This window comes from Nymphaea colorata, chromosome 8, assembly GCF_008831285.2.
Source record: "Nymphaea colorata isolate Beijing-Zhang1983 chromosome 8, ASM883128v2, whole genome shotgun sequence".
Lineage (NCBI taxonomy): Eukaryota > Viridiplantae > Streptophyta > Magnoliopsida > Nymphaeales > Nymphaeaceae > Nymphaea > Nymphaea colorata.
Genome location: NC_045145.1, coordinates 15,554,196 through 15,616,570, shown reverse-complemented (window position 1 = coordinate 15,616,570; position 62,375 = coordinate 15,554,196). Strand labels below are relative to the sequence as shown.

At 39.7% G+C, this 62,375-nt stretch overlaps 4 protein-coding genes and 1 long non-coding RNA gene across 7 annotated transcripts in view; 3 read left to right on the top strand and 2 right to left on the bottom strand.

The window, feature by feature from the left end:
• LOC116259417 (uncharacterized) overlaps window positions 1–986 on the top strand; it is a 2,114-nt gene extending 1,128 nt beyond the window's left edge. The window contains exon 3 of the mRNA XM_031637229.2: window positions 444–986. Coding sequence (XP_031493089.1) covers window positions 444–586 — 143 coding nt within the window. The 3' untranslated portion in view covers window positions 587–986. The remainder of the gene's footprint in view (window positions 1–443) is intronic.
• Window positions 987–2,339: 1,353 nt separating this feature from the next.
• On the top strand, window positions 2,340–8,932 carry LOC126410287 (uncharacterized). The gene is made up of 2 exons (XR_007574039.1): window positions 2,340–2,672; window positions 8,396–8,932. It is a non-coding gene; the product is annotated as an uncharacterized LOC126410287 (long non-coding RNA).
• Window positions 8,933–31,333: 22,401 nt separating this feature from the next.
• LOC116259460 (transcription repressor KAN1-like) lies at window positions 31,334–37,113 on the top strand. Of its 2 annotated transcripts, XM_031637294.2 has the most exons (6): window positions 31,338–32,726; window positions 32,856–32,932; window positions 33,455–33,500; window positions 33,649–33,856; window positions 36,244–36,334; window positions 36,548–37,113. In XM_031637294.2, exons 1-6 carry the CDS (start codon window positions 31,823–31,825, stop codon window positions 36,656–36,658), a joined length of 1,437 nt encoding a protein of 478 aa, XP_031493154.1. In that variant the 5' UTR covers window positions 31,338–31,822; the 3' UTR covers window positions 36,659–37,113. The 2 variants fall into 2 exon arrangements, with proteins under 2 accessions (XP_049935260.1, XP_031493154.1); XM_050079303.1 differs by lacking the exons at window positions 36,244–36,334; window positions 36,548–37,113 and adding an exon at window positions 35,866–36,230 and having other exon boundaries at window positions 31,334–32,726.
• Window positions 37,114–40,715: 3,602 nt separating this feature from the next.
• Window positions 40,716–51,290, bottom strand: LOC116258611 (RNA demethylase ALKBH10B). 2 transcript variants are annotated; one of them, XM_031635840.2, is made up of 8 exons: window positions 51,083–51,290; window positions 49,554–50,972; window positions 45,274–45,395; window positions 44,996–45,113; window positions 42,656–42,775; window positions 42,472–42,584; window positions 42,247–42,401; window positions 40,716–41,758 (listed from the first exon to the last, which is right to left on the bottom strand). In XM_031635840.2, exons 2-8 carry the CDS (start codon window positions 50,263–50,265, stop codon window positions 41,014–41,016), a joined length of 2,085 nt encoding a protein of 694 aa, XP_031491700.1. In that variant the 5' UTR covers window positions 50,266–50,972; window positions 51,083–51,290; the 3' UTR covers window positions 40,716–41,013. The 2 variants fall into 2 exon arrangements, with proteins under 2 accessions (XP_031491700.1, XP_031491699.1); XM_031635839.2 differs by having other exon boundaries at window positions 49,554–51,290.
• Window positions 51,291–58,822: 7,532 nt separating this feature from the next.
• LOC116258500 (probable xyloglucan endotransglucosylase/hydrolase protein 28) lies at window positions 58,823–61,074 on the bottom strand. The gene is made up of 4 exons (XM_031635666.2): window positions 60,805–61,074; window positions 60,614–60,714; window positions 60,304–60,512; window positions 58,823–59,624 (listed from the first exon to the last, which is right to left on the bottom strand). The coding sequence occupies exons 1-4, from the start codon at window positions 61,007–61,009 to the stop codon at window positions 59,153–59,155; spliced, it is 987 nt and encodes a 328-aa protein (XP_031491526.1). The 5' UTR covers window positions 61,010–61,074; the 3' UTR covers window positions 58,823–59,152.
• Between the last annotated feature and the right edge of the window lie 1,301 nt (window positions 61,075–62,375).

Genomic DNA, 62,375 nt, shown 5'->3' with positions numbered 1-62,375 from the left:
GGCGAGAGGAACTACATGTTTTTATTCAATACAATCCGGCGGTGATTTTATTGATGGTCACAAAAAGGGAAATTATTTGATAAGAGACTACTTTGCCTTTTTATATTGATTTTTTTCATGTTTGTTTCTCTTCTTTTCCGCAGAAAATTTTAGTTATTGACATTAATTTCTGCAATTTGGAGGTGTTCTGCTTTTTTCATTTAATTTTAAGTTGCTGTTCTTCCATGTGCCAACGAAATGAAGGTGGCAACTTATGGATTGAGTCATATTAGGAAATTTTTCTTATTTAGAGGGAAAAGTAAGTAAATGATAGTTGTCCAGCACTTGCCGCAGACAGGAACTTTATTTGAAAGGAACGCACTTTGCTTTCTTTGTATCATCTGCTTTCTTTGTAGGCCTTTTCCTTATGTTATTTTCACTATCTTCTTCCGAACTCTTTGTAGGGTGGGTTTTCTTCTTCTGGATTGTGTGGCAAGCCGTGAAGAAAAGCTTGAACGTCACAAAACACTCCCTGAATGCAGTCGGTTCAGCAATTTCTGCTTACTCTGGCGCACGACATGCTCATCATCATGACCACACTAAGTGAATCCTTTAAGAGGCTAAGTAGCTGTTGCCTCTTGTGCGATAACAGGAGCGGTGGCTTTTCTTGTTTTAGTCTGTACATAATAGTGTCAAGGATCTTGTGTCAATGGTGGGACAGTTGTGGAGTCTTGTGTCACATGGTAGAACAGCTGCCGTGTATCTCTCCTCGGTGTTCTGTTGGAGTGCTGTCTCTTGCATGGCAGTTTATCGCCATGGTCACCGTGAAGATTGAGGTTGGTTTGGTTCTACTGGTTGGTGACCTTAATAAGATGAAAACTTCCTTCTTTTCTTCCCTTGTTTCCTCTGATTCGTGCAGCTTATGAGTATTGAAAGCGGATTTGGTTACTCAAGATTGGGAAGTAATTTTGCTTGATGAATCTAATAAATGGAAAGCAATTTGTGTCTTTCTGTAGCTTTACTTTTGCAATTTTTTTGTTCTGAGTCTTGATTGCAACATGGTTTTCCATCTTACATCAATTAGTTCTTGTTTGATATTGATGAGGGTTCGTAAATTTTGTTTTCAGTTTTGAGTGCTATAGTGAACTTAAAATTGAAGGCGTTAGAGGTGTGTTGTGAACGTAATGCTGTTATAATGTTCATTCTCCATATAAAATATCTTTGCTTTTCTTAGAAAGTATGTATAAGAGATATTTTCTGTGCTTTTCTAATTTTAGAAGATAAATTTCCACTGGCATTTCTATTTTTTAGCGAATTTACTCTCAAAACACGAGAAAAGTTAACTTGTACCCGTCTTTGTCTCTGTATGTTGATTGAATCAGAGTGACAGTCGAAGCATCACCAGATCGAATAGCTTTCTCTTTATGTTTTTACTTGAATTTCTCCGGATTTGAGCAAGGATTTATATGTTCACGCTCACCAGTCACCACTGTCGATGGAACGGGGATCAAATACTCCAACAGAATGGCCGGTGGTGGAAGAAGGCCTTTCCTTACCCAAGATGCATCTCCTGGCCTCTCTTTTTGTCAAATAACCTCTTTTTTTTTTTTCAAAATAAGAAAAAGAGAGAGAGTTGCCTGTTTCTGAGTTGTCCAAATCTAATGTGCGTTGAAAGGGGAGAGAGAGTTGCATGTTTAACCTTCACCTTATTAAGCGGCTTACCAATCAGAGCACGCTCTACCAGTTTTGAAACCCTGGACTTCTACACCATCATCAGGAAACACCACAAGGCCAAGTGAAAAACCAGTCAGAGCACTTATCACTTAGTTGCTAGCGATCCTATCAACATATAAGTAGTGAGCTAATTTCATTTCTTTAAAATAAAGGGTTTTGTTTAGTTCTAGGAGAGATGGTAATTCATTGAGCAATGTGTCGTGGTATTGTATGAATTTGATCCAATTTTTTGGGGCAAACTTATAAAACAACAGATATATTACTATTACCAAATGGCTCCTAATAGAACATGTTCACAATATAATATTCTATTGTTGTAACGAGTATTTTGTCTAGCAATCAAACTTCTTTTTAAGAGCAAGTGGGTTGAGCAGCTTGACCTCTCCTTAATTTGCTAAAAAAAGGAACAAATATCACGGCGAAAGCTCTAAAGCGCTTGATCATTTGATTAAAACAGTGCCTTATCTTATTTAGTCACCCTTGTTTTTCATTGGGAGACAAACTTTAGGACAAAATATCTATTCAGAATATCATTCATTTTGTTATGTCAATGGAAAAAAATCAACTTTGGCTAAAAAGCCAGGTACCATATAGAACAAAGAAATTTATGTACGAGTCTGGATCTGATGAGTTTTCAGATTAAGATTCGCGAATTTGACAGATTTAAAACTGAACCGATCGAGGATTTTGGCTCCGAATCATTCACTGATGTGGTCGGTGTTTCGTCTGAGAGACCTCCCGCCTTGTTTCCCTCCAAAAACACACACACATTCTCTCTGTCTCTCTCTCTATGACAGCGTTTCGCCCAAGAAGACTCCAGGAGCCATCGTTGGACGGATGAAACGCCGATCATCTCCCCTTCTGTTAGGGGTTTCCTCTTCCGTTTCTTTCACTGCAGGCGTTTGCGAAGCGCCTTCATCTTAGAGCGGGATCTTATGCATTAGGACTACGCAATATTGGTAAGAGATACTCTGGTCTTAACCTTTTTTCTCCTCCATTGGTCCCATTCCTCTCCCACTTACGTTATACTTTTTCACGTTAATCGTCAGTCTTGACATATTGCCCACTCGTTAGGTTCGCCGGATTTGTTGTCTTATTGTCGTTGTTTTCTATTTTTTTTTCCTTTTTTCCCCTGGTTTTTCGGCCTTGATCCTTTTTATTTGGGGATCAAGTCATCCATGTCGAAAGTTTGCTTGTCATGTCGGACACGAGAATGGGGCGTCGGCCGGTATCTCCTGTTGGAATCGTACCTCCAACTATCCAAGCTATCTTGTTGGATTCCTTCCCTCATATGAGAAGGAGAATTCTGTTGAATATTGAGGTTCAGGACTTCTGGACTGACGTACCAAATAAGTATGCCATATCTTGTCATTCTGAATGATCTTGTTATTTCATATATAGCTGATCTAATAATGGGTTTGATGCTTTTCCTTTCCTGTGGTCGGGACACCCTTTACATGATGGCCTGTGAGTAGCTTCCTTGGGAGTAGCTACTCAAGTGCCTTAAGCATGATAGAAAAACACAAAACCTGAAACCAATCAGAAAGGTTTCCTCCTTGAGGAGATAATGAAGTTCATGGAATAAGTTTTAGGGAATCATTGTTCTTTGGTTTCTTTTGTTGCATCAGCTTAATGATATCTAGGCACATCAGTGGGTAGCATACAGGACCATTGGAAGATATCTGAGATTCTGAAGTGCTTGGTTATAACTAGATTGTAGTTCCATTGATACCTGGTATACCCACATCACATGCTACTCCACCGAATAAAAAGCCACTGATTGTTCTCTATATTTAAAACATTTTGCTAATATATTAAAAGACTATCAAACTCATTTCTGTCAATGTTGCTCTACAGAGATCAAAATATTACTCCTTGTTTGTCTTTTGAAAATATCAATCTACAGAATGGTGGTAGCTTGTGGAGTACATATGCCAAATAAGATGTGACAGTCTATTTAAATTTGCTGAAGCACAAGTTCATAGGCCCAGAAATTTGATTCTGTGGACTGAACCTGTGGTCTAACAACAATAACACTTTTATACTGGTGTTCCATGTCGCATGGATACTGACATCAGTGTCAATGTCTGACCTGAGTGTGGAGTGTCCAATATGGATGGTCTTGGAAATTATTCACCTTGGCATGAATATATGTCAAGAAAGTGCCATCACTAGGCTGAACTCTTTTAACAGTTCCAGGTGTAAAATTTATTGAAGATGGGACTTGTGTGCTAGATTTGAAATATCTGGTGGATACTTAGTATATGAGACAACCAATAGTGTTGAACACACGGTATCAAAGTGCTCATTCTTTTGGATACTTCCATATTTGAGATTGAAGTCTCCATTGTCTATGGTGCATTACGCAGTCTCAGGTGCACGTTTTGGTGTCCAAAAGAGTCGGGCACTGAATTAGGCCTCTGGAAGTGCCAAAGTAACATTGCTTGTGATGAATGGGAATTTCATGAGTTTCCTCTTCTTTCTAATCCATATGCTTATTTCGCTTTTAATCTCTTAGACAATAGTTTTTTCAAGTAGAGAATAACACAAGTAGTGATGGTCCATTTTCTTAAACTGGCAAAGCTATTTCCTCATTGTCAACTAGGTATTTGGTCAATGATAATTGATAACACAAGCCAAGCTATCACTTTACTCTTTTCTTTTGAAGTATTACTTGCTTGATGCTGTTACAAATTCATGTTTACATTGGTTGGATTGCATTTTATATTTATTATTCCCAACCTTTTTATAATATAATGGGGAGATTCTACTCTGTGTCACATAATTTCAGAAACATGCAGTAATATATCAATGATTGCATAAACCGCATCATATTGCTATTGTAGCCTCCTCCTTGCATGTATGTCATATAGAATAAAACTGTCCGGTGTACCTTTGCAGCTTTTCCTTAAGCATTTCTGTAATATTTTTCCATATGTAGTGGATGTGGTTCTGGTTATTGATGGAGGGACACCATTTTATATAATTAGCAAGAGCATGCTTCTTGGCATAACACTGAACCTGGAACATGGGACCAAAACTTAATAGATAAGTGTTAGTCTAAAGAGGTTCTGTCTGCTTAACATATCAAAATGAAACTTTAGTAGTCAAACATGCAATTGATATAAATCTTTTAAATAAGTTAAAGTTAAAATTTACTAAAAGAAAAACATGACTAAATGCTCAGCCTTTTTGAAATGATATATTATAGAAACAGTATAACATATCCACAAATATCGTTCTTAGGTTTTTAGTAGCATGGTTTTTCTTGAGTGTTTTTCGGCAAAGTTGTTTATCTCAGGAAAATTTTGGGAAAAACTTGGAAAATCCAAAAAATTAGGCAAAACTAAAAAAAAAAAGAGAAACTAACAAAAAATGTTAAAAACTAGGCAGAATGATCAAAGGCTGAGGTTGTTTCGTATCCATATATATATATGTGTGTGTGTGTATGTATGTACGCATGTATATATATATATAGGAAAACTGAATGGTGACTCTGGCTTTTTAAAGTCACCCAACCATTTAACTAGGGCCGTCTAATCCAACATGACAGATGATTAAGTGAAAAATAAGGAGAAAAAGGTGACATCATCTAATATTAGTTACCACATTTTTCTCATTTTTGTTCTCTCAAGTCTCAAGCATCCATCTGCTTCAGATGGGCGTCCCTGGTTAGATAGTTGGGTGACTCTGAAAAGCTAGAGTCATCATACACCCACTCATATATATTTATATATATAAACAAAGCCTTTGCCCTCATACCCTAGTTTTTTGAAAATGTTTCCCATCAGCATTTGCACTTGCACCATGCCTACACTTGTACCTGCACCCAGGGGCAGAGCCAGGGGGATCCGGCAGGGGCCATGGTCCCCTCGAGATTTTGAAGAACAAGTAAGCACATGCATGTAAGAGATATTGGAAACATTTCTTGGTGGCATTTAAGTAAGTGCCTATGTCCAACTGTTTTTGTTAGTTTAATTTAAGATCATGTAGGAAGAGTACAAGCAGTAATTCATGTGTTCTCTTGATCTGAGGTGAAGAACGTATATGTAACTTCATTATTTTTTCATCTTAAGCATGAGATTTGGTGAGGAATGGAAAGATATCAAATTTGGTTTTCAAACTTGGGATGTTGAATCTTTAGCTTACGCAGCATTGGAGTTCATATGTGCACAAGACCACTTTCTTGCTTTGAGCCATCAAGGGCTTCAGGAGTCAGAATGAACTATTGGAATCATGTAGGAGTGTTTTGGAGAATGAAGAACTGAAAATCATGATAGAATCTTTTCGAAGAAACTTCTTTGCAAAGTTTGTCATAGTTACTATTGATCACACTTTCCTTGTGGACCTAAGTTGAAAAGATCAGAAGTTGGATACAGGTTGGCGAAGGTTCATAAAAGATAGTTTGGGACCATTTGTTCTGAATAAGTGTAACACCTCAGAAATTTAGTCTCATATTGAAGATTGTGAGAGATTTTCAAAGGCTTATAAAAGGGGTTATTGATTAAATGGTTGTGCTAGTTTCTAGCCTTTTTGAGGTTAGAGACAAAGCTGCTAGGGGCCGGGTTGGGATTTGCTAAACCAGGGACCCGAGCCCAGGAGTGGGTCGGGTTGTTACAGTGGTATCAGAGCCACTGTAAATTGTGAGAGATCTTCAAAGACTTATAAAGGGGAGTCGTTAATGAGATGATTGTCTTGGTTCCAAGCCTTTTTGGGGTTGGAGCCGAAACTGCTAGGGGGGTAGGTTGGGGTCCGCCGAACCAAGGGCCCGAGCCCATGAGTGGGTCGGGTTGTTACAATCAGTACAAGCCATTGGACTAAAATACAATTGATAAAAAGATCTACATCGACATATGTACATAAACATATATACAGAGAAAACACATGCAAATGCAAACATATGTGCATTCACATCTAACATTAAACAGAAATGCATACATACACACACACACACACACACACACATATACATACATGCACACGTACACACACACACACACACACACACACACACATATACATACATGCACACGTACACACACACACACACACACACACACGTATACATACATGCACACGTACACACACACACATACACACACAGACACACACACATGCATCTTTCTGCTTAATATTAGATGTGAATGTGTATATGTAGATATATATGGTTCTTAAAGTGGGTATTCACATTCTACACAAAAAAGAAAACTAACAAAACGTGGGATGACCTGAAAACCTACCAATCACTCACCGACTAGTGGGCATTAGTAGACAAACTAGTCCATGGCATTGCTGACTACATAGCTGTGGAGTAGTCAGCTGGCAACCAACAAGGGAGAACAGTAAGCTAGTCACATAGGTTGACAACGTAAGCCTGGGACTGCCTGAACAACCAGGTTTTTGTTCGGAAAAATTTGCTTCTGATGATTTTTAACACCAGCCTGTTATAGAACCTGGTTGACAAAACCAGATGTGTGTGCTGTACAGAGTTCCAGACGTATGTTGGACCTGGTTGATATGGTTTCTACTAGACATAGCTAGGTTTCGATTGTTGTCCAAATATGAGGCTTACCTGTCATATCTTTTTCTTACATATCTAAACTAGTAGGTACCTGGGAAGATTAGATAACGGAGTCTTAACCCCAGAAGAGTTCAAAAATATCTGAAAACATTTATAGGAACCGAAAGTAACTAGAAAACAAAGAGCAAAAACAGCCGAGATACTGCTATTCACCATGGATGCTAGATGGAAGTCTTCCACCTACTCACCACTTTGATTAATAATCGATTTCACATTGTACCCTTGGTTATATTTGACAACTGAAGTTTTCTTTTGAATATATTGAATTTTGAAAATGTTTGTTGGGGATAATGTCAAACGCCATTGGCATTATAAGACGCCCTGAAGCTGATAACTCACTTTTCTTTTAATAGGTTGTAGTGGAGAAAGCTCCATGTACTGGCATCTTCCTTGTTCTTCAGACCATGGTAACATGTACCATACATTTAATAAATTCTGTCTCTTCAATATTCTGATAAAGAAGGGTTTTTAGTTGTGGATACAAATTCCAGACGATTTTTCCACTCTTTAAAATCTGACTTCCCTCTAACCTAAAGAGGCTTTACGACCAGATTAGTTTTATAAAATGGGAAATGCAGATCTAAAGTGTGGCTGTGGACATGTCCTTGATCTATTGTATTATAGGTTTGCAAGTGTTATGAGTTAATGACAAATATGAAACTTTGCTACCTTGTCCTATATGTATTGTAATATAGACGATGCACCTAAGCAAACTTGTAAAGTACTGGTTGGTACCATCGGATAATGTTGGACAAGTCATGAGTGGTTTTACTTGGCAGACAATACTCAAGTATCGGTACTGTTTTTTTCTTTTTTTTTCTTGGATCTGTAGAGCAGGGAACCTGACCCCTCTTTGTCGGAAATTTCATCATGTCTTCCTGTTTCTGAAATTATTGAAGTCATGGACTTACAGAGTTTGTTTTTCATTTGTCACTTTACACATGCACTCAATTGAGATAGCTTGACGATCAGGTCCCTCTGTTACATAGGTGAGTTCAGGTTCCAGCCCTCCAAGAGCGTCTGACAGCTTAATTGTGAAAATATAAGCTATGTTTGTGGTCTACCTGACAGGTTATTTCTGGCTTGTACGTTCTGGTGCAGGCAAAAGATGAAAGAAAATGCAGACTAATTATGAACTGTAGATGTGCTCATCGGGCGTCCTTTTAGATCGGCAAGTTTGTGTCAGGAAAGCTCGTGCAAAAGGAGGAATTTTCTTTTCTTTTTCCCCCCTTTCCTCGTTATATTGAGAATAAAGAGAAATTTATTCATAAGTAGAATTTGGCTTTGCGATACTACTACTTATTGACCGAAGCTTCAAGGGGGGAAAGCAATTTTGTATGCTGGTGCCCTCAAGTGCTTCATACACCTAAGTTAGGTGGACTGGCCTGATCAAGTCTAGAATTCAATGCCCGACGTATGCCTCTGCTATAAGGCCAAAGAAATGGGAATGTTTTCTCTGTGTGGCAGAAGAAATGTACTGGGGGGTTAGACTTATAGGACAACAATGAATGTGGCACAGCAAATATGCACTTTTTTGGTTTGCACCCCTGATAAAAAAAATGCCAGTTTCCCTTGGCATGTAAACAACTGTAAAAAACCGGTAAACTTTTGGAAACAGTCCATGTTTCTTTATTTTTACGCCTTTTTAACTAGTGATGCTATCATGAAAGGTTTTACAGCCCAAGGCGAGTGACTAGTCTCTCGACCCAGGTGCGGTATCCTTGCAATAAATTGAAAAAAACCAGTGAGATGCTGCTTCAACATTACATAACTCTAGAAAGGGACATCAGTTGCTGTTCATATTCAAAAGGGAGGTAAGAAATGGTGTGCTTAGGACGCCACAAGGTACAAGTGATTCAATCAATGCTAGTTGTGGAGTTTGTTGTACAGGCTCACATCATGGCTTGCTCGAAGTGGATAGGTTGGACCATGTCTTTGTCACCTTTGTTCCAACTACAGTGCTGCAATTTCCTTTCTAAACCTTAGCTTCTTCTTGTTATTATATGATGATGGTGATGATTATTATTACTATTCCTATTACTACGGAGTTGGAAGTTGATTTTGTCGAATGATTGTGACTCAAGAGTTATGGTTATAAAGGAACTTGTTTGTCTATCCAGGGTTGCCCCAAACAATTTGACTTGAAGATGGCTGTTTGCTGTCACGTAAGCTTGAGCGGAGTCACCGTGAGTATGAGCTGGTTGATTTGTAAACGTAAAGGTGGGAAATTTCCCAATTCACGTTAGAATGTTAAGCTTATACAGTGAAGAGTACAATCAAGGACAGTTCGAGGTGATGAAGCCGTACGCAGTCTTGGTACTGCGGACAGGACGAGGCCGTCTTCGATGGTCATGCATGGTGGATTGGGGTTACCATATCCCTATCTTTTTCGCATTCAAAAACTCTTATTTCTTTAAGAAATTATTAGAAAACCTACTATCTTGCAAATAGAAACTTCTGACATTTTTTCTTTGAGAGGAGAATCCATTTTGAGAGAAGTTAACAGTTCAGGTTGGAAATCGATGCTACTGCTTATGAGCTTGAACGACCTTGTTTGGAGTTCAACCTCCAAGGAACATGCACACCTTGGTTGCTTGCTCTGTCCTCATTACCTTCCTTTCCTCATGCAGCTAGATGCCTTTCTTGTTTCTTCCTGAAGGCATGGTTGGTGAGGCCAATTACTCGCCATTCTTTTCTAAGAAAACTTGTCCCATCTTATGGGTAAACCATTCACCTCGGTGTGATCCATCTTGGACAGCCACATCTGAAGAGGATTTGGCCGGCCCTGCACCATATCCTACAGTTATTGCATGAAAATTATCCACTTGGTGATTTGAAAAAATAAAGCCGACTCCATTGTAGACGTTGTATGGCAGTGAGGGGACCAATCTAGATGCAAAGTTTCTTCTTATGCGCAGAAGGCTAGCACTTATTGGACGTATGAAATTTCAGGTCTCCTTGAAATTTTGTGCAAGGACAAATCTGCAGAGAGTCTCTGTAAAGGTTAGGAGGCATGAGCCATGAATTCTATAAATTGCAAAAATTTCTCTACCTGCAGACGGATCAATCAGCTCAAGTTGCTCTTGTGGGAAGTTTTGGAAATCTCTTGTTGAATTGCAGGTAATTTTTATGAGACGGTTAGATTGATGACAGAGAACTATTATTAACGCAAGATATGTAGGGAATTGCAACATCATGTACTATAAAGGTAGAACTTGGCAACATACTCACACGGACACGCACATATATCTACATAGAAAGAGATCACTCTGCATACTGAGTTACTAAATAAGGCGCCTGTATGAATTATTGTATATGTTTCACATGGTTAAAAGTATCGGTATGTATTGGCCAATACACATCATATTGGCAGGAAAAATGATGCAAGAAGAGGTTCGGAATGACCCCTTTTAAGGATTGATAAATGTCTAGCCATGTGATGGCCAGTACAGCGCAGTATGAGTGGATACACCGATCTACCAATAAACAATATTAATAGTTTAACCTTTAACAATTCTATGTTGAATGCGTACAGTCGATACATATCATTTTCAAAGGGTTTTGGTAACATTGGATCGAATATAGCTCATTAAACTGTAAAATAGGCACATTTTACATTTATCGTGTCGTGCAAGGGCTGCTGCCAGGAGGTAGGGGACACATCCGCATCACCAATTATAAGCAGCATCACTTGCCATAAAGTCAGAGCTGAAGGGATAGAGGGGACCTCAAGGATTTCACCAACCCTAGGCCTCTCGATGTATTGCTACTGATCGGTTAACATGTATGGTTTATACTTGCGTCCTCCTGTTTATAATTTCAGAACAATATAATTCTTTGGTAAATGAATCAATTCAATATGGGGCCCTGGTAGGCTGAAAGTCCACATTATATTAGCTGCTAGAACTCAATCATGCTTTAAGTCCACTTTTCTCCTTTTTGTTAACGTCTTTGAGCCGACTCTTGGCTCAGTCCAGCATAGAAAGGTACCGGCTTGGGCACCCTTAGTTCAGTTGGTCTACAATCTAGAGAGAGAGAGAGAGAGAGAGAGAGAGAGAGAGAGAGAGAGAGAGAGAGAGAGCAAGGTAAAGTTTACCTTGTTTATCGCGAATTTTGATGGCTGAAAAAGGTAAAGGAATTAAGGTGTCGGTTCATGTGGATTGAAGGCTGCCACATATAGAGAGAGACAGAAGCAAACAAACAAAGGTAAGGCACAAAGGAATCCAAGCATACAATTTAGAGAGATATCAACAGAGGATCTTGACTCGACGATGGTGCAGGCAATATTGTCAATTTTGGATGTGGTCCTTCAATAGCCCATTTTTCTTTCTTCTTGTTTGAAAGGAAAGAAAAGAAGAAGAAAATTTAACACCAAAAAGAAAATTTTGAGTTGTCAATAGTTCTGTTTCCATTTTAAAGGATTCGATGAAGAAGGTAGGTTTGCCTTTTGAACATAAAGCCACCTTTATTTTGCATATGGCCTTGCACGTTGCCATATTTAGCTTAAAGATGAGAGAGACAGGAGCTTGTAGAGGAGACAAAATCACTAGTCTTGTTCCCATCGACTCATCAAAATCCTACAACGTCTTTTTCTTGTGATGTTAAAAGCTCATAAAGAATGTGAATGGTCCATAAAATTATAAAGAAATACAAGCCAACCGCCCCCTCTCCCTTGTTGTGTCATTGTAAAAGAGAATAGTGGTGGGAAGGGTGATTATATGCATGGTTTATGTTCGGTCAAATCATTGCAAACAAAAAAAAAAAAGTATGGTGCACGTGAAGAGTCCGTGCGACTTGGCCTCAGAGAGAGAGAGAGAGAGAGAGAGAGAGAGTACAAGTAATTGATGCAGGATTCCAAGTCATGGAGACGAATCGAAAAGTCTCATTCTCTACGCAGTATTTGAATGCAGCAACGCTGTAGTGATCGCGGCAATGCTGGTAGAGAAATTACTGCTTTCCTTTTCGTACGACCATCTCTCAAGATGGATGGCTCTTATGTTTTAACAGCGGCGCTGCAAAAAGAGTGACCCCATAAAGATGTCAAACAAGGAAAAAAGAAAAGAAAAGATGAATGTAAGTATCCTTCTGTCATTCCCCATAACCACTTCGAATTGATGATTCTGGTCTGGTTTGGGGCTACAACCCAATCTGGTCATGACTGAAATGTGCTGATTCTTACCCAATCCAAAGGGATCAGGAGGAATTTGTTAATATGATGCGTAGCTCATGCTTTGATTTGTATGGAGCAACCTGCCTTATTGTTCCTTCCTGATGTCCTTCCGTTCAGTTTTAGGCTTAAAAGCCGGGTTCACCACAACAGCCCAGCTTCAGCTTTTTGACCTCAAGTGACAGTAAAAGCCTCTGGAGGCAACGATGGATCAGGAAACCCAAAAATCCCGATTTGGGTGTTTCAGTTTTTCAGTATCTGACTCATGGAATTGCAAGCAAGACGCTCCTGATCTCTTTTATTCTTTTTCTTTTTTCATTTGTGCTCTGATATTTTTGAAAGTTGAGCAAGGCTTCCTCTCTGCTTCCTCATTCGCATAGAATATTGTGCTGACTTTCCGCAAGCTCAGATCATCAGATGTCAGTGGCCTGCTATTGTTTAGACGTACAGCCGAGACGGATTTGATTAGGTGAGTTTCATAAAGCGGAATAAGATTTCACAGAGAGATCTGGAAATGAGTCCTTTTTTTTATCTTGAGGCAGATAAGGAAGCAGGTTCGAGCTTAGGCCATTGATCAAACACATAAATTTATGTAATCTAATGGAGGTAGGATCCTAACCTGCAGGTTCCGCACTACCCAATTCATATCCTGCAAGAAAAGACTCCCATCTTCAGGATTTAATCATACCCAACTCGTGCAAGTCCTCAAGCAAATCCGACGTGAGATGATGAACTTTTATCCTCTTTTTGGAAATTACTACGCACTGAAGTTGGAGTTCAGCATGCACATAATCCACAAATTCTTGCTTCCCAAACACAATTATCTGCTTCGAAAACTTCACGTTTGCCAGGATGTTTCAAACCGCATATCTACAATCAACGTATATAATATACGTGTCTCGCTCTATACATGTATAGTGAAGGATTGATAGTAACAGTTAGCAGTCGATTTATATTTAAGGTCTAAATAATGTAAGAAGAAAAGAAGAATGAAAGTGGGGGTTGGGGTGTGGACCCGCGGCATTCTCTCGCATTTAATCCCCGGTTTAAATGCCGGGCAGGCAGGTCCGGGCAGCGTCGTTCATGGAGGACATGTCAGGAGTCTTGTCTCGATCCAGTCGTTGGGTCAGGTCAAGTCACCTCACTCACCACGAAGGCCTCCTTTCTCCACGCCCCCTCCCTCTCTTCTCCGCTCACAAAACGCCAGAAAAAATACAACATCTACACAGATAAATCAAACAATGTTACAAACAAATGTTTTTTTTAAACTAAAAAGGAGAGGCCTTTCTCACAGATGAGCTAAAAAAGAAAGCTGGCCATGGATGTGATCGAACAGGCCACTAAAGCGAAGCCAATCCCTGCATCCTGTTTCTTTTACTCCGGCCCCCGTCGCCCTCTGCGTTTCCTTCGCTTCCGGGCACCTCGGGCAGCGAGGTGGCACAGGCAGTCTTGCTGTCAAGGGATTTTGGTACAAGCAAAAAACTTAAAAAAGGAAAAGAAGAATTCGAAGGGAACGGATTATACCTCCATTGCCCATCATAAGGTCATCATGGCATGGCGTCCTAGAGAGAGAATCTTACGTGGGGTGTAGAGAGAGAGTGACCAAAGTATGTCAATCATAAAGCAATGGATTACAAAATCATGCAAAGCTGCCCCACATATCCCCATCTGTCAAAGTCTGCCTGGTGCTCGCATTAAATGCTCTCTCTCTCTCTCTTTCTTTTGCCCTTTTATCGTAGCACGAAGATGCTGTAATCCTTCACACTTTACTCCTATGCCTATGCCTTTTTCTTTCTTTTAACATTGGGGAATTGGAGATGTACCTTTAGTTTTAACTTCCTCTGCTTTTCACCTTCTCTGTAAAATGCCATTCCGATCGTCTGTGATGGCCTTCATGGCCGCGACACACTCTAATACGTGCTTTCGTATTCCTCAACAAATGTGGTGAAAGAGACATGACTTTTGGTATAAAACGTTTTACATGCAAGCAAGTTGCGAGTTTAGTCCCAAGAAGTAGTAATGCTTAAATCTTAGATAAACAAACGAAGGGCGTCTGCGGATCAGGCAATTCTGAAAGAAAAAGGACGCACTGCTTTTGATAATTGCAAGAATAATTATGGCATGTTAATGTGCTTGTGGATGGGAACGATATAAATAAAGTAGACTTTCCTGATGCATGCAGCTTCCGCTCTGGAGGTTTATCAGTAACATCGGTGTTGTTTAAGCAGCATATTTAGCATCTGCACTGTTATTTATGGACAAGCACAGACGCTGGAGGAACCTAATTTCTTTGCCTGATTATTTACTTGCAACTACAGTGCGAATATCTGAAGAGCCCTGGTGTATGTGTTTCCTTTTCCTTCGATGTAAGGGCCCTGCTTATTGAGTATAGTCATTAGTCACCCCAGAAAGTAGGCAAGGTGATGGGATATCACGAGCGTCCCTTGTTGTCTCTATTGAAGCCTTGTTGCTGTTTTTTGTTCTGAGTGATCTTTGTGATTGAGCTGCATTCTGTTGATCATCTCATAAATAAGGTCGTTTGAAGTACTTACTGATCGAACCATCTTAATGGAAGACTTGTTTTGGAAGTCAGTTAGAAATTTAACCCACTCCCAATTCCTCAACAAGCAGCAGTGGAACCCTGGGGTCCAACTTGACCCCTGTGAGACATATTTCACAAGAACAACTCTATGGATAATCGTAAGTTGGGATCACAATAAAGCTCTTTGGCATAAAAATTTTATCTCCTTAAATCAATGTACTGTTCATGACTTGAGTCATGTCAAGTAATTTTACTAGAAAATTCTATAAGTGGGAACCTTATAAACATTGTAAATTGTACCAACCACGATCGTCAGGTTACATGTTTACTTGTTAACAAATTTCCCCCCATGAGAATGGGGTGATCAGCCCATGGCCGTGGATTCCCAACCCTTGAAATTTTAATGGCTTGATCTGAAATCAAAGGCAACCGAAAGGAATAATACGCTGTCCCTTTAATTTACATATCACATGACAAAGTAATTGCTTCGAAATGTAAAATGTCTTTTGCTTCATGATAGAAGGTAGTGTCATAATATCTCCTTTTTGGATCATATTCTGACATTGCTAGCTGTAAACAAATCAAAGCATACATCGTTCAGGGTCCGTTAGACACATGCCAATTTCAGCACTGCCCTTTCTAAATGTGAAATCAAGTTATTCCCATACAAGAACTAGTATTTCCATAATCTGACATGCATAATAACATCCCACTTGCAACAAGAGTTTGCTTTACAAGGGCTAGTTTTAATTAAAGAGTTTGTTTGCCTTTAGAAATTGAAAATATTGACAGCTGCAATGCAGGGTAAAAGAGATGTATCTTGGATTCCAATAACTGATATAGAAAAGTGTTGTAACGCCAAAGCAGACCACAATAAAACCATGCATATGGTATGATCGGCTTGACAATTAATGCTGCATATATAATAATACTTTGGGGAGTACAAAATATTCGATTCTAGCCGCCCAGTATATGATAACGTACATACACACACATGGTTCGGTTTTAACGAATCGAGCATGCTTAACTCATTCATCAACCTGGATTGAACGACAGAAAATGTCCAGAAAACTAATTGGAAGCACGAAAAACTTCGAAACACCCTGATCTCCCTCTCAATCTCGAGGTAAATAAACTACGGGTTATTCACTCTCAGTGTTGGGTCAAAGTAGAGATACCTTTCGAGTTTTAGTTCATCAAAACTTCAGAATCACCACCTATCTCTCTCTGTACCCGGCCTCCCATGTGTGTGTATGTGACATCTCATAATTTTGAGCCCTAGAAACACTCAACGACCAGAAGAGCACCTTTCCATCTCCATCTGCTCCTCGGAAAACTAGACTCACATGTCACTTTTGACACCTAAAAATCTCCCCCACCCTTCACTTAAATTGACATGCACTGCATGATTCAGAGAGAGAGAGCAGCTCTCTTCCAGTAGGCCAGCGTTTGCTCTTTTTAATGGTGGCAGCTAGGTATTAGTCATATCGGAGGACGGTATATAATTAATTCTGCAAAAGAGCAAGAAAAGGAACGCTCGAAAGGATTAAATACGGGTGGAATGCGGTACGGCCTCTCCATGGCGGAGTCGTCTAGTCAAAACCAGAAAGAAAAAACAGGAAAACGAATATATTACACGCCTCGAATAACTAGTGACAAAAAGAAAAAGAGAGCGGATCGAAAAGCAAAATGAATGATGGGGTAATCATCATTAAATAATTTATCTCTAGGAACATGTCTGTCCGATAGTAAATTATGCCTGTCACTCTGTCGCTTCCATTTAATTCTCCCATGTCATTTTCACTCTGTGGACAATTCCAAAGACCCATGTTGTCCTGAGGGCGAAAGCCACATTAACTAAATCCCTTCTATTGCACCACCCTCCTGATCTTCTCTGTTTGTTTGTTGCTTTGTTTTTCACCCTCCTTTTCTCTCTCTATCTCTCTTTCTTTTTTTACTGTGGTTTGGAATCTTCTAGCCTTTGCCTTGAGGAATTAAATTACTGAATTTCTCATTCTCCAATACGGGCGTCGCAAAAAGATGGCTCGCCTTCTTCATGCAATTTAATGGCTATCGGTACTCTGGTTAAAGGCATAACGAGGACCCAGGATACCTTTCTCAACAGTTGCACCTCCATGAAAGGTCCTTTATGTCCTTAGCTATAGACCTCCCCGATTTCTGATATTTTTTTATGATCCTGGAGAGACAAGGCCGCGGTCATCGAACCTACTGAAAACTCTGAAATGGAAGGTTCTTCAGGTGACGAGTAATATATTAGAAACTTTCAGGCGTGCAGGTTCCGCGGAGCTTTGCTCCCAATGAAGCTTGAACCCATGATCATCAAGCTGTCTACTGGACCTGCCCGGCTCTACAACATTGAGAATATCTTTTGAGAGCAATAAAAACAACTTAAAAAGGTTCTGTGAGAGAAGCAGGTGAAGGATCAGGTGAGGAATTAAATGTCCCAAGAACTTTCAGACAGAAGGGAATTTCGAATAGCACAAATTCGTTTCTTTGATATGTTTTCCACCTAGGGGACGTACAAATTTCAATGGCTAAACGCTTGAGCAAAAATTTGTATTTGGCCCTCCCCAAAAGAAAAAGCCTCTACTTTCCGCCGGATCTAGGGTCAATCTTACTTTTCTGAACTTCTGTAGCAAGGCAGATACACCCGGTAGTGTACTGTAAAATGATAGGGGGGACGGCTACCATGTTAACAGAAGTTCATTCATGAGAGTTTTGTTATACCAATATCTCAGAGTTGGTCGAGGACTTTATGAGTCCCCATTAACTTCCTGGCCAGGTGGTAGATGAATCTGAATCTGGTTTTTGAAAATGTTTGGATCTGGACGCTCATCTACGTCTGATGCTTAGAAAAGCGGAAGTCCTACTGACTGATTTGATTTGATTTCCATCAAGCCTCAGGCCAAAGACTGGACCCCTAGAGACCTTGTTTGCTTCAATGAAGCGGTCATCTTTTCATCAGGTTAAGAACTCAACAGGTTAAGAACTCAAGATAGAGCGTCCATATATCAATTGATCCTAGGCAGGTAAGGGTCAGCTTCGAGTCCATAGCCCTTTAGGCATTGAAAGATGAACAAAGAGTTGACATGCCTTGTAAGTCTAAAAAGGACCTACGACAACTAGTGCACACTTGGGGCCTAATCAGTCCATTCGAATATCAAACCCTATAAGTAAGTACAAAAAAGGAAGAATGCATTTCCTCTGCACTCAAAACTCTTTTCCCCATATTGTGATTTTGGTCACCGTGGAGTTTGACCTTAATGGCTTTCTATTCCCTGCATCTTTTTTCCTTCAGACAGAGAGAGAGAGAGAGAGAGAGAGACTCTCTTTCTACTGTATTATATAATTCTAGAGATGTGGGTATGGAAAAGAGATCGAATTTATGCAGACCCAGAAAACCAGAGTAATCGGGAATTGAAGAATATAAAAAAAGGACCCACGTGAACACAGCTCGAGAGTCACGGGTATTGCCGACATCCCTGCTTACTCTTTTCAGATCATCCTTCTAAATTTGTGCAGCAAGCGCTACTACACAGTCTCTATCACACACTTGTGGGACTTTCTGACCTTCAAGAGAACACGAAGAAGCCCCAAACACTGTGGAATTCCTTCGTTGCCTTTCCCCCCACATTATATGCATGGTCGCGCAGATTGGGCTGCACAGTATCAGAAATATCTTTCTGGGATGCGACCAACGATCCATTATTGCTAACTATTGCCACCCGCAAAATGAGATGTATACTCCATTCATATGGTTCCCCATTTTGGGACTCAGAGCCCATAAAATCTACATTGGGGGCCTGGTTTGTTGACCCATAGGTCTTGGTCCTTTGTGCTTGATTTGTGGGTATGAAACAGTTTCCATTTGTGACCGGTGTGTCCTTACATGGATTAGCTAGAGGTCTCTGTTCTCATGGGACCTGTGCTTTAGGCCAGCTTGTAGCTTTCTACTTATGATGGTGTTGTAGAAATCAAGATGGCTTCGATTTTTTCGGGCGCTGTGGGAGGTAAAAGACATGATAACAAATCTCCAGGGTCCAAAAAACTAGGAGAATTCAGGCGCTTGGGAACCAAAATAAGATGTAAGAAGGGTCTCCACAATATCTTGAAATATGTATTGGTCAATCTTTCTAAGTTTGATTTCTTGGGATGGTGCACTAACCTCTCTAATGAGAGAGAGAGAGAGAGAGAGAGAGAGAGAGAGAGCTCTGCACATGTGTGTGACTAAATGTATAGGACACTCAGTCTCGTTCAAGCAGAATTACTAAAAGGGTACACGGATCGGGTCAAGTATCCAAATCTGAAGACCTGGCATCTGACAGTACACGCTGCCTGTACTCTGCGGCGAGATGACTGGCGTCGGTCCTGGCTCTGGATCTATGCCATGCAAAAACGAATTAACTCTTGAGAAGTTGCAGTCGGTGCACTATTGCGTTTTCAAGCTTTTACCTTGAACGTGGAAAAGAATATTAAAGAATGCCCACCACAGGCGTCTTCATGGAAATGTGTGCACTGGTTCTGGTGGAAGATTCAAGGTCATTTCCTTGTCTCAACTGGTTGTCAACTCCAAAAAAGGCTACTGATTATAGCAATTAATGGATTTTAGTTCCACAGATTCTCTAATCTTTTCTTACCTTCACTTGGAATTTTTTGTGAAGGTGCATTAAATTTGTGGGGATCGATTTATATTTGAATAGGATTACAAACTGATAAATCAGGAATTACTTTTCATGGTCTGATTCATTTGCATCCCTAGTGTTTGTGAAACCAGGATTTCCGCATCTTCCATCACACCGAACAATGGTTTTTGATTACCAGCCCAGAATCCGGCTCTTGATTAGTGGGATTTGGCAGAAGAACATGATTGTCTTCAAAAAATTATAAGGGAGCTGGGTTCTGTTTAAGACTACCCAACTCTGACAAATATTTGAATTGCGTGACAAGATAATTAATGGCGGCCAATGACAGCCTTTCTAGTTTCTACATCCAAGTCACATCTGATTTGCCAATAACCAAACTTATTGTTCAACTACTCCCACCCAGTCACCAAACAGTCCCTGTCTCATAGGTCGACACACCCATATGTTTCAGCAACAGCGGGTCCAATTACCAGCCCAGGGACACTTCCTCATCATGAACTTAGATATTACAACTTATTTTCCAATAAACTATGATAAGGTACTATATCTGACCTAATCATGTCCTTAGTTCATGAGACTAAGTAGATGTGACCTTTTCTTTTAGATTCTGAGCATACCGATCTCATCAGTAAAGTGATAACTTAGCAGCATAGCCAAAAATATCTTGGTATTCTAGAAAATATCGCTATATTAACAAAAAAAAATGAAGAAAACGAAAAAAAGGAAAATATCGCAATATTGGGAAAAAATCGTTAAAATCAATTTATCATGATTTTATCGTTTTTGTCATTTTAACTTTTTATTTTTTTTTAACTTTTTGTTTCGTTCTTTTATTTCCTCTTGTTTTAGGCATTCAAGGTGACCTCCCAAGTGCAATATAATACTTATTAGTTTTTCATTTCTTGTACTTTTACCTAATATTTTGATTTTTCATTTTCTAAAAAATTCCAAGACTTTCTCGAGAATTTTCTGAGAAAAACAATTTGTCAAAAAAAAAAACTCTGAAAAAAACCTCACCCGAGAACTATATTTGTGGCCATGCTTAGCAGGACTAATATGGAGTATTATAAGCTGCTGGGCCTGCGCAGTTCATGTCCTTGGCCGGCGTAGATGACAAACTGGACTTACTTTTTATCTGTCAAGACTGCAGCTATGCACATGAAACATTGTGGGTCTCACTCTTTATGAATAAAAAGGAAAAAAAAAAAAAGCAAAAAGTGGGTCCGAAACCATATACCCATTGTAAGTCTACTTCTTTGTCATCCCCCACACTGTACGAAAGTCGTAACAATGACAATTCGTCCCCAGTTTTGAACTTGTGGACTTCAGGGAGAATGAAAATGCAAGTTAAAAGACAATTGAAGGCAACCCAATTATTTCTCTTAACTAGAAAAGAATGAACAAAAAAGTCTTAACAATGTCAACGAGCAATATGAGTTATATAACTCCAAGAATCACTGGGAAAACAATGAGAATCAACTACAGTAGAAATACTAACAATATCAATCTAAACTGCAGCTTTTTTAAAATTTGCTCAAAAGAAAAATTGAAAAAGCGATGAAATCATTGATAAAGTCGGGGGACGATGGTGATCAGTCTGGTTTCTTTTTCAACAGAGAAGAGCAACTGTGGGGTTCACAGGATTTGGTGTCAAAGCACATGAGCAGAAAAGACAGATATGGGAAATATTCCTTCATGCAAAAAAGCGTGTGACTTTAGCAAAAGAGAAGGGAGGAGAGGGGCGGACTCAACTAGACAGCGTATGTGTTTGCGTGCATTGTCGCCATCGCCGTGGCTACTTTTGACACGGCTTATACCACCATCAAATTAAATAAGCCACAGTACCCACTTCCAAAAATCATCCTCAGAGAAAGTTAAGAAAAATTCTATAAAGAACTAGACTTGTTAATTCAGAAAAGATTCAAGATGTGAAAAACCTAGCAGTCAGACAGATTGATGGGATAAATGAAATGTAATTAGAAGCACGAATAATAAAAAAATCTAGATCTGGAATAAAATGCGATTACCTTCAGAAGTATACCATGTTTATAACTATGTTTGCATCAAAGTAATGGCCGATCTCCACAACTGAAACTGGGTTTCTAGTAAAGAAGATGACAACTAATTTGTCCTAACCAAAAGTTGAAAAGGGAAAACAGTAGAACTTTGAAAAAGAGAGAAAGGGAGAGAGAATGTGTATGTGCGCGCACACACCTAAATGCGTACACCCGACAGAAAAATGAAAGGCCATCAATCATTCAACCATGAATACGATGGGGAGCGGGAGTTGCAAGTATTGATAAGGACAATCAATTTCATTGTGTACATGTTTCCTGCCAAGTTCTTTGCATCCCCTTCAAATGTATCATACTGATCTCTTTTAATTGGATTGGAAGCACCCAAAGCCCCACATATTCCACATAGCTGCTTCATTTTAAATTGCATCTGATAGCAATTGCCTGAAACAAGGCAGCTGCTGACACTCCATGGGACATGGCACAGATCTTGCTAGAGATTGACCTGACCCATGATCAGACAAAGAGCCAGAGCTCATGTCAAGTATGTTGGAGCCCCTAAAATGGATCACAGACATTCCCTTTTAAGGGTTGCTATATTCCAACAAGTTGGGTTTGACCATTTACAATTTTGCATCCTTCTATGGAGTTTCATACCCCAAATTGGGACTGTCACAGAGGTCCGATATATATTTGTTGGCCTCTTGCATTTTCAGTCATAGTACAGTTACCAAAAAGGCTCCTACAAAGAGTAAAGTCCCAATTCCAAGGGAGAAAAACTGCCGACTCCAGTCACGAATTAACCCTGTTCGTTTCTAGTTGTGGGCAATACTGTTTTATGTTTTTTACTCTAAAACTAGCATTGAGCTTTATTTCCTAAACTGTCAACTTGGCCTCTTCTTTTTTCTTCTTATAATTGCTTCGTAACGCTAATCCACATACAACTTTTCGATCAATACCCCGTGCTGCTTCCTAGTTTATGAAATCATTTAAAAATGCGATCACTTTCACTTCGTGTACTGCTTTACATGTCGGCTTTTTTGTTACTACCATGAATAAATAAGTAATAAAATTGTATGCTAACGCTCTCTAATAATCTCTACCATCTGCTGTGATACTGAAGCCCTCACGGAAACAAATGGCATACCTTAAGGAAAGGCTAGCTTGCCAATGAAAAGTGGGATTCTTTGTTGATCTTTTGCATCATTACATGGAAAGTGATCATCGGTGTTAAATATTCCAATTGCCATATGAAAGCTGCTATGTAAACAGTTGAAAGCAATCGCCATCACATGGGTCCAAATATATTCCATAGATTAGTGAATGAATCGTGCTGTTCTGTACCGTATTCGTGAACTGTATGTGTTAAGGCATCGTTTATGGGTACGTGGCATGCACATCACATGTGCACAATGCAAATGTGCACAGACTTGTGACTTGTGCATATAACCATGATCGTTCAAGAGCCATTTTGACTATTGAAATTATTTAAAAATGCAGTACTTTGAGCAAGTGGATTAATTCAAAAATTTTTGGGTAGAATGAGGAGTAGAGTTGCAATCATGCAGATGCACATGTGTGCATGAACACCCACACTTACGTATGTATGTATGTCAATAGCTTGCATACTTAGATCAGTAAATTCTAATTGATGACCCAAGAACCGATTCAAACGTCATATTCTTTTTTCCTTGTGTGTATGTGTTAATATACACATTGGATGTATGAGAGCTAAAGATCATGCGGTGGAGATTAATTTTAGCTTATAATATCTGATTTACATCTAAAACAAACATGCTCCCTAACTAAGATCTTCCCACTGAATTCATATTTGGTTTATGACATGCTGTCCAGTGTTCCCCGATATCAATACGCGCTCTGAATTCAATCGATTGAATGGCATGCTTATTTCCTTCAAGTTAATCGGAGTGAAATTTTATTGCTTTAGAACACGTCTGCACATTAAAACAAGACCAACCTAATATATATTTTCAACTGAATAAGCTACCCAGCGTCTTTATTGACAAATGTAGATCAAGGAAAACTCACATGCACCCATGTCTTGTTGCCGTAGGATGTGCAGATGTGAGAGTATATATGTATATATATATATCATAAGGAGAGAGAGAGATGGGGCTTTTTGGCTCCCACTTTTTAAGGCTATAAGAGTTATCTCCATCTCGAAAGGAAAGCAACAAAAAGGGGGGGGGGGGGGGGGGGCTACGCATCCATGCAGTGGTTGCTTTCCAGATATCTCTCGTGAGTATGGTGGTGGTGGAGGTGGAGGTGATGGGACCCAGTTAAGAATGTTGCAGCAGTCTGTGTGGCAGACGGTCGACAAGTGGGGGATGAGAGAGAGAGAGAGTGGAAGGAGAAAGAAGGAGTCAAAAAGACAGGGCCAGAATCCACGGCGGTTCAGCTGGGCTTCTTTTCGATCTCCAATATATTCTTTTCTTCATTCTCTCCTTCCCCCCCTCTCTCTCCATAACCATAAAAATTCTTCCACACGCACATTATGATCTTTTAAATAATGAATAATCGGTACTTTCTCCTCTTAGCTTTACTCTCCGGCACGAATGCAGGCAGAGCATGGAATTTAATCGATCTCTCCCCCCTGGAAAAAATCTTTTTATCTTTTCTCTGCGGATGGGAACTAAAAGAACGGGTCATGTGACGACATCTCGCAGTCACATGGGCTACTACGGGAATCCAGCTTCATCGTTTCAGACCCCAGCCATACAAATTCCCACAATAAAGAAGAGAGAGACAGAAGAAAGAAAAGAAAGAGAACAAAACACCCGCTCTTCAAGGGCTTTGATTCCTTGCTTCTGTCAAACAAAACCTTAATCCTTTCTTCTTCTCCTTCTCTTCCTTCATTCTCCACCCCTCCTCCTTTTCTCTCTCTTTCTCATATATATAATATATACAATATATATATATACCACTCTTTCTTTTTTTTCTCTCTCTCTAGAGTCCTATTCTCTCTCTCTCTCACAGATCCACACGAGTGGCATACAAGAAGGCGCTTCAAATCCCAATAGTTTTGACTCGTAAAGATGTTTTCATCATTGCATCAATTATTGGCCTTATGCTGCTGCGTTTTCTGCTGCTGCACCTGCATGCACCTTAATACATTGGACTGCTGTGATTGCGAGCGAGCGTCTTCTCCTGCTCCATGCTCCAATGTCGTACTCTGTCTTCACACACACACACACACACAGTCATGCACGCACACACACAGTACGTTTCGCTTACTTTATCCCATGCACAATGCTTTTCTGAAATGAAGCCTACCTTTCTATGCCACACCACTTTTAACTCAGCTCCAATATATCACTCAGTATATTGCAAACCACTATCGAACCTCTTTCTCTTTCTCTCTCTCTCTCTCTCTCGCTGTCTGCCATTACTGGCCCTTTCTTTTTTCTCAGAAAAGAAGAACGACGCTGCGTGGCACCAAGGGTCGAAAATCTACAGTTTGGCGCTCGGGCTTCGAGCTACCAACGGGATGTCCATGAACAAAAGTTGGACCGAGTTGCATTAACTCGAGCTCCACTGGCACAGAGCCTAGGTCAGCTCGCTCTAGGGCCTACCGCAGTTAATGCATCTCGTAATTCTAACTCGAACCGATGCTGCTACGAGCCTAGAGCCACATGCAACTGGTTCTGCAGCCAACTTAAAAATATTGTCGCAGTTAATGAGTCGTGCATAAAACAAAAGAAGAAGGAACTAATCTACCCACTTCATGGGGATCAAATGAAAAGGAAGATGGCATTCCAACGAGACGAGGGAGGTAAACGCTTAAAAAACCTATTCCTAAAGGGAGAGGAGAGAGAACGACGGCGAGTAGTCTTGAGGAACGAAAAGATTGTCCCTTTATAAGCTTTATTTTTTCTTCAACAGAGAGAATATTTAAGATTTATTTCTATTGGATGCTTTCTGCAAATCTTGAACGTGAAAAGGGGATATATATATATATATATATTGTTGCATCAGTAATATGGCCATGCACGACTAGAGACAAGGGCTTCGCCCATTATTGGTACCAAATGCAAACACGTCCTTTTTCATCTTTTACATCGAGACAGAGTTGCGACGCATTTTTTTATTCCTTGTACGGCTCTAAAGAATTCGACAACTACGTTTCCTACGGCCTCCTTTTAATCTAATTAGCTTGTTCACTAGCTTTGTTTTTCTTTTCCTTTTTTTTGGTTCAGGAGAGCGTTCACTTTTCATGTTTGATTATGATAAATGGGAAAAAGTCTACTATTTCTTTTTAAACATATGTATGTCTAAACAAGATTTTAAACTCTTATAATAAGAAGAAAAATCTTCATCTACCAATCACTGAGAATTACAGAAAATGTTAAGGACCTTTTCCAGTTCCAATTGATCAATTAAAAAATAAATGTACTTCATCCATGGGGTTAGTTTCAGACTGCCTTGCGGTTTTGTGGGTACAGAGATTCACACAGCCAATATCCCACAGAGAAACCTATAGTTTGCATAATCACAGGCCAAAGTACTAATTATATATCGTATCTAATTTCTAAGATTAGTAGCATATTCTTTCAAGGACAAGAAGTTCACGTTTCGCCACAAAATTAGTCTGAGAGAATGCACGTGAGAGAGAGAAAGAGAGTTATATACATCAATTCATTGCACCTCACCACAAAGCAACCCATTAATAGACTTCCTTATATATATAATCTCCCAACCCAATATCCATTAAGGTAAAATTGCCTCTGAATATTTGATTACTTTATGCAAGCAATCTTTTAATATCCTGTTTTGCTTGAATGCGTTTCTCTACATTAACGCTCAATTTTCAAGCTTCATTTAGTGAAGAGGTGAATGAGTTTCTATTAGAGGAAATTTTGGAGTGCGTTTGACAGTTTGTATTAATTAAATTTTGTTCATGTTTATAGTTTGATGATATTTGTAACAATTGGCATCTCTCAAACGAATGGTTCAGTAGGTCAATCATCGTTTAGAAAAGAGCCCAATATTATTCAAAGGATACAAGGACGAACGATAAAAGTAGTTTAAAAAGACAACAAGACGCAGAAAAAGTTGACGATCGGATTAATTTGCTAAGTAATCTAAGTTTTCATTATTAATTTTTGTTTTTGCTCTTACATATCGACTGTGAAACCTCATCTTTCCCCGCATTCTCACTGCCACTTTGTTTTTCAGTAAAATAGATATCGGCATTTTACAGAACTTAGGACTTAAACTTTGGCCTCTATATAGATATTGAGAAATCAAATTCCAACATATAGTAAAGTTTTTTTGTATAATTGGGTATGGGGGTGCTTCTTTAATTAGCCGAGACAAGCTAAAGGAAAATATTATTTTTCTTCTTGACACCATGGAGGCACATAGGTACATTGAAATGATCGAAAGGCATGCATTAATTACAAAAATATTCAGGGACATATTTAAAGTGATAGCCAAGAACTACAACTTCTTTCTTTTGCCATGAAAATCGCAGTAAAAAAACGTTTTCACCAGTTTACCATCTCTCTCTCTCTCTGTATAGCACTCTAAATTCCTAAATTCAGAGTAAGGATGGCATATTGTTTGTGGACAACGACCCTTGCATCCAAGTTGGTTGTTCAACTTTTCTTTTCCGGTTTGTTGTTTTTAAACTTTTAATACCAAAGAAGGAATTTTCATAAGGGATCTGTGGCTGAGATTCCAATTAGGAACTTGGCCATGTGGTCTACTCAAATGGGTCGCTCTATTATTGAATTGGCAATTGTTTCTCCATCATAGGTCTAGTAGGTTCCAAAATCTCAAGCCCAAAAGTTTGTCATATTATGATTATATTGTGCTAGTTGTCTTTTCTCTGTATAGGAAGCCTACAATTAGCTAGGGAACCATAGTAGTCCATCAAATAGAAAGAGAAGCAATGCCACCATTGTAGTTGCAATATACATTGATTTGTCTTTCAAGGGGTAATGCTGGCATATTATGTGACGTGTCATGTGTTATAGGAGTACTTTGAATAACCACAGAAGTATTTATTTGCTATACTACCAGTTATCATGATCCCTAGTTCTGAGTACAACTAAAATGATTAAAAGGGCAAGTTAGGACCCGATCGATATACCAGACTATGGGTCAGATTGTTATAATTATATATACATGTTTGTCATACTACCAGTTGTCCTGATTCTTAGTTTGTTAGGTATGAATCAGAATTGACTATAATAAGAATGAGATCTGCTGGACCGAACACTAGCCGGGTCAAGTTTAATTGGATTGGCACATTGATTATTTTATACATACATACATACATACATACATACATATATATATGTATTATCATGCCAAAGTAAGAAAAGTAAATCAGTTTATTATATAATTCAGGAATGTTGTTCTATTTGAATGTGCTTTTCCATAAAAAGGTTGTGACCAAATGAAGTGTAGGTCTTGTTAATTGAAGTGCCACCAATAGACAAATTAACTTCCTCCAAGACCAAGAACGTAGCTAACAGCAAACAAACAAATATCCACTTTGTTTTCGGCATTTTGTTTTGATAGTTTCCCTATCTGTTTAGAAATTGCAGAGGCACATTTGCCTTGATTTTGAAATGTTTATTTGTTTAGTACTTTCTCCTGTCTGAAGAAAAATGGAAGTCTTTCCTTGTGATCTTGCGACTTATTTTTCTCACAGCAAGGATCTGGCCCCAGTTACAACGGTGCACCCCACAAGGGAAAAAGAGAAAGTTTGGTTACTTCGACTTGTTTCCTTTCATCACTTACACTGTCTTTCTGCCCTTATTTTATAGTTTCTTGTTGTCTGAAGCTTCAAACTTTCACATGCCTTTATGTGTTCAAGACATACATGTGAGTCGCATACGTCAGGAATTCTTTACTTTCTTTACAACATGACAGAAAAATACTTTCTTTTCCTTTACAAATAAGGATGCAATTAAAGTTCAAAAAAGTCACCATATAAACGCCACTTACGGTACTGTATGTGAGATAAACCTAGACTACTATAGCTGAGATTGTAGACTATCTCATTTAATCAAATACATTTGGGTTCATTGGCTCAGTTTACAGTTTATATATATATATATATATATATATATATATATATATATATATATATATATATATATATATATATATATATGAAAGCAACTATACAAAGATGTGGTACAGAATGCAACACCTCATGCACGGCTTGAGGTAGGTGGTCCACGTTGGAAGCTCTAGGTCTCCAACCCTCCAACCGATAATATTTCGATTTCCAATCTGAGGTAGATCTTCATTGCTGTTGAGCCATGTACTTCAATGGCATGTCATGCATAATCAGAATCTTGTTTTTTTTGTTACAAGAGTTCAATCGTGCAACTGACCCTCTACAGAGACATACAAATTTCAGGGACAGTGGCGTCCAAAGTTTTAGGCGTCATAAGCTTCTCTTATGTTTAGTAGAATAAAAGAAAAGTCGGTTGATTTTGTTCGTGATCAATCTAGAAAATTGTAATTAGTTTTCATATCTTATATTGGTAAACTCTTATAAAGAGTGGCATTTTATATGTTACATAATCTGACAGCAAGCTCGGGAAACATCGTTACCACCCTGTTCATGAGTAAACTATTCACAAAGTATTAGCAATTTTTTTTTACCTAATACGAAGTTCTAAGTTGTAATTGCCAAATAATTATTTTCTGCAATATATTGATGGTTGTCTACATATGCCATTTCAGTGTGTAGGGAGCTTCTCATTTCTTTTTTGGGTGAGCAGGGGCCTAACAATCCACTGCCTAAAAAAGACGATCGAAGAACCCCCATTCCCCCTTCCTGTGGGGATCCTGAGCTATGTCGAGACTTAGGTTGGATATAATACTACACCCGTCAACTAGAACGTCATGATCTCATGGTTTACAGTTCAATGGAGTAGCACCCACGAGAATGGAACCGACATACACATTCTACATGACCATCTGACCAGCTATACTAACCTCCCTTGCAGCTTTCTCATCTCTTTTACATCTACCATTTCTAAGTTAAAAATGCTGCTTATCCATACATTCCTTTCCCATCAAACCCAAATGTAGTTTTTCCAAATTTTACTGAATCCATGCCAGATTTGATAAGCTAGAACACCCCTGAGATTATTGAAGTGGTTCAGAGCATCTACTTGTAGAAGATATTACTTAATATTGCGGCCTTATCGAACCAATTCTGCATACTTGGGATGCAAGCTGGAAATAATACTGGATTGATCCTCGTTGTATTTGAAATATGATCAGTTTGAGGTGGTGGGGCTTCCAACCCAATTAATGCTCCTCACAGAGGCATGTGACACGGCCGTCGGAAAAAAAAAAACATTAAGAAGTTTCAAAAATCCCTTCAGCCCTTTTCGAGAAGTGAGCTTTGCCTTTGCATTGCCTTCTAGCCTTGCTAGCAATTAAGGTTATCATTTTTTTGAGTGATAGTGGCATCGTCAATCATCCCTGGATTTAGTCACCCAAGAGAATCATCGAGTCACCAACTGTATTTATCTATATAGTCTAATAAAGTCCTTGAAGCTAGTGCTCTTTCGGTTTAAATACTTTTGAGTGTTACTGTAACGTGATCTAACCTAGGAGTTAGAAATATATATATATATATATATAAGGGTATGTACTCATGTGGTCACGACATAGTCAATCTTATGCTTAGACGACCTTGTAGAGTTTATAGAAGGGAATATTTGGGGGGAGATGAAAAGGAATTAGAAGACGGTATGCTAAATTGACCTCAACATTAACAAAGAAGCACATTCATTGTTAGTCAATGTGCAAAATAAATAGATATAAGAACTTTCTGATCACCAACATCGGTTAGTGGGTAACCCTTTCTCCAAATTTTTTAAAAAGTGCCTCTCTTGGCGAGCCTGTCGAAATATTAACTGGCGGGCGTTTTCTGTTTTGGTGATCAAGAAAGGAGAATAAAATACCGAAACAAATTAATTCACCGACCCGTATTACCACCTCTATCTTCATACCCTCTTTCAGATGCAAAGTTATAACAAAGATGTTTTTGGATGGAAACACAGGCTATAGATGTGGGTATACATAACCTGATGAGCCTGAACTGATCAGTGCGTGTAATGAGGATTTTGGGTATGATTAGAAAGAGTTGTTTGCTGTTGAACTTTTTGGAACAAAATAATATTCGAAGAAGAAAAGCAGAAATCATGAAAGCAGGTTCATTCTTATCAAATAAACCATCATAAAGCCATCCATGTATATATATATATATATATTATATCATATGTGTATATGTAAAGTTGGAACAAAACGGCTCAGACTGACCAGAATTGAAGAGGGTTGTGAGGTTAGGGATGACAGTATCCAACAGCTAAGGTGCGATTAGCTAACAAGGGGGCTAGAACTAGAAGGAGGAGAAAAGGGAAAGGAAGAGCATCGAAACCAAGGTTACATGAAAAGGACTCAGCATGGCCTTCATCTTTTTCCTCTCTCTCTCTCTCTCTCTCTTTCTTTTTTGTTTTCTTCTTTTGCTGCTTTTTAATACTTATTGATGTCCCTTTTTTTAACCCGAGTTATACGGGAAAGTCACCTCCTAGTCTGATGTTGTTGTTTAAGTTTTGACTACCTCTCTCTCTATCTCTCTCTCTTCTCTAAAGGTGTGGTGGTCGAGTGTCATTGTCCTTTGATACATTCTGAGGAGGATAGCAGAATTGGCTTCTTTTCCATGTATTCTCACTTTGCGTAACAACTCAACCTTTCCTCTCTCTCTCTTATCTCTCACACTCCGTGCCGACTAATGCAGCATGTCTGTACAGGGAAGGGTGCCTTTTGTTTGCATTCCCAATCTCTCTGGTTTTTTGTTTCTTTTTTCTATAAACCCCAGCCTTGATCTTCTCCCCCTCTTCTTACTCCCTCCCTCTTCGATCCTTGAGCACCCAAATTTTCTCTGCCCTTAAAGGCTGGCCTCATCTCTCCTCTCTTCTTTGTTTTCTGCCCTAGACAACTCCAACCACCGTCGTCACCATTTTCGTCACTCAGTCCTTTCCTCTAATACAGAGGGAGAGAAAAAGAGAGATTGGTTGTGCCAAAGCGGATTGAAGACCTTTCTGCATCCATATACCAGCTTAACTTGTAGAGTGGAGGATGCCCCATCAAGGGGTTTTCATGGAGGCCCCCGCAGTGCCTGATCTATCATTGCACATCAGCCCGCCGGACAGGACTCCAGTGGCATCTCGCGGAGGTGGCGGTGATTATGATGGCAGCTTCGAGCTTTGGCGGCGGGCTCTCAAGACGAACTCCGATAGCTCTACCGGCAGGAAGCCCGGCCACCAGGCCTACACCGAACTGTCTTTGGCGAACCCTGGCTGCACCTTCTTGGTGAGGAGCGAGGATCAAGCTCGGAGTGACGCAGCTTTCCGGCAAGGTAGCCATCACCCTCACTTCTATCAATACAACAGCCCAAGCCACGATCTTAATGGAGGAAGCAGGATGAGCCACATCAACGAAGGAGTGTCTTTCCTGGATGTATCTGAAGGTCTGCGGCCGATCAAGGGGATTCCCGTATATCAAAACCGCCTGTTTCCGTTCATCGCAGGCGACCATCCGGCAATTCACGGCAGGTCCTTCGGTGACAAAGATACCAAGATGGGCCTCTTTCATTTTGCTTACCCAACATCCGCTGGAACCGCTTCTTCAACACATTGCTCAGCTTCTAGTACCCCTCTTTTAGGAGGCAGCGGCCCAGACCACATGACAATTTTGCAGTCTAGCCCAACCGCTTCTTCATCTCCGATTGGGGCCGATGCGGCGGCCTATCGGTTTGCGGCTGCCGGCAGGTTCGGCGGCACATTTGCATCGCCGGAATTGCTGAAATCACATCAGCAGCATTTTGGTGGACTATCAGATGCTTCTCACGGTGTGATGATGAGGTCAAGATTCATGTCGAAGCTCCCCACAAAGAGGAGCATGAGGGCACCAAGAATGCGTTGGACCAGCACCCTTCACGCTCGTTTTGTTCATGCCGTAGAGCTCCTTGGCGGCCATGAGAGTAAGACGATACTTTTATCCTCCCCTCCTTGAGTCCATCAATTGCCATTGTTTTTGTCATAAATTCATAAGATCGGACTTTCGATTAGTTTGGTCATTCATAAAGTCTGTGTTGGTTTTCTGCTTGAAGGAGCTACTCCAAAATCTGTTCTTGAGCTCATGGATGTCAAAGATCTGACACTCGCACATGTAAAGAGTCATCTTCAGGTAAACCAACCAAAAAATCTTTTTATTTCCAGATAAAGTCAAAAATATACAAGAAAAACAAAGAGAAAGATTAACATCCTTCTATTTGTTTATGTTTTTTCCTTTGTTGGTTGCGCTTCATTGTCGTACTGTTTGACACAGTTGCCGATGGATAGAGTTGTAGTGAATGAATGAATGAATGAATGAATCCATCAGTCTGGTTTTCTGAGACCAAGAGACAGCTACACTTCTTTCTTCTTCGCAGAGAGAGCGAGCGAGGGAGAGAGAAAGAGAGAGAATGCAGCAGGTTCTACGCTATAGGCATGATAGAAAGGAGAAGAAGCCATCATTTCACAATAATACAGTCATTACTAATTCTACCAAACAAGACCACATGTCTAGTCAATGGCTGCCAGGGCTTTCTAACAGAACTACTGGAGAACCCCAAACCGAGATAAAAGAAGGATTTCACAAACTAGGCTTTTACTCTCTCTCTCCCTCTCCAACCTTCCCTTTTTACCCTTTTCTTTCTTTCTCTTGCAGATGTATCGGACTGTTAAGACCACTGACAAGCCTGCAGCTTCCTCAGGTATTTCGTATTCTCAGCCCTTCACCTTTATCTGTGACTTTGAGCCCGATCTTCTCTCTCCCCTCCCCCCCCTAAAAACACGCTTACCCTCTGGTTTTTGGTGGAAACTGTGCTGACGCTGAACTCGCGGGGGGGTTTGGTTTCTCAGGCCAGTCAGACGGGTTCGATAGTGGGTCGGCCGGAGAGGACGAGCTCCTACCGCGAAATCAGCCGGGAAACGACCTGCACTTGAGGAGATTCGCCGACAAACTCACGTCCGACGTGCCCTCCGCGCGAAACCAGAACAATAATAACAGCAGACTTCATCCTCCGCAGGACATGGATTACTCCTCGACGTTGTGGACCAATTCTTCAAGGTAAGCACCAAAGTTAAAAGCTCAAACTAATATCCTTCTCTCTCTGTCCATATCTTTCTCTCTCTCTCTCTCTCCTGTTCCTTCATAAACCTCAGCCGCACGTGCCACATTCTTCTTTTCCTCATGGCTACTGGCTACTGCCATCTTCTTTTATTTCTCCTGATCTTCTTTCTTTTCCTGAATCTGCTTTTTTGCATGGGGAGGTTTACAGGATCCCAACCACGTCCTCTTTCTCATGCTCCTTTTTCAAGCATTTGCCTTTTGCTTCTTTGTCCATCGTTTGGCTTTCTAAACGGAGTTTAGTCTTTAGATTATACTCTAAAGCGTGCAACTATAAACTTAATCCCCTTAATCGTTTTTTCTTTTTGTGTCTTCTTTCCTTTTAGTTGTCTGCTCCAGTAGAAGACTAATATTCACAATATGTAGAAAAAGAAAAGAACAGAACTTTAATTTGCTATTTTTATTTCTGTCAAAAAGTGAAAAAGAAAGAACTCAACAGCCTGACATTTTCATTTTTCATCTCTTTCTGCCATTTTTTATTCGTTATACACTTTATGATTCACATTCCGTTATAGAGTCCATAACATATGATTGTCGATTTAGAAAATGGGTAGTCCTCCAAAACTAGGGTTTCTGTGATTTCTGTTATGCTGCTGCATACATTTCTGTTTACATGGAAAGGAAGGAATACTACGTACAGTTTACTGTTTCCTGTGCATTACGACAGTGTATAGTAGTTGTCTTCTCTCTGAGCTGCCCTTGGAGCTATTCTTTAGGGCGTGCCCTCTATTGAAGTATCAAAGTTGGTTTTAGACGTGCATGTGCACACGATGGTTGAAGCATTTGCTAAACATATTCTGTATGAGGATGCAAACAAAACTTGGAACTTCAGAATACCAATTAGTAATATTGGCATGTACGTGAAACAGAACATGCTGCAACATACTTGCACACGAGCACTCGTGCTCACAGAAAGACACATACATGAAAAGAAAATGAAGGCCTTCAGATAGAGCAACACAGATTAGCTAAAGGAGCACACAGAGAAGAGCCTTTTCTGCTACGGCACAAAGAAAGAAAAGGTGTCAAAGACTATTTCTTTGCGTCTGCATCTGTTAGAATCTTTGCTGAGAGATTGCGAGCTTCTCGTATGCTCTAGGAGACCAAAAGAATGCTGTGGATTTGCTAGAATCGGGATTGGGTAGTCAGAGAAACGGATAATTGGAATTCATGGGGTAGCATTTGGAACAGTAATTTGTCATAGCCCATAGTATAGATGTATGCCTTAGTTTTTTGTTCTCTAATGAGAAAATCTGACGAGCTTCTTCTTCAATGTCATTCTCGTAACGAACATCTGTCTATGTATTTTCAACCTCACCCCGATATCGTCGTCCTATATATGTATCTTCAGAAGTGCGCTTCATTGGTAGAGTTTGTACTGAACTCTTTGAACTTGTCCTAAAAGTGGTGCATTTTAAAGACAAGATGCACGTACGGTTTCGCCTCAGACTTCCGAATCTTTGTGCATAATGCATATAACCCATATATATATATATACAACCTGTTGTCTTAGTCTCGGCTGGTTCAAATGAATGACGAAAGGCGCCAAAATAACCTTACAAGTAGTGGCAGTCCAAAAAGTACATTTCCTATTTTTTAATGTAAAGCAAGTCATTTGCATTGATGCTTGAAGAGAATAAAATGTATCTTAGATTTCTAGGTTGAATGTGAAAATAACATTGTAAATCGAAAATGTCTATGAGTTTTAGTTGGAGAATGCCATTGCTTTGAAGGGCATTCGATATATATATATATATATATATATATATATATATATATATATATATATATATATATATATACCACGAGCGCATGCATCACTATCATGCCTAGGCCATTCATGATAGATGTTTAATAAGCGCAAGAGCTAAAAAAATGACAACTTAAGTTCATGTTTGTTTTCTTTATCATCTGCCGCTATGACATCTCCTGCACATGGCGAAAAGCAGATCCTTTGATCGACTATCTCACCGAGAAGGACTCAGCCATCCATGAATGTGAAGCCCCGGATAGTATGATGATGACTTCAAAAAGAGAAGAAATAAGAACAAGTCTTGGAACTGAATCAGTGATCATCGTAGCTGAGAAAAGAAGAACTCCTAAAAGAATATAGATATGTGGTCTGTTTTGTATACTTTTAGCAAACGAGGGATACGTTTGACAAGCCAGTATATGCTGAACGACTCTCTCTCTCTCTTTCTTTCTCTTGAAAATGCACTATACGTACGCTTCGAAAGGCTATCTGCTTCTATTTTCAATCCTTAACTGTAAGTTTGGTTTGTACTTTAAACTAAAAAATCTATTATTTTCCATTGATCTGCCATTAGTGGGGGAGCATGGTTGCAGAGTAGTTCCAGGGATGCAGAAGAGCCTACAAGTGCATCAGCTCATGAGGAAAGATCTGTTCTGCCGCCCGAGGTAACCCAGTTTCCCCGTCGTGTCAGTTTACCACATATATCACATAGTTCTCCCTGTTTCACCAATTCTCCATATTCTTCGACAGTCTGACTCTTTCACCCATTCATCATCTCTCTGTCGACGTCTCTGCGTGTGTCAGCTTTGTGTGCATGCATGCACGCGCGTGCATGCGCATGGTTGCTTAACACAAATTTTATTGATCTACTGTTGCAGGAGAGAAGTGAGATTCTCAAAGACTCACCTGAGCCTCTTCTAAACCTTAAGAACCCAAGTTTGGAGTTTACACTAGGAAGACCTGGCTGGCAGAGCAACTGTGGCGATTGATTTTCTTGGCTTAAACCCCACATTGATTTTTGATCAGTAGCTTACCACACACTAAGCGGCTATCGTAAAACTTCGAAAGCAGGCATGGAAGGAGGAGCAAGACGACGTGGAGCATGGAGAGATGCCCACGGAAGTGTTCTGATGAGTTCAGTACTGTAGTTTGGCATTGGGAATTTCCATCGACGTTATAGCTACAAGTCAAGGGAACACACTATATGTAACGCTTTGGAAAGCAAATAACTGATGACTTGGGATTTTGGCAGGGAATCGTCTCCATTCATTTGAAAAATTGTGGAAGAAATTAAGCAGAAAAAATGGAGCTGAAATCTCATGAAACGTTATCTGCTAATCGATTCATGCTCCATCCTGGCAGCTTGACGTATAAATTCAAATACGTTTCTTCTTTTCTCTCTTCTTTATAATTAAGAAGCACCCATGCAGTAAGGTGATATATCCATCAGGGCTCATTTTGCTGCTCTCAGCGTGCGGATTTCTTTTAGCCTTTGGCTTCCTCTTTCTTGCTTCCAAAGGTTAATCGGGATGTTTATAAACTCTGGGCAAAACGGCTAAAATCGTGAAGGAACTGTGATCGTGATGATACTCTTTCAAAATACGAGAATTATCAATGAATGTGAAATCTGAATCTGAACAAAGTGTTACAAATATTGGTCATGTCAAAACGTAACTTTTCAAAAAAAGGAAAAGGGTTGGCAAATAGTTTGGTTTTAAAAGTAGTCCTCCAGTCACATGAATCTGTACTGACAAGTAATTGGCCTCCACAAACTTAAATCTGCTGCCAAACTTGAGTTGATCGAATTAACGTATTGATCAGCACGGAATCGCTTCATGGAACAATCGGTTCACATCGATTGGTTTTTGTAAACAACTCTAAACTATAAAAGATCATATCTCTTGGGATTCTATGGTAGAAAATTAAACATTATTTAAAATTTCTTGTTTTAATTAAAGAGGGTTCGTCGATCGTCAGCCAGGTCAATGATTTCAAATAGCAGCTCCCTTATTCTTTTGTAATTGGCACCAAAAGAAAAGCAAAGAAACTCAATATCACACACCATTAGTCACTTTAGATTGAATACCTTGGTAGACTGCCGACGCCTCATTTCTGGAAAGTTTTTTTTTCAGTGGGCCGGCAGGCGGAAGCTTTCTGCAAGACACACATTGAAAGCAAATTAAAGAAAACGGTGAGCAGATCTTCAAAGGCCACAATAAATTTTGTTCACAAGGAAGTAGCTAGCGGCCTAGGACTGCGTTGTGGCTGGGACGAAGAAGAGGCCATGTTGCTGTAATTTCCGTTGTTGAATGGTACCTCTTTTTCTTCTTTTATCTTCTACCCCATAAATGAGATGTGGATGGGAGAGCCTAATGCCTAGGGCCCTAACGTTGACCAAGCAAAAGGTAGAAACTTCGTAAGGACCTAGTGGACTTCAGCAACAAACTCTTTAATGGCGTGCAACAAGGTGGGGAAGCAGCCGGTACTTGCCCAATGAAGATCACATGAATCCTAAAAGTTTCATTTACACCTCTCTCTCTCTCTCTCTCTCTCTCCCTCTCTCTCACATATTTATCCCACATTGATCCATCTTGTAAACAATTTAAGTACCATTTGGATGACTTGAATCAATCTTGCCATTCTAGTCTTAAAAGTAAGAATGAAGGCCATATATAAGCCATATTCTAGACAAGCCAAGTCTTGATCAGCTCTGTTAAGTCCAGTCGAGAGCATAATCCAGTGTTAAAAATAGAGTTAAGGCCATATATGACTTGGGTTAAAAGCACACTACATCAAAAGCCATATCCTAGACATGCCAATTCTTGATCAGCTCTGGTAAGTCCAGTTGACAGCATGAAATGACCGAGCCCACTCTCCTACTGGGCTCGAGTCCTTGTCCGATGGATCTTAATCTGCCTCTTAGCAGCTTAGGTTATTTTCTTAAAAAAAAAAGCTAGGAATCAAGACAACTAACAACTTTGGCAACCCTAATTAAAAACCAATAACACAAAGACACCTAAAACGTAATGACATAAGAACAGTCAAGCTAGTAATGATCCGGGTCATTCAGCATCAAAATACTCATGTGTCGAATGGTCCACCTTTGAAGGGACTAAGTAGGCCGGTCGCAACCAGGTAAGATCATGGATGCAAACATTCGCTCGTTGAACCCATATCCCTAGGCTGGCTCTTTCAACAGCAAGCTATTTAATTAGTCAGTTAAAATCGGAAGGCAAGTGATGGCAGCAGCCCCCACAGTTCCTCTACTCCTGCTGAACCCACCTCCAATCCCATGCCCTTCTACCAATACCGGATCGAACCAGGCCTAGGAGCTAACATCTATGGAATTTAATGGCTTCTGCACTGGATTCCTACAATGTGAACTTTGCAGAACTAGGCAAGGAGCCTAGGTCCTCTTCCTCTCTAGACTTTAGTGAAGGTCATGATAGTTTGATGGCCGTCTAAGAAGAATCTGTGCATGGCTGATTCGTTGGACCCTGCGTAGACTTTAAAATACAGTCCTTTATATTCGAAACACAATTTTTGATAAGGAAGTGACCGTTATTCAAACTGAATTAATTATTGAAGCCGATAATGGTAGACTGGCTGGCCACCATTTTTTTTATTATTTATTCATTATTCTTTACTGCCTTTTCCTTTCCACCCAAGCCCGTGTTCAATCGGAAAATCCTTGGGACTCATCATAGTCGTTAGAAGCCTTCGTCCTGAAACTCTTGATGCAAGTTAACAGAGTTGTAACGACCATTCCGTTTTCTCCCACAGGAGAAAGTGCATGGTTAATTTGTAAACGTGAATGGACCAACTATGGATGCTTCTTCTTAGCAACGATGGCAGTGACTATAATTTCCTGCTTTATCCAGAAGATCTTTTCGTTGGAACAAGCCAGTCGAGTACCTGTAAACGATCTGAAACCATACGTTTAACTTGACTGAAATCGGTTCAACAAGTTAATGTGATAAGCATGAGCTGGTTGGCTATACGACTAATTTGTTGAGCATGAATACGTTGTGCTGATTCAAGTTTGGTATGATTAAGTTTGTTAGTCAAATGAGTCGCTTGAATTGTATGTGTATAGCTCATTCTTACATACTGTACACTTATATATATATATATACACTCTCTCTCTCTTTAGTTTATCAAGTTAATTTACGTCATATTGATATGGTTTTAAATTTATGGCTGATTCACATAATTCATGAGCAAAAATCAACTCACGTTTTCAGCATTTAATTGTAGCGATAATGCTTTTTTTTTATCACTCAAAGTGCACTCGCAACCTCAAACTCGAGCCTGAATCGAGTTAAAGCTCAGCTTGTTACCTCAATGAAACAGTTCACAAGACATATTGAACAGACTCAGGTTGGTCCTGTGATGAACATGAGCTGAGTTTGAGCTGCTGTAGTAAGTTCATGGACTGTGCTCGAAGTTTTCAACATGTGTTCAGCTCAGTTCGCTTGTTTCCCGACTCTACCGATCGAACACCATCCAAGAAGTAAACACTGGATCGCAGAGGAGAGAGGCATGCTTATCCCATAACTGAGAGTTTATTTCTTTTATTTATTTTTTCGTGATATCACTACTTAGTGAGTGACTTGGGTTATTAAATGGCGGTTACATGGAAGGATAAATGCATATCAAGCCGAGGTGGGCTGATTTGTGGAACTATAAATGGTAAGCGGCTATCTTGAAAATATGCTACTGGAGAAAGGATCGTCATATGTAGCATCTGAAAGGCCTTTGGGGCGTTGGTTTTCGTTCAGACGACAAGAAATAGAACCAACTGTTTTGGAAAGTAGAAAGAATATGTAGACCATCCCTCTTGGCTAGGACTGAGCCCATTCTTTTACAACTCCTACTACCATCTACATAGCCAGTTCTATTTACCGGCAGAAGTCCGCACTAAATTACTAATTAGCAAACCAGCTTTTCCGGGTGCGGCGGAGAAGGAAAACCCATCACAAGCCATGTATTGTTGTAAATCAAGGGATCACGTAAATTAATGCACCGATTAGAGGAGAGAAGACGTGGAAAACAGTCAAAATCGGAAGGCTTCATTCTTCCTCTAAATTAAGCAAGAAATTAGGTAGTCCTGGTTTCCCTCTCCCCGTGTAACGGAAACGAATGCAAAACAAAAGGCAGAAGTCACATAAATGATAAAGAGTGAGACGGAGATAAAAAGGGAGCCGATAGCTCAAGCGCACCATCCACTCTGCCGCTCTTGACACCTGGTTTCTTGCTCCCCCTAGCTCTGTAGATTGCAGTTGTCCGCAAAGCACGTGTTAGAAAGTAAAAAGAATGTATGGCGAATGTGTGTGTTGCCCGTCTATTTGGCTTGCCCGCTTGTCTTGCCACCCTGCTTCTTTTTGCCGACGCTCTGTTCCTCTTTGCCTTCTGCCTTGCCAACACAAGCCATATTTTCTTCACTCTCCTGCTTCGACCCTTTTCCGGTGAGTCCGTCACCTTTAGGCTCCACCTTCTCTGGTAGGTTTGTATTCAATTTGTCGTTATTTCTTTCGGGTAGCTGCCCGTTCTGTGGTTGGTTCTCGCAAGCAGGCTCTGCCAGAGAACTTGATTCACCTGAGGCTGCACCACCCTGCTGCTGCGATGAAGAGTGGCCAGGTCCAGCTGGAGGAAGGAAAACTCCGGTCCCGGGAACCAGCATCCTGGGTGGTGGCGGCCTTGTGACTGAGGACCATCCGGTAGTCGCCACAGGCATTGCCACGGGAGGTGGTGGATAAGCAACTGCTGGTGCAACAGATGCACCTACAAAGATTGGCTGCATGTCACTTGCAGGCAGATGTTGCGGACGGGCCGGTGGCACGGGCAGGACGCCGGTTGAGGGAACGGCATTGTAGTGCTTAGGGTTTGGATGACGAATCATGTTTGGCAGCCGTGGGGTTGGCACCCATGGTGCAGGTGGCACAGATGACTGAATGCGCATCCCGTCGTTTGATAGCAATCTTTTTGGCTGTGACTTGGTAAAGGTCACAATGATCCGCTGCTTCCGGATGGAAGGGATTGCATGTTTGGCAAAATCCGCACTCTTTCCTTTCATAACTAGTAGAGACCTGTACGAGGACCCTCATATTAGCAACACATACCAGCAACTCCCAATCAACACTCGGTCAATGTGACACATGCGTGGATTCCTTATCTCTCCGAACCATGAAGTCTCTTCGCACTTTCTATCCATCTAAATTATGAAACAGGCTGCTAAGGAAAATTATAATCGAGAACAAAAGATTAGCTAGAGAAGCCAGTCAGATCACCAGTTTAATCAAGTACTGGGATGATTACCTGCAATGAAGCTGGAATCTCCAATTGCCATTTGCATCATTATTTATCTAATTTGCAGAAGAAGAAATGTGTCTGACTACTGGATTAAATATATGCGGATAAAGGTATCAAGCACATTGGTTTCAACCTTTTTCTTAGAAAAGGGTAGGTAACGGCTTTGAGTGATGGATGCAGCTTCATGGGATCTAAGGAGAAGCATGGAGAGCAGATAAAACCAACAATGGAGTACTTGCAGAAAGGAAACAAAATCACTACTTACCCTGCCGATAAAGAAAGCCTCAGAGAGCCCCTGTAATCTCCAGGGTGATCTATATTTATCACCCTACCAAAAACCATAATGCATTTTGTCAGGACCAGTCCACAGAATGGTCGTACAAACCATGGAGGGCACATGTGGGGCTGAGAATGGTCCCCCTACAAATCAAGTATCCAAAGGTTATAAACTTTTGCATGTATTCAAATGTAAGGCTATAAGAAGTACTACCTCATTGAAGAAGTCGATGATACAAGAATCTGGTTTTACATTCATCACTTGCGATTGGATTAATCGATCAGCAATATCTTGCAGTGCACTGGGCATTTGCTCAACCTTGCGATCTGAAGTGACAAAAAAGGTTCGTAAAAAAAAATATGCCACCTTAACTAATTGTTGTTGAGCAAGATCTTACCTTTTGATGTCCCAGTTCCTTTATCGTCTTCCGGAGGTCCATCGATAATAGGAACACCAAACTGAAGTGCTTCCCTTCCTCTGCCTTTCATGGGCCGCTTTGAAGGCACAAATGTCTGTCCTGCTTAGAGTTATTACCCCAAACATTGTTAAGCACTAATGAGACTATCACCAGGAAAAGGTTATAAACGGCAAGCAGAGAACATCTTCGTGTCACCATATTTATAGAATCAGCAAAATAAACACAAACTTAATGGTCCAGGTACATGGCACTCTTAGATACTGAACAAAATGTACACATCAAACTTATGGCAGATGGCTTTATTATGACTAAAGCTTCTAAAGGGGAACACATGATATACTTGGTTCTACTTGGACTTATAGGCAGGACACCAATGACGCGTCCTACATTTTCTTTGGTAGGTGAATCAACAACTTTCGAGATTGATAAAAGTGAGACTTTAGCTGCCAGAAATTATTAAATGAGGAACAAAAAAATGTGACAACATCCAACACCATAAAATTTAAATGAATAACCTCACCAAGTGCCTTGCTTACAAAAAAAAGGCATAAAAATTGCTGAAAATTTTTGCTACCGATCCAGTAGACATCGACTAAATATGGAACAAGAAATTAACCTCATAGACTTCCCGCAGTCATAGTATTACAGACAAATATTTTCGTGAATCAAAATGTCAAAAGCGTGACAATTTAGAGCAAGAGGCCAGATGAAGGGGAATGCAGCATAGAAAAAGAATATCATATAGTTCATATAGTAACTTTTAACATGCACAACAAAATGAAACCAAAGATACAATGGAAAGAGCAACAATAAACGAACAACAATCCAGCAACCACTTACAGTTTGTTTCCTCCTGGAATTACTGCAATGTCCACTTACACATCGAAATTGATACTAGTCAAGCGCTCTGTTCCTCGGAAGGCGAAGGATTGAGCAGAAGCTTAGCAGTGTAAAAGGTCATTGGCCTAATCTTATTGTCGTTGTTGAGAAATCACCAGTTCATGGCCGGTTCCACCGTATTAGGTCTCTAACAACAATGAAGTGGGCACACAAAAATGGGCCTTTTGGCACAAAAGTAGTCCAGACTGACATGCTTGTTGTTACGATTGTTATTTATATTTCACTATAAGTCACCACCCATGCTTCCTAACGAATGTAAGTCATTTCTCTGTATTTTTACTACCAAGTACAAGATTGATGGTAAATATTAGCATTCCACTAAAGGGTCGTTATTTGATAGAGCTACCTGATTGGTCTGCATGATTACATCCAAGATGGAAACAAAATGATGCAGGCCAAAGGTCTACTTGGATCCAAGAAGTCACAGGATAGGTTTGCTGGACAAAAGTCTGTTTGTTAAATAGTCATTCATATAGAAAACCTATGCATTAATAACTTCCGATAACAGAATTGAAAATAGCTTGTTCAAATGCCCCAGTACATGCAAAATACAACAAAATAGGAGATTACTGCCAAAAAATAGCTACGGTCTAAGTTTGAGGAATTTGTTATTGAACAGAATATGAAGCCATACAAATCAATATTGTCCTAAAAAGAATTCAAATGAAGGTGAGAACTAAATGGGAGTTTGCATCCTGCCCCCAAACGTACTCAGAATGATTCAGCTAGGATAAAATATGATCCCATAACCAGCAGAGAGCAAACATGATACAAAGTACACTCAGTAGGGTGGTAAAAAGTAAAAACCAAACCAATAAACAGAAAGCATTACAGGCCTTAAATTAGTGCAATCACAATAATTCGTGACAAGATAGTGTAATACTCTGCCAATTGTCCTCCAAGAACCAATGGATGAATGATACTACATTTCCTTGTCCAGCACTTTAATAAAGCAAACCAATGCCCACTGTTTTTTTCATGCTTCTTCACCGCTAAAGCATGGGTTATGAAACGTACAAGAAGCAAATAAAAATCACAGTTGAACAAAAGGACCAGAAGTGCATTTTTTAGCCTTCGCCAGCATATCATTACTAATCAGCCCAGATTCCACTCAAAACATAAACAGGAGACAGTCCTAATACCTGCTTATCTTCTATCAAGATAAGAATCCAACTAGATACTGCAGACAACTTCTTCATTTGATGCCTAAATCAACAAAGAATGGAAAGAAGAAGAAGAAGCTGCAGTGACATCACGAGCAAAGCATAACATTTTCATGGGAAATTTTCAACCCAATTACATCATTTCACCACAAATTCTTTCTTCACCAGCACAACAAAAACAAAATCTAAGCCATTAGAACGTGAAGAGCCTAAAGAAAGTACAATTGAAGCCAAAATTAAAAGAGAATTGGCTCACCTTGAAGCTCGCCTCTTCTACCGGCAGCTCTAAGTTCATTTGCCAATGAGAAAAGCTTTGAGATTTCCGAGCTATCAAAAAGGTCTTCATATAGTTCAAGCCCTTCAACAATATTTATCTAATCACAACAAAAACTTCAATATTAGCCCCAGTTATAGCCCTATCAACTAGAATGTAGTAAAAAGGGAAATGAATATTAGCCCCTCCAGAAATTTGTAGAAAGGATCCTACTAAAGAGTGAAAGGAACATAATCACAGACATGAGAAAAGTATCTTACTGCCTTCCCATCCAAGATTTCAGAATTCATAAAAGTTTTAGGGATTGGAACACCATTTTGCTTGTCCTCTTGTTTCTCTTTAATGTCAGAATCATCCTCTTGAACATCATTTTTATGATGACCTGAATGAATAATCAAGCTAAAATGTAAAATACCTTTCCCAATCAACAGATGGCAATTCTAAGATAAGATTCCAATAGATACAGAAAAAATTTGAGAAAGTAAGGTGAACAAAGATAGCAAAATAATCTTGACAAAAAAGTTATAAGAAATCCAAATTTAAAGCCTATACAAACTTGAATTATTCGATAATTGTAACACAATCTACATATACATGTTGTCATGTAAAAAAAAATCCGCAATGTAGCCAGATTAACAAGTCAACAATGGGAAAGTACAGGTCATGGTTGGAGAAATCACTGACTTGGTGTCCAACTATGTAACATGGGTACGTTATTTTTGGTGGAGTACCCGTACCGGTTGGGTGCGACATTGGTACGAGTACGCCCTCAAACACGGCTCGGGTACAGTCAACGTACCCAAGTTCGTATCCGTCTATAAACAGACTCGGTCAATATTGACCGAGTCCATTTTCGTCAAAAACTTAAGGTTTTTTTTTTGTTTTCATATTTTCTTTCAAAAACACAGAAACTCGACAGAATTGTGGGTTTTGTTTTGCTCTTCTCACCGTTGTATGCTGAGCAATAACTCCAGCGACCTCTGGTGACCTTCCTGCATGAACTATTTTTTCTTTTTTATTGTTGTTCTTAGTAGTATTTTTGTTTTTCTTCTTTTACTGGTTTTTCATTTTTAATTTTCTTTTTCTTCTTCGAAAATCACATTGTCTACCCTTTCTCTTTTACATTTATGTGCAACCATGCTCCACAATGCTGAGCCATTCCAATATCTTCTATATTTGGTGCCTAAATCCTGCATTTTCTGTAACTGAGACATTCCAGTTCAGCATTTAGTGCTTAGATTCAAGTTCCACAATGTTGAGCTGTGTTTTGGATGTGAAAGTTTGACTGATGTTCATATTTGACTATCGAAGGGGCTGCTCGGTTGTCCATATGTTTAAAGTTTTTCATAGGTTTCTTAAAAACACTACTGCAAGATCTATTGATATATATTTTATATATTGTTTATTTGATATATATATATATACGGCCATACCCCCACACCCAAGTTTTTTGGAAATAGACCATACTCGCACCGGCACTGGTACCCGTACCTATGTGACATAAGTGTCCAGGGTTGCGAACCAGGTTTTGACCGAAGTCTTGTCTGTAAGTTGGCTGAGTTACCAAGATATTAAACCAGCTACTAGTCAGTCAGACAAATCACTATTTTGACAACTAATCCTGGGCAAGCAAGTCACCAGCAACTAGTGTTGTCTAGTCACCCAACTAGGGTTGCTTAGTCATTGACCAACTATAATTTTGACAACCTACTATAGAAATAGTTGTTCAACAGATGCTTTCACCCTCTTCTGGTGTATTTTTTGCACTTTTCTCTTTTAACATGGCATTGAACTGTGTATACAAACATACTTGATATGGTCTGTATATGTTCTTTATTTATCTACAAGATATACATACATATAGTGTGTGTGTGTGTGTGTGTGTGTGTGTGTGTGTATATATATATATATATATATATATATATATATATAGAGAGAGAGAGAGAGAGAGAGAGAGAAATTAGTAAGGACCAGCCAACTGGTCCACTCAGTCAAATACTTTTGTATTTTGACGAAAAAACTAACTATGTAAATGTGTTTTCTATACCACAACTATGAAAACCAACATAAAGTTTGTAGTTTTTGGATATACAAGATAAGTTTTATAAAGTAAATAAATTGTGATTGTTGATTACAAAACTTTTAGTTTTATAGAATCTTAGTCACAAATTTAAAACATGTCTTTTTACATGGATTTACAATATAAATTTATACATTAATATATACACATATGTGATTGTATATGTACCTATACACATATATATTCATATACACAGAGAATAGAAAATAGATAATACATTTGTAGGATATGTAGAATATAAAGAACCATTTGTCTGTACAAAGTTACAGAAATCTACATACAATATACAAGTAATCTAAAAATCTTTTCTATACATGTTTCTATGTTTTATACATGTTCTCTATTTTATCCATCAGACACACACACATATAGGATATACAGAATATAAAGAACCAACCATGTACACTTTGCGCAGACATCTTTAAATATTAACAAACATTCGATTAATAAATTACATACATCAATTACGAAGAATGCGCAGAATATGCTAGTGATATAATTATATAAAAATGAACAGTGTATATGAAGATATAAGATTATACGATTTAGATGTGTGTGTGTGTGTGTGTGTGGTGTGCATCCCCATTAACATGTTTGTGTCTTTATAACTTCTTATTAGTTTCATAATTTTAATTTACTCATCCAACTCAAACCCTAGTCACAACTGGTCAGTTCAGTGGCTTGGCTAAGCTATGTTCAAGCTCCAATTTTGTGAACTAAGGCAAAGGTTTTCTTCAGCCGCCCATGCCAGTAATGAAATTTAAGATGGAGAACACAATAGCATCATTGACTTCCTCATAACATTTTCTTCCTAGCGCACTCATTCCCATAAGCATCATCCATGTATTTGCTCCTTATCACTCAATCTGAAACTATGTTACCAAAATTTGATGTTTGGACACAGGTCCATCAAGGCCCTAAATGACAAGTCAGGATATTAGTCAGTCGACTCAGTCCATGTTAGTTGACTAAGATAAAATCAATATAGAAGTGTAAAACACCAGAACAATTAGAGAGATAAAAGTAATAAAAGACAAAAATATCATTATGACTTATGAGTCAAGTAAACCACATATACCAAACGATCACAGAGAATCTAAAAAAGTAAGAATACTGCAGGTGTTTATAACAGTTTTTTAGCTGTCTAAAAGTTATCCTACTTAAAGGAAAGGCGAAAATGAATCCAACAAAATTTAAATTTTGTGATCTCAAACCACCGACAATTGACCTACTTGGTAGACTAGTTGCCCAACTAGGCATGGATGACTTTCAGGCCAGAGCCTAGTCACCAGACAACAGACAAGGCCAATCAGTCAATTGGTCAGAGATTTGAACAGCCAAGTCCTAATGTATTTAGCTTCTCTTAACAATTTTTTAGAAATATCAGTTCAAACTTCACTTTAATTTTAGTTTTGGCAAGGATAAATTACTAATTTAGTACCAACTAAGTCCAATATTTACTCTTAATAGATACTTTCCTTATGTACCTTTTTTCTTTTTCTCATGCCACCCAATACTTTTAGTATTTAAAAATGTTATTTATAAAATTCAAAAAAGCCAACCGAGTTCATTTAACAAGAGATAAATGGTTTTCTTCCAGGTAAATTCTGCATACAAGAATGTGCCTCCACATAATCTAGAAAATTTTGAGAAAAAACGTACAGCCAGAATCTTTTCTGCATTACAGAAAGCAGGATCACCAAATATAGGAGGCCATGATGTTGCGAGGAAGCATAAAGATATAAATTATGCATATTGAAACTCTGTTAGATCCACTTTCACGCCTTGTTGGTGAATATTGTACGATTCCACTCCAATAAAACAAAAATAACACAAGCTGCTGTTGCAAAAAACGGTTTACAATTATAAAGTTTGGCAGTGTAGCACCCTGCCTTTGTCGCTTTTGTTTCCTGAGGTTCTGTAATTTAGTTCTTTTATACCTTTTACAAAACGGGTTTCCCCATGATTTGTAACATTCTAATAGTTAATACATTCAGTTTGATAAAGTTGCCACCGTTTGTAAGCTGTAATCTGGCTCAGGGTTTATCCATCTATCGCCACAGGACATTCTGCATCCTTTTAGCACCATTTCACTAGAAACAGGCTGAATTGCATCACGCCTGATGGGATCCGGTGCATAATCAAACCCACCAATTCAATAATCAGAAATGCATATAATTGACTTATAGAAATGGAATATGCGCCTTGTGTAACCTAATACCATCCCTTCATAAAAATGAGAAAGAACAGAATAGGACAGGATGTCGTCATGCAAGCAGCGTGGAACTACAGGTAAAATTTGGAAGGCGCTTATGACACCCCATCCTGACGTGTAAGAAAAAATCAATAAAGTCGCTTTTTACTTTTTTTAATTTTGATTATCGCGATCCCTTAATGATACTAATGAATCGCACAAACTGAAAGGACCAAGATCTAAACCTTGAACGTTCATTCACTTACCTTCGCTAACATCTCCAGATTTTGTTCCATTGGCTTCTAATACCACGTCATTGCTTCCCTTTTGTTCCGTCTCTGCTCCTTCATTATTCTCAGAAGAGATAACGCTCAGCCCAGAAGACGCAGACTCAGGCTTACTGACTTCCGCCCCAGAAATATCATTGGCTGAGCTCTTTTTGGTACTAACAGATGATGATGACGTTTCTTGATTAGCAGAATGTGAATCTGCATCCGCCCCATGATTCTCCCTTGCATTTTCCACAGCCGTGCTCCTGTTACCATGTCTTCCGCCCACAATTTGCAGAGAAGGTTTTTTGGGCTCTGGTTTCGGATGCAGATAGGAGCCTGCTGCTGAGGATGGATCCGGATGTCTGGGCTGCCTTCTCCAAGCAACCTGTTGAAGAGAGTGCACCACGTCTGCCACTGAGAAGTACTGCTGCATATGGAGCACAGGTGTCCATGTAGACCGTCTCTGTTGGATGCACCCAATCGCAACCTCGTACTCTCCTGGGTCCCCAATGCACCTCAGATGATAACAGAGGGAGTCGATGATTGCATTTGCTGCCGCAAATTCAGCCCTTAGCCAAGAGATAAAGGCGTCCCGCTCGTCGGGGAACCACTGCCGCTGGTGAACATCATTGCCGCTCTGAAACTGCATTCTATCTGGAATGCCTACGCGTGGACCGCTCTTGATCGCTGCATCTCCGGATGGCATGATCGAGCAAAATCAGACCTATCCCAATCGCATTTCACACGGATCCCTCGCCACTCGTAGTTAGACGGACGGTCCAACGATCTGACACCAAGACTCCTGATTGCAGGGCCAATTTTGATGCTCCGGCCACTCTTAACCCAAAACTCAATCTCTTTTCCACCGAGCAGGCCGATCCTTCGTCCTCAGATCTACTATTTTGCACGACTAATGGTCTAATGAGTAGAATTCTCCAAAAACACAAGAAAATGAACAGACCGAATTACAGAGCCTGCTCGGACGATCCAAATTTTTACCAACAAAACCCTCGAAAGCTAATACTCCTCATCCGGATCCGACTATCCAAATGCAGACAAATGGTTCAATTGAACGGACAGCCGAATCGGAGTACAAGAAAAATAAGACACTCGATATCTGGATGAAGTAACCAGCAGCTTGTCGCGGATCGCTCCCGGCTGCCCGATCCACCGCCAATCTAGATCGACCAACGGCTTCCGGCCACTGTTCCTCGAAGGCGACCCCGAGATTCGGCCGGTAAACACAAGAAAAGACAAAAGCAAGAAAAAGAAAGAAGCTACAGCAACGGAATCGCCCCGCTGTTCTTTAAAAATTATCAACCGGAGAACCCAAATGCAGAGCCAAACGCAGCTCACTCCGTCGTCTCGGCCTCCAAGATCTGGAGAACAGCCCCGATCTTAAACGCGACGGATCTGAAAATCTTGGAGATGAGTCCTCCCGCGAGCGACAGAGACAGAGAGCGGTACAGAAAGGAATGGAATGAATAAGGAGCACACACGACGCAGGCGGAAGAAATAGTTACCAAACGAGTGGAATGGGCGGGGAGCCGTAACGTAGCGAGAATAAGAGAAAGAGAGAGAAGAGGTGGAGCTGTGTGAGAGAAGGGTTGGCCCTCTGAGCACGCAACGGACGCAGACGACGATGGCAGCTTTTCCCCACAGCTAGAGCTCCTCCTCACAGGCACACACGCACAGGAGAGAGAGTGTGTGAGAGAGAGAGTGAGGGTCCCGGGGGTTGCTGAGAAGCTCCACTCAAAACTCTTAAAACTGCCCCGGGGTCCACGGGGTGACCGGGAGCAGGCAGTGCGAGCCCGTTGATGCGGTCGACCGAACCCGCGTGGGTAACCGGTTCGGCCGGTGCCCCGTCCCCCTTCACACGGAGCTGAAAGCCGCCCCGTGATCATTCCCGTTTTAGATTTTTCCCTTTTTTTTTTACCTCATTAAAACACTTTTCGTGATTAATTTTCCGTAGAACACAAAATGTTGCAAATATTTCAAAAAAGTGGTTCAATATATTTGGTGCGAAACTGCTTTTAGTAAATCTTTTTTCTTTTTAATATCAACAGTGGTTGTGTGAGTCCGGTGAGTCCGAACACAGGAGACGCACGCACAGCCAGAGGAAGGGGACGTCCCTTGTGACTTAGCATTCAATTTTGTGGGCCAAACGAATCATTGGAGGCAGTATCACATGGGGGGACGCTTCAAACAAAGCCAAGTTCACGATCTTTCTAGGCACTCGATTTCCTTCGTTGAATGGGACACACTGTTCCTTCCTGGTGGTCCTCGCCAAATTTGGATCCCTGTTTATCAGATCCCAGTCTGACATCGTATGCGAATTTGGATTCAGCTACGAAATTATGTGTCAGATCCAAATCCATTTAGTGATTGACACTAGATGTGTTTACCGGATCCAACTAAATGGTTGGAAACAGTTTGTAAAGGCCGATTGACCTGAATCGGTTGCGAATTAGTCAAAAAGATTTAACTAATTGATATAAAATGATAAAACGGATTAATTACTGTTAAGAAAGTTAACAATTGAGGCGAATTTGTCCATGGAATTGAATTTGAATCAACTCATTTAGAAAGATCATGATAAGATTGGTTCAAAATCAAATCAGTAATTAGATATATTCATCTGTTTACATTCCTAAATGATGTCAAGGCTTTCCCAACAAATCGGATCAGATTCGAATTCAACCCGTATTAAATTGGACGATGTCTCAATTTAATATTAGCGAATAACCTGAACTATTTCCCACAGGATCTTACCAAACTCGGATCCAGATTATGACCCGTAGTTTTTTATAATGTTGTTGATGTAAGAAGATGGTGATTTTCTTTATTCAGGCCATCTCTGGTTCATATGTTACAGTACCAGGGTGGGATCTGGGTCCGGGTCCAATCTAGGTCAAGACTGGTGGCAACATTGTGATAGTTTACCTAGATGAGATTGAGTTGGCATGATAAACTAATAGTTTAGTTTCAGTCTATATTGACATCATCTATTTATTCAAGAACGTCTTGGTGATATCATCAAATTCTGTCCCAAGGTAGTAAATAAGATAAAATGCGTCACCTCCATATATATATATATATATATCAAGAAACTTGATAATATAGAATTGTATTGGTCGTTGAGACTTTGATGCCTTTCTTTGTGAGGAAATATAAAACTTAAAGCCCCAAGTATTGAAAAGGTACTAAAACATGGTAATTATGTTTTTTATGGGCAAAAATTAGGTGCCTTAGTTGAAGTTGTGGAATGCAATATGATGTGGCTCAACCCCCCATCTTCCAACTGATGAGGTCACGGCTGTGGTCATACCAACATAGCATTCGAGGCTGTCTACCAAGTTAAATTTGTTACAGATCGTGTCCTTATGTCATTGCGTATAGAACGCTATGGATCCAAATAAATCTAAACGACGGGAATTTGATAGTTTCGAGTTTGAGATCCTCAGAACCGTGGATTTAGATCAGACCCTCCCCTTTGGCATTGTTTTAATTCAATTGGATCCAGATCTGTTTCCTGGTCCAGCACAAGCCTGACCCACTGACACCTTTGGGACTCTATATTTGAATGTTTGTCTCATGTGTAAGGGGCGTCATCAGGCCAATCTCAGTGCCTTATAATATTAATATGTATGATGAATGGCTGATATCTTGTGCATGATAAGTGCTTGACTTTGTGAAATATAATACTGTGTTGAAGAGATTTGAGTATAGAAAAATGAAGAGGAGGGGAGGCATTTATGTGCAGTGCCGCTAGTATTTAAATGCATTGAAGTTTGGGAGGAAAATTTTATATGGGGAGGTTGATCCTTCTTTATGCTTTTTCAGGGACTAAGCATCGTTGTCAGTTGGTATTTATAATCATATTAGGTCGACGCCGTGAACGGTAGGCGCAATAATTCCACAGTGATGTACCTATCGATAAAAATAGGCAGCACGACTGCTCCACTAACGTTTTCATTTTTGTTACTATACAACTTCTTTTTCATGCGGCACTATAACTTTTTTTTTTTCAATTTTGGAGTTAAGAATATATCCAGGGTTCATTTCTCTTTAGATATTATATTTTTTGTAAAAAAATTATCTTTCTATTATCAAAATTTTGATGTTATAAGAGCCATTCTTTTTTTTTTATTAATTAAAAAACGTTGTTAAAGTAAAAAGAACGACAAGCTTAATAAATATTTCTCCCCAAATTACTCTTAAGATCAATTTATCAGGTTAGATTCTCAAGATAATATTTTAATAAATTAATTATATGTAGTGATCAACGGCTAGGCGAATAATTGAGTTGCCTTCTTTTTGTTTGACATTCTCTCCTTGAATGCACATAAAATTTGATTTATTGGCGTCCTATAAGAGAGTTATAACATGGGTCCTACACATTATTCAGAATTTTTTTTCCAGTGGCCACATTTTAAAATTCTTCATTTTTAAATGATTGAGTGAGATGATTTGCTTAAATTAAAAAAAAAAAAACTTCCAATGGCAAAGAAGTCTATGTTACTACCTCGAAATCGATGCCATTTCGGTTTGCTAACCAATATGGTGTATGGACGGACATACATCACAGCCTATATCAACTTATTTCTTTGTTTTTTTTTTAATTTCTAAAGTAATTAGAAAAGTAAAAAAAAAACACATAAAATGCAATATATAATATAATAATCACGATAATCACTTGATACTTAATGCATCGTCGTTTAGCAATAGTAATAGCTTATTACTATTTTATAAACCTGCCCCATATATAAAGTAGGTTCGATAATATAGTGTTTCGTGAATCTATCTCAAAAGTTGAAATATTTTCATCATTCTATACGAAACACATTCTGATCATAAAACTTAGAAGAAAAAACCTTCCTTTTCTTATTTCGATTTTTCAGAGTTTCTATTTGTTCTTATGTAATTTCCCAAATCATATATCAAAATCATGATTTAATTTATATAAACTTAATGTTGACAGTGTAGGTATCGGGAATAATCTTCAGGCCATCTTTGAGGCTTCCAAACAGACATTTATATGCAAGTGGAACACATACTGACGGCTAAACGAATGACTGTGATGTGAAAGGGACCTTTAATGGTGGGACTCGATTCAGTGACCTCAGTGCACATGGTAGGGCCGGTGCAGTCCAATTGCCTAACTTTTGCTAGATTCTGCAGATCGAAAATCTTTGTTTATTGCAATCTTAATCACAGAATCATTTTATTCAAACCGTCGTTTTCTTTTGTGGGAAAATGGGAGTTACAAAAATAAAAAGAAAGGAGAAAAATAAAGTCCATTGTGAGAAAAAGGATGAAATCGGTGTGTAGATGCATTATATTTTTGTCATCTTACATACAAAAATAATGCTTTCTATCAGCAGGCGGCTCTTTACAGATTTTCTTAATTAGAGTTTAACGAGTATTTATTAAACTTTAAAAAGTGAGGAATGATTTGTTATTTGCTCAAACTTTAAATATATATTTTTAATTTTTTTTCCAATTCATTAGCATCTATTGAGTGTTTACAGATCTGCATTAATTTTCTCCTAATTTTAGAAATTATTTACTACAAAAAGAGGGATGCTTATCGCAATTACTTGGTATTACCCAGTGGAAACTCATGGCAACAACAAAATTTTGATTTTTAAAATTTCTAAATGTTTAGCTAGTCAGATCTACATGAACTCTTTGAATAAATCTGATACATCGGAATCATCTATGACACAAGTAAGACTCATGAACCTGCTCCAATCTTTAGGATAGATTTATGAAACATTTACATGATGTTTCTGCGGCGAAACAATCTCTAAGGATCATGATTTTATGTAGCAGACCCCTTATCGGCTGGTATACTAACAAAATGTTATCAAATAACTTTGATTTTATAGTAGCTACGGCCAAAGAAACGGTTTGGTACAGGTGGATGCCTCACGCATGTTAAGGGGCAGAGCCAGAAAGTTTTTATGAGAGGCGCCGAATGAAAGTTTTTAAATTTTAACATGGACCCAAATATCATTTTTCAAATTTTTTTTATATAAAACAAGTGAAATTTTCTAAAATTTACATGCAAATTTTTAAAAAAAATTTTTGAGGTAGGGCCAGGCCCCCCTTCGCTCCGCCCCTGCGCATGTTGACATGGTCTTTTATATCACTGCTCAAACATCCTCCTTATTTTGGGTTGGTGGAATCTTTACCAAACTATGTGCATTTTAACTCTTGACCTATTTCAACTTGAAGCCCCAGTAAGGTGAAGAAAGCCATGATTGGCTTGACTTAAGTATAATACAATTCATAAATATTTTTCTTATGAGTTATATGACAAGACTCGGCAAATTTATTTTAGAAATGTTGTCAATTTGCCCTTTGTTTAATATTATCATCAAACATATTTTTCAGGTGTCCTTTTCAAAGGGACAAAACTAGAGCAAAGTCCTCCACCTGTGACAACATCTGCCCACAGTTGTTGTTATATATATATATATATATATTTCTCTCTTTGAAGCCAAGAATATGTTCTTCATTATGAAGCGCCTCTTCGTAGGACCATTCATCATTGCCACCTTCTGCCCCTCATCTCAATTCATTATTCTCATTATCATGACCACTCTCCCCACATCCCTTTCATTTCCGACTGTGCTCTCTATGATTCACCTTTAGGTATATGTGCCAAAAGCATTATATTAACTTGCAAGGGAAAAACAATCATCTGCAATTTCTTCAAACTTTTTTTTTTTTCTTTTCTTCTTTTATGATGAGGAGCATGGTCCAGAACTTGGAATATATTTCTGTTTGCCCTTTATTGGATGCGTATGTTACCCATGTCCTGTTTTTAATGGTCTTTTCTGTGAAACTAGTGGAGTACCCCATCGGATCTGTTTAGTTGGATCTGGTAAAGAAAGTTTATTATCATGATTTCCGGTCATGCTTAATTCTAGAAACAAAATTCCACTTCAAATTGAAATTAACATGAAAATTCTAGTTCTAGTTTCCCTTTATTTTTGACAATCTAGAATTTTTGATTCTAGAATTGAAAACTACGTGTTTAATAAAACTAGAATTAAAATTCTAAAATCGATAAATTAAAACCATCATGATATGTGGCCTAACGAGAGATGAAAAAATTCTAAAATTCTGAAATCATAATTTTATCCTCTAAGGTAGAATCACAACTCCGGAATTTTGATTTAAGAATGAACCTGTATTTCTAGAATCAAAATACTTTGTTTGATAACTTAATTCTCATTTCATCAAAATGAGAATTTTAATGCTAAAACTCAAAAAACTTTAGAATTTTAACCTAAGTCAAACCTAATAACATACAAATGTCGAATCTTATGTTAGTTGTTGCTGGTAAGATTCAAAGTTGGCTCTGAATTGGCATTTGAATCCGAGTTCGATTCTGTAGATCCAATTATATATATATATATATATATATATATATATATATATATATATATATATATATATATATATATATATATATATATATATATATATATATATATATATATATATATATATATATATATATATATATATATATGATTTTGTCGAAAGAAGATGTGATGTGTCATGAAAATGAAAGCATCATGAAGTTTTCTTCAGTTGCAGCGCTTGTGGGACAAGAAATCTGATAATGTAATAAAAGCTTTGCTGTAGTGAAAATCATGGAAGAAATATTTCAATCATCTTCGCTTTTTCTTTTCCGACTTCTTTAGTGATATATTTGAGTATGCCCAAAGGCAGGTTCATGTGGGGGCTGTTGGAAAGGGAAAAGGCGAAAGAATAAAACTAAAGTCATATGATAATCTAGTTAAAATTGACCCTGAATGCGTGGTCCTATAGTCTGTGATTAAGAAGTTCGAGGGGTGAGAGACCTCTTGGTTTTTGGGGTTACTTTTTTTTTTTTTGGTTGAGCTTTCAATTAACGAAATTGAATTTGTCGATGAAAACATTTTCCACTAAAGTAATACAAATATTATTTGGATGACTATGGCAGGATGCCAACCTTATATACTTAGAATGACATTATATCCCAGTATCAAGCTGAATTTATCAATCATAATCAGAAATGGATCTGCTAACCACACATAAAGAAATCAACTTTAAAAAAATATAATTTATGGTTTCTACTTTTTTGCTTAGAAAAATTTGATGGGGTCTTCCTTCGTTTTGGCATGTCTGCCTTAGAAATGTGGAGCCTTCTTGAAAGGCGGCAAAGTGACCGCAGATTGATGCACCAATTCTTAAATGAGAGTGCATGGAAAAGGAAAATCTTGGTGGATGATAGAGTCATCGCTAACATGAGCTGTGGAGAAAAAGAAAAATTCTTTGGTCCACTGCAAACTTTTTCTATCTGTTGCTTGATATTTCAAACACAAATTGGTCGATTGACGAGGACCCACAGTTTTTAATTCTGCTCCACCACACCCAAATCGATTTTATTGCTTCTTGCTGCTAATCTGTCATCAGCATTTTAATTGGAGCGAAAAACTTGCTGGTTTAATGGAGTTTAGGCGACTAACTGCCATGTGGGTGGTTTCGTTTTCTTCAAAGTTGACAGCTACAGTTTTAAATTCTTCTCTACCAGATTCATTCACTTGAGATTTATTGCTTTTTTGCTGCTAATCTGTCATCGCCATCGTTAGCGTGAAGAACTTGCTCATCTAATGGAGTTAGATTACTGCTGCCATGTGGGTGGTTTCGGTTTCTTCAAATTTGAAATTTACTCTTCAACAAAATGATCTTCTGTTTTCTTCTCACAGTCAATTCAATGAATTCAGATGTGTTCTTGCATTTTTGGTGGCCCCTGCTAATAATCACACGCATATATCAAATTACGGCAAGCAACACGTACTCGTAGCTTCCTTCAACTACAAGGTCTTCAAATCCCCAGTCCCTTCCAATAATAAAATCTCCATTTGGTAAAGATAACTAGTAAATGTCACCAAATTCACGCAACATCAACGTGATCGAAGCAGAATGATGCGCAAAAGAACAAACTTTCCCCTCACTTGCAAGAAAACACAGTCACTGCTACTTCACTCAGTTAGGTAGGAGCACAGAGTCTAAGCTGTCATCTTTCTATCTAAATTGATATGTATATCTTTCTTTCTTTCCTCAGCTGGTCCCAACTTTCCACCAGCTCCCCATGAATTCACATCAATAAGAATCCACAATAGAATCTACAGTACCGCACCATCATCTCCCTCCCTCTCTGTCTCTCTCTCTCACAGAACACGCAGAGGAACTCACAACTCTCAATTATCACAGTCATGGTCATATTATTAAATGGAAAATGTGGATGGGAAAGTACATTGAGAAACAATCATAGGAAGACAATAACAACAATAGATGGGTTATAGAGGGAAGCAGAGAGACCAGGTGACCATTTTGATGGAATCCAAAGCCATCAACTAACAACACCTTAATAAATTTTTATGTACACACACGTGAAGGCAACAGAACCCAGAAGCGAAAGACCATAATGTTCCATGAATCAAAACGTGAAAGCAATCTCAACCTCTTGAAAAGAATCGCCCATGAATGGCTTCTGCTGGTGCCTGGTGGTGCTGCACTTATTCAAGGGCTCATGCAGAACGGCGATGTCGACGGCCGTGACGCCGCCGCCTGCCGAATTTAGTTGCCCCAGTCTCGCCGAGCCTGTCAGCTATGTCCGGCTGGAGGACGCACTCCGGCAGTGGAACGGGGTACCTGACACGGTCGTAGCAGTAGGAGTAGGTCATGTGCTTGTCCCTGAACTTGTCCATGGCGGACATGTCCTCTGGAGAGAGGGTGAAAGCCGAGAGGACGGAATGGGCACCATCGCAGGCGGACTGTTGCAGCTCAATCGGGTCGACGGCACAGCCGTGGAGGATGAGATCGGTGAAACGGGCGACGTAGGGAGCGAGCTTGTAATTGACCTTATATCGGCCGCCGGAGGTTGCCCACTCGGAGCCGTCCCAGATGGTAGTGTACAGAGACATGGGTTTCGTGGGGTAGTCGCCGGCCACCGGTTCCGTCCTCTTCACCTCTCTAATAGGCACGTTGTCGACGTAGAAACTGGAGAAAAAAATGCCGAAAACGTATGATCAAATCATCAATACAACAAAGAAGAAGAAGAAGATATTGCTCTACCACACGGGGAAGAAGGAAAAGGAAATAAGTCTCTTGGGGAATGAAAAGAGAACTGCTTTCTGCATGGGAAGGAACACAGAAGGCTCTACTCCCCACCAAAAAAGAGATTGAGAAAGAGGTGGAGTATGTAACTGAAATTTGCAAGAGTCAAGAGATTGACCTGTACATGGGAAGGAGACAAGCAACGACATGAATGTCACCAGGAAGGAGAAAAGGAGGCTGATGATCAGGAATTGAGACAGGGAGGCCGGTGTCAAATTGTTACTAGGAAACATATATAATCAAATTTTTCAAAAAAGGCAAAACTCGTGGACAAATTATCTTTGAAGAACAGGTATGAGGTATCCCATCACATGAGGAAAGGTCTAAAAAGCCAAAAACAGAGGGAACTCTGTTACATGAAAAATAAAGAGCAATACTTTCTAGTAAAATATATTCAACAGCCCTGCTGTGTTACATGGAAAAGGATAAAAAAGAAGAAAAAAAAAGAATGAAGCTTCAAATGAGATAATGAAGAAGGTCACTATATTATATGTGAAATAAAACCAACAGAAGCACCTTGGAAGAAAGCAGGCGAAAAAAAATGAAGAGGGAGAGAAATTACACGATGTGGGTATCAGTCCAGAGGATGCTGTATCGATGAAACTCCTCAGAGGGATCAAACCAAAGGCCATAACGCTCCTCCCTCCCTCTTGCGGTGCTCCCATTGCCATAAACATTCGTCTGCACTCTCCACTCTCGGCCCCGGATATTTCCCAAGAACTCGAAATCTATCTCGTCGTGATTTGTCTCGAAGATGTCCGCATTTGACATCTATCACAAAACCCAGTTCCAAATCCATATCAAAACAAAAAGAAGTAAAGACCAAGGAAGGAAAACGACGACGAAGGAGAAGAAGAGATCAATAAATTTACATAGAAGGCGACGACCACTCCTGCTGTATAATCCGCCGGCAATTTTATCGAAGCACTAAAGAAACCATACTGGTACAATTCATGAGAGACAAAACCAGAACCTGCAAACAAGCATGAAAGAAAACTAAGGAACAGAATGAAGAAAAACAGAGAGACAGGGGGAAGAGAGAGAGAGAGAGAGAGAGAAGAACCAGAGTATTTGTCCAAAGAGATATGAACTGTCCTTCCATCTCTCTGAACTATGAGATTGTCTTCTCCAAAGAGGTGCGTGTACCCCTCATCGAAGGATACACTCGCCAACTTCTGAAGCACAGATGAAGCTGCAGCTGAGTGATAGAGCAGCAGCAGCGCCAAGGGGAGATGAAGAATCAGAGTGGGAAGAAGACGACTCTCCATTGAGACGCTCTCAGCGGGAAAAAGAAAGTGACCTTTTAGAGAGCTAGAGAGAGAGAGCGAAGGAGCAAGAGAGAGGACGAGGCTTTATATCCTGATCCTTTCGTGCCTCTGACGAGTCCTGTCCTTTGTTTTCTTGTTTCGTTTGATGTTTCTTTAATAGCTGACAATAAAATAAAATAAAAAGAAGTTAATTACGTTAATCCCATCCGCTTTGTCTTACTAATCCAGAGTAGTTGAAGCCAAAGGCCTTATAATGCCCTTGGGAAAGCGTCATTACCATACATGTCCTAGTTCGTAAGTACGCAGTCTTGAGGCGGTGGTCTCCGGGGTAAGTTCGTCATTCTGCTTCGCTACTGCGTCTCCAGAGGCGTGAAAGGGAAGGACATAGGAGTTGATACCGCGATCAACCGAGGCTATTTCAGTCATCATGGCAGCGCTCACTGTGGAGTACGAAAGCCGTTGAACCACACGTGTCAGAGGGTTGTCGTCTTCTTCCGGGTCGGATCTTGCAGATCCCGATACCCACTTCGAAGCGCTGACGTGCCAACTTGGTTGCCACGTCATCCAGGAGGTGGACCGTTGAAAGGTGGGATCCACACTCGAGGGCGGGGAAGGGCTGACGCCGTTAATTCCGGCGCGGGAGAGCCTTCGCCGGCAGGCAGAGCTTTGACGCCGTTAATTTAGGTGTTCACCACTTTTACCACAAGGGGCCATTCTTTTGCAAAAATTCCTCGAGTGTCCCCTCCTCATGTCCATCTGCACAATTACCTGAAGCACCCACCCTTCGGCGAGAGACGTTAAAGGCCGTTCCCCAGGGCGTGGCTGTCCAGCGGCGGCCGGTTTGCAGCGGCGAAGAGTGCTAGATACGGGACCCACCCCTGGCGTTGGATAATCACTTGATACCGAAATTGCCCTTTTGGAGTCAGGCCGGTCCAATGAGCCATAAATGCGAGGCCGGTGACCGTCGAGGGCTTGCCCGTCGCCAGACCGGTCCGCAGTCTGCGCTGGAGCTCACGGGGCGGCGCCTGCCCTCTTGGGCTCCGGGCTGGGGATAACGCTGGTCATTACGTAAGTGTCATTTTTCCTTGCCATGAAGGGTAGAATTGACAATTAAGTTGCGAGAGTGGAAGTGCCGACCAGCTCGGTGAGGAGTCAGCGCCAGCGGCACTCATTGAGTGGGCCACACGGTAGACGAGGAAAAGTATGACGCATTTTCAAGTGCCGTCCATCTGCCCACATCTACGGCAGCCAGAGAGAGTCTTTGGGATGCCGTTCGTTTTCTTGATGATCGGTTTCTCCGGAGATGAACGGCTGCTGGAAGCGCAAAAAAGAAGGAATATTAATTTTGCTGATTTCTGATATGGGC

Coding starts and splice junctions, on each gene's coding strand:
- LOC116259460 (XM_031637294.2), top strand. CDS start 31,823: ATGCCCCATCAAGGGGTTTTCATGGAGGCCCCCGCAGTGCCTGATCTA. Junction 32,933..33,454: donor ATGTAAAGAGTCATCTTCAG/GTAAACCAACCA, acceptor TTTCTCTTGCAG/ATGTATCGGACTGTTAAGAC. Junction 33,501..33,648: donor CAAGCCTGCAGCTTCCTCAG/GTATTTCGTATT, acceptor TTGGTTTCTCAG/GCCAGTCAGACGGGTTCGAT.
- LOC116258611 (XM_031635839.2), bottom strand. CDS start 50,265: ATGCCATCCGGAGATGCAGCGATCAAGAGCGGTCCACGCGTAGGCATT. Junction 45,396..49,553: donor ATCTGGAGATGTTAGCGAAG/GTAAGTGAATGA, acceptor TTATTCATTCAG/GTCATCATAAAAATGATGTT. Junction 42,402..42,471: donor TCATCGACTTCTTCAATGAG/GTAGTACTTCTT, acceptor CTTGATTTGTAG/GGGGACCATTCTCAGCCCCA.
- LOC116258500 (XM_031635666.2), bottom strand. CDS start 61,009: ATGGAGAGTCGTCTTCTTCCCACTCTGATTCTTCATCTCCCCTTGGCG. Junction 60,513..60,613: donor GAGTGGTCGTCGCCTTCTAT/GTAAATTTATTG, acceptor GTTTTGTGATAG/ATGTCAAATGCGGACATCTT. Junction 59,625..60,303: donor TGGACTGATACCCACATCGT/GTAATTTCTCTC, acceptor TTTTTTCTCCAG/TTTCTACGTCGACAACGTGC.